The following is a 71,287-nucleotide window of genomic DNA, read 5'->3' as shown; positions in this document are numbered from 1 at the left end:
TGCCAGCGTTACAGCATCATCTTTAAACCAAACAAGGCTGAGCCCCCCCTGAGGAATGGGACGGGGCGGCCTGTTCGCGCAACTGGGCTGCCGGGCAGCCAATGCGGGAGAGATGAAAGGCTGTTTGAAACCCAGAGGGGCTCTCAAAAGCCTGCTCCGTACATCCCTCCCCCACCCCGCCTCGCAACGAGGCAGGGCCTTGTCCAGCCCGTCAGCTGGCAGAGACAAAAGAGGGACAGGGACGGACACGCTGATCAGCTGGAGAGACCAGGAGGATGAATTTGGGGCCCATTCGTCATTGCCTGTGCAAAGGGGCTGGAGCATGCTACCAGCTCTGAGTGGGCAGGTCTCACGCCCGCCTTGTCCTGGTGTCAGCGGGGATGCCAGGTGCGAGGCAGGGGAGACTCAGGGTCACAGACTAAGCCTTTCCCCGCAGCGGGTACGTCTGTCCTGCCAGTAGCAGCGTGTCAAGGACCAAAAGGCCATGGAAAGTGAATCCTTCTCTCAGCCCTAGACCCAGTGACTCGAACAGGAGGGAGGGGCAACAGCGGCGCAGGATTGACATGCATTGGGAGCCAGGCCTGGAATCTCAGGGGGCAGCGGGTTGGGACTGAGGGGCACTGGCAGAGCTGTGGGAGGACCCTGGATTGGAATCAACAGGGGCCGTTGGGATTGAAGGGCATCGGCAGACCCCAGCCTGGAATAGCGTGGATGTGCGAGCTGGGACTGAGGTACAACTGGTCATGCTGCGGGAAGCAAACCTGCACTCACCCCCTTCCCACCCCAGGCCCGGCTCTAACTGCTGCTGTCAATCCCTCAATTTCACGAGCACTTAAATTCACGGGGGGCGGGAAAATCAAGCTATATTTGGCTGGTACTTCCTCCCGAAAATGCTCATAATTAGCAATATTCAGGTGAGAGATCTATAACAGTGCCACAACCTGTCAGCCCCTTTCATCGGTGCCTTCTCCTCTCCCCCTCACCCCACACACACACACTGATGCCCTCTGTGCCACCCGGGCCCCAGCACCCCACTGCACCCTTTTCTCAGCTTGCAAGTTGCATCCGCCCCCGTGTCATTTCAGGTCCCCGCTTTTCCCAGTTCGCTCATTTCCTTTCCTTGCTTTATTTTTAGAGGCAGGAGAACCCACTGGCAACACAGAATTCTTTACATTAATTACAGAGCTGCTAAACGAATCGCATCTCCCCGGGCTGCACCTCCACCCCCTGCCATAGGCGCTTGGCAAAATCCTTGCAAACTAGGCTCCGGATTCTAAAGGGTCCCGTGGGTGTCACAGCCTCCCAGGCCCAGCAGAACCTCTGTCCGGTGAGTGACTGCTACAGAGAAATCCCTTCAACCGTAGCTGCAGTCGATGCATATAGGATTGCGCTCCGTGCAACGTGTTTCCTCCTCTCTCAGATGCAAGCAGGGGAGAACCAGGCCCATCGACTAGATACCAGGTCCACTACGGGCCCGGGCAGGCGTCCTTCTTGGCAGACTCAGCAGAAAGGCCAAGGACTGAGTGGGTTGTGGAGAGTGAATGCCCCTCTCAGCCCTTGCCCAGCATTCTAATAGGGGGGGAGTGCAGCTGCAGCAGGAGACAGAGGGGCACTGTCAGGACCATGGTGGTCTGTAACTGTACGGGGCTGCGGGTTGAGATGGAGGAGAATCACCAAAGTTGGGGTGACCCAGCGCTGGCCGAGCAAGGTGCAGGTGTAGGTCTGACTCCCTCCCTACAATGCACTGCGGAGCCAGCCAGTGCTAATCTTCTCGTGTTCCCCTGGCCTCGATTGCGTCTCTAACAGGAACATCAGCCCCTCTTCCTCAGCAGGCCGGGGAGCTGTAAGGAGTTTTGCGGGTGCCTGTCGTACAGGGGCAGCCCTTTGCAGTTAGTGATGGGACCGGACAGGAAAAGCGGGTTGAGAGCAGAACCAGAAACAGGCCCAGATCCGAATCTTTCCAAAGTGCTGAGCTGTTTGGTTCTGGCCCCTCGCTGCTTATAAATAGCTCATAGCCCGGGGTCGTGGCAGCCAGGCACTAGACAGAGAAGCGAATGCCCCTGAGACAGCCGCGGCTAGAGCCTGGCACAGAAGGGACTGGAGATAGCCCGAAAACAATCAGCTGCAATAAAAAGCTAACAGCAGCAGCAAAGTGCCTGACTCAGCGTTGCCGGCCGGCCTTGCCAGCCTGATCGATGTGGGCCCCGTTCTCACCGGCGCCGCCGGCTGCCCCGGTCACATCATTTGCATTGCAAAGTTGCCACATGCTGGCCCACTTTAGGTGCGTGAAGGATGGCGAGCTGTCCCGATGAGAGCCGGGGGGGGGGGCACTTTCAGCAGAGAAGGCCAGTTAACACCAATGCAGTCATTAACTCGGGGATCCTCCCAACTCCGTCCAAGAGCAGCAGAGGCCCCTGGATCCAGCCGGGCGCGGGGAGCGGGCTCTCGTCCGGGGAAACGGTGCCGGGCGCGGGGAGCGGGCTCTCGTCCGGGGAAATGGCGCCGGGCGTGGGGAGCGGGCTCTCGTCTGGGGAAATGGCGCCGGGCGTGGGGAGCGGGCTCTCGTCTGGGGAAATGGCCCTGGGCACAGGAAGTGGGCTCTCGTCTGGAGAAACGGCGCCGGGCATGGGGAGCGGGCTCTCGTCTGGGGAAATTATGGGGGTCCATGGAAAGTCCGCACGGCTGGTATTTTGCATGATGCGATTATGCTGCTTGTGTGAGCATGGGAATCATGGGTGGGGACTCCTGGCCCAGACTCCTAGAGGGACACAGAGGGCCGCTCTCCCTCCCCTACCCGTCCCAGTGGCTTATAGCAGAACTGGCACCAGCTGTCTGCTGCACGACGCCCAGTGTGCTTGGTGTCAGCCTGCTGCCAGACGACCCTTGTTGCTGACGCATACAGCCCTCCGGCCGTTAACCCCACCCGGCTGGCTGCAAGGGGCCCGGAATGACACCGCTGTCCCAGCCACTCGGGCTGCATCGCTCAATAACGGCACAGCAAGCAGCGGCCGTCACCGCATCCACAGCCACCCGACCGGCTGCCGCTTCCCCCCGGCCGATCGCTGGCTCTAGAACAGCCCAGGCGGGAGTCAGCACAGAATCTGGGTCGCCCGGTGCGGAAGTAAATGGCACCACTTCGCCAGTCGCCTCTCTCCATTTCTTTGTGGGAGCAGGGCCAGGCCCTGCAAAGTCCTGGGCCCCCTCAGCTCCCTTCGACTTCCACAGGAGTCCAGGGCCCGCAGCACTAGGCAGGAGGGGCTCAGCACCGCACAGGATTATGCCTTGAGTGGCTCCGTCTTGCTTCAGACTTCTCCCCAGACATGAGGCAGAACATCTGCCGTGTCCCGGCAGCCCCGTGGACGGAGGAAGGGAGCAGGACAAACTTCAGGTCCAAACAGGCCAAGGCTCCCACTCGCCCCATCTTTGGAGAGACTGAATGTCTCGTTCCTAGATGCTAGCCCTTGGTTCCTACTCTACACACACCCAGCGGGCTCAGCAGGGGCATTGGGCCACTTGGACCCCAAACTGGTGGAGCTGGTTGCTCAAGCGTCAGCCATGGGGAGGCTGTAAATGCTGTCCCTTGAGACAGCACTGCTGTGTTCTGGCTCCCTTCTCCTCCCCCACTTCACACAGACCTGCCTCTGCCCCCGTGTCCTGCTGGCTTGTAAACCCCAGTGGGCTTTCCTCAGTACCCCCCGGCAGCCAGTCCTCTGGGATGGCCAGTCCTCTGTATTTGTGCTGGGCAGGCTCACCCCCGCAGCCGCACCGTCCGCCTAGGTGACCCTCCCCACCACGCTCCTGTGGAGGAGTCAGCGGAGATGAGCATTCATCCCACTGTCACGCCTCCTGCAAGCGCTGGGCCTGATCCTTTGCCCAGCGGCGTCAGTCCACGTCCGGTTCTCAGTGGGTTCTCCTGCGGCCGGAGCCGAGTTTGGCTGTTCACATCCGTGGGTGCAGGACTGCGCTCATAACCCAGGACCACGCTGCCTCCCACTGGCCATGAGGAGGCTCAGATTTTGCAGGTGCCTCCAGCTGAGCAGAAGGGGGGTGTCCTTTCAAAGGGGTTTGCCTTACGAATCTCAGGCTATCGCAGCCCCCACTTCTTTTCTTCCCTGCCTGAATCAGCATGACCTGCTGTGCTCCTTCGAGCCCACTTCTCCTGCCCCCTCCAGACACACACACACACACTGCTGCCGCGCATCACCCTCCTTTCCATGCCCGTCACTGCTCGCCAGCTACCAGGTCCCATAGGGGCACACAGCTTCCTACTTGCTCTTTATTCCTTCAGCACCCGGGGAACAGACTGCTCCAGACGGGTGGATGGTGCTACCTAGCGCTGCATCCTGGCTGCTTCCCACTGCTGTAGCTGTCACAACGCCAGCCCGCTATCGATCCCTTGCCTGAGAGAGAGGAGCCGCTGGATTTACCTGGCAGCTGCCGGGTGTTTACACAGCAATTACATGCCCTACAAGGTAGGAGGTTCAGCATATCACCAAGGGGCTTGTCAATTGCATTTTATACCATCCCAGGGTAAGCCTTGGTCTCCTCAGCCCAGAATAGGGTGACCAGATGTCCCAATTTTATAGGGACAGTCCTGATTTTGGGGTCTTTTTCTTATATATGCTCCTATTACCACCCCCCTCTACCCCCCATCCCGATTTTTCACACTTGCTGTCTGGTCATCCTAGCCCAGAATGGGAAGAAGAACCAGAGCTGGCATGTGGAACCAGCCTGAATAAAGCATGCAAGGCTACTCTGCAGAGATCCACCCCACACAGCCGGGGAGCACTCCAACCTGCGTCTATGAAGATTTCCCCTCTTCTCCCCCATGTACGCAAAGCTTTTAGTCTGGGCGGAATATTAGACCAATAGGGAGCAAAATACCAGGCCCTCGCTTCAAGGCTGGGATTGCACAATTGCCAGCATAAAGGCAGTTTTATATCCTAGCCCTCTCCCCAAGCTGTGAAGTTGGAGCTTCGAGTCACTAGAGCTTCATTAGAGCAGCGATCGCGCCCTTCCGGTAGCTTCTGACGCAGCACGCAGGTCCTGTTCCTGAGGGCCCAGCCACGAATTACGGAGGCTGGGGAAGCGGCATGTTCTGTAGATGAAATGCTGTTGGATAAATAGGTGATAAAACTGTCTGAGCCTTGTGTGCACAAGCATTTTCACCAGTGCCCCCCGCCCGGTGTTGGTGAATTGTTAGTGTCAATGCACAGCGGGTAGCTCTGCATAATTCGATACATCGTCTTTGCAGAGGCACTAAGAGATCGGTTGCCTGTATCAGCATTGTGCATGGCTTTGGATTGTGTAACGAGTCCAGCTGGAAAATTATGGGATGGCAGCAGCCAGCTGCAGTCTGTGACTACAGAAATAAAAGCGTTTGGCTGATGACCCGGTGCACCCTCTGATCTATCTGAGAATCTACAGAAGTGCCCCGCATAGCAATGGCTTCCATGTTCAGAGAGTGCGATAGCCACATGTGCTTGGTGGGTGCACCTAACACAGCCTGTGTTCCGCTGCGATCGGGCACCTGCTGTGAGGGTCGCAGTGCAGTGCAGGGCTCCTGCTGGAGCCGTTGGCTAAACCAATTTTGCTGTTACAGCTGGATGCCGGGCTGCAAAGGCTCGTGCAGGCCAGCGCTGTGAGGTCACTTCAGAGCCCAGTTCTGCTGATAGGGTGGCCGGGAGCGAGATCAACCAGGCAGCGACAACTTAGAGAGGGTCTGGGATCGGGGAGGGCGGGGCACGCTCACCGAGCAGTCACTCAAAGGGCGCAGTCCTGTGACATCGCCAGGGCACCTGTAAAGCAACTGAACTCCTGCCACAACCTCCAGAGGCAGCACAGACTGGAACACGTCAGCTGTGACATAACAAGCACTGGGGTAATGGTAACACCTAGCTCTTAGCTAGCATTTGCCATCAGTAGATCGCGACGCGCTTTACCAAGGAGGGGCAGTAGCATTATCCCCGTTTTACAGATGGGGAGAGTGAGGCACCGAGCGGCGACGTGACTAGTCTGATGTTACTCAGCAGGCCAGTAGAAGAGCCAGGAACAGAACCCAGGTGTCCTGAGGCCCCGGCTAGAACATCATCCATTAGGTCACACTCCTTCCCTTAGCAGAGCTACCTGCAGGCAGCCTGTTAATACCGGCCACGTTCAGTGATTATAGGGGTGCCAAAGGGAAATGTCCGACCTCGTCACACTATCCAGCAGATATAACCGGAGGCAGCGAGGGAGTAGGTGGGATGCTCCCCTTTTGCCCCTAGCCGCACCAACATCAGGGTTTCCATAGGCCGGGATCCTTTGGGTCTGCCCCTCACTGACAGTTCTCAGCAGTTTGTAGCCATCAATCAAACCCAACCGGAGTGGGTTGCCAGACTGGGGCCCGCACAGACAGCCTGGCCAATGCAGTTACCGGGGTCTGGAAATAAACGGCTGCTTGAAATGGCCGTGGCCTTTCAAGAAAGGTTAACACAGCATGTGCAGCTATTCATGGAGCTGGAAAGCCACCAGGCAGGCGTGCCGGAGTACTCAATCCTCCTTCCTAGGGGATGAGCTCTCCCAGCCCAGAGCAGCTCCTCATATGGCTCTGGCCCGCCCAGAATCAAGGCAAAGGGGTCCCAGCTCAACAGTCCTCAGCATCAGGTATTTCAGGCGATTCGCCTAAAAGTAGCTCCCCTGATGACCCCTCTCGGGGCTCTACCCAAGCAAAGGAAGAGGGAGAAAGTGAGGGCTGTGGCTTAACTGGAGAGCTGCAAGGCTAAGGGGAAGCCATAGAAATTCTAATCCCACCCCTGACACTCCCCTGCTTCTGTGACCTTGGTCAAGCCCCTTGTCATTGTTCTCATTTACTGCGCTTGCTGCTGTCTCTGCTTCACCTATGTAGTGTCGCTCACGGCAGAGAAGAAACACAAAGATCCCCATCGTGGGGACTATAAAAGCCTCTTGACTGAAGCTGCTGGCCACACCTAGGCCTGGCGGTTCCCTCTGGCTCACGGCCCGTGCTGTCTAGCATCACGCACCTTCAGTCTTAGCCTAGTAAGCAGTCATGGATTGTTAACTGCACCACAATTTGCCCATCTGTAGATTAGGGGCAACAGAACCTGCCTCCTCAGGGAGAGGCCAGAGTCAGGGCTTGTAACACGTAGCAAGATAAAATGCTCCTTTCCAGGCTTGTCAGAGGGGCTTTTAGAAGTAGGGCAAAATAGAGTTTAGCCAGGAAATTGGCCACTAAAGCTCACTGAACAGTGCTGGTGTGACCAATTCTCACCATTTTATTTTTTGGTGTGTTTCTTAAAGCTCCAACTTCTGGAATCAAGTGATTGCATCAGACGCTGAGCTTTCATTTTTTTTTGGGGGGGGGGGGAGTTTCTAGCCCTCCTGGCTGCAGAGAAAAGCTTGAAAACAGGATCCCTAAAGGCTCAAAGATGATAAGAATACCACATCTATTATTGGTTTAAATCTCACGGGCTTTGGGGTGGCAGAGGGTTCTGGCCATCATGAATTATCGTAAGGCCTAGTGCAAACATGCTATGGAATTGCGAGTCTAATCCATGGGGGCTGAAATCTTGTTATTCAGCATTGTCAGCTCACTAGTACCTAGCTGCTACAATGGAGGGGTGTGTTAGACAGCTCTAGGTTAGCTAGCGATTAGAGAGTAGAATGATAATTGCACAAATGGGATAAATCTCTGGCCTGTATGAATGCTCTAATTCAGAGCAGTTATCGAAAAGCTGCCTAAAGCCCTTGTAGAGTGAAAATACCCTGAAACTGGACTCTGCAGCCTTCCTATAAACAAACCAGGACACCAGAATGCCCCCCACACACACCTTTGTGAACTCAACTAGTTAGCTAGATCCCTCAGCCAGAGGCTATCCGAGAGCAACACCATGTGGGCATTTGGGCAGCACCTCATCAATAGGGTTCTGATCTCAGCAGAGGCTTCTAGGGGTCTGCTACCACAGCAATAAACTGGACGAGCCGGATACAAGAGACAGAAAACAGGCCCCCTTTGTAGTATTTGTCTCAGACTGATGCTAATACCAGCTACAGCAAAGTGAGACCCCTTTGTAATGCAGTGAGTATGGTCAACACAGAAGCAGCCCCTTCCTTGCTGATAGCTTAGTCCCTGTTAGCTCAGCTCAACTGCAGCGCTGCCTCCTTATAGAAACTTTTGTTCCCAGCATGCCTTTCTGGTGGGGCGGGGCTGGCCCTTTAAATCTAGTACAGTCAGCCAGCTGCAGCCTTAATGGTACCATTCTCCTTTCTTCTGGGTTGGGTGATGTTCTTCTCTTCTGCTAGGCTTTGTGGGTCCTATTTTTGAAGGAAGGGCACGTTCTCCCATCCTTCTAGAAGGGGTTGGTTTGAGGGAATGCTGCCCATTAATGTCCATGGCTATCAAAAAGGTCCTAGCAAGATGGCTGTCTTGGCTGGCTCAGCAGGCCTGAGATAATACAGCAAGGAGGGAAGCAACAGATGGCAGAGGGGTGGAAGGAAATAGCCTGCTTTTGCTAAGGAAAGCGAGAAAACTTTGTCCTAATAAGGTAACTTTAAGTGATAAATTTTGACTTTGGCTGAAAGCCTTTTCCTTAGAGGCACTAATACATTTTTAATGCTCCTTGATGTAGCTATTAAGGGTGTAATTGAAACAGAAAGTCCTCCCTGGCTTTGCTGAGACCCTGCCCTGAGCCATCCCAGAAGATTTATGATTCTCCCTTTGGCCCAGTGTAACCCTTTCTCCCTGAGTTTGCTCTTGGATGATGCTGCAGGCCCTGTCCACTTGGTATTTGTTGCTAACATTGCTTCAACCCCTGTCTGGAAAGCATTTTTCTTCCCACGAGGCTTGTGTTGTCATCTCTCCCTTCACTCTGACCACCGGTAGTGAGAATGCCACCCAAAGATGACCATCCCCTGCTAAATGGTGCACACAGACACTGGGAGCCAGGATTCGAACCCTGCTCCTTCCTTTTTGCAAACTACACATCCCCAGCTGGGAGTAGAGGAGTAGGTTCTGTAGGCTGTCTAGGAGCCAGCCACTAGAGGGCAGCATTGATCTCACCCAAGCACGCCCAAAGCCTGCTCAGTGTAATGGGGTGCTGGAGATGGACAGTCTCTCTGGGGGTTTCCCTGATCCCTGGCCAACCTGGAGGCAAATTTAAATGCATAGGTCCAGCCTGCTGCGTGCTCTCCTTGCCATGGGCCCGGGCCGTTTGCCACACCCATGCATGGTGCAGAGGGAAGGCTCCTTGGTGCAGAGGGAAGGCTAGTAAGCCAGCTGCATGTTCTTTATCCATTGATGCTTCTCTCTCCTTTGACCGTGCTTGGGGCTGACTCGAAAGCAAAACATCCATCCCCAGAAGCAAACCCCTGGGTGAGACTCCCTATCTAGAGGTGAGCTGGCTGCATGTTTTCGGGGGCTCCCACTTCTCCTGCCTTCCCCTGACCCCACAAAGGCAGAGAGCAGCAGAGGGAGGAAGGTGAGACAGCTGGATGGAGAGACAGCCTTTTTCTGCCTGGTCATTCTGATTACTAAGCAACCTAATGATCCCCTCCAGCCAGGGCTGCCCAGAGGATTCAGGGGGTCTGGGGCAAAGAAATTTTAGGGGCCCCTTACATAAAAAGAAGTTGCAATACTATCAAATACTATATTCTCGTGGGGCCCCTGCGGGGCCTGGGGCCTGGAGCAAATTGCCCCACTTGCCCCCCCGGGCGGCCCTGCCTCCAGCAAAGCATGCACCGTCCTGCCTGCTTTGCTTATCGGAGGGGTCCCCTGGCGCCCCCCCCCCTCTAGTAATTAGAGCCTGGCAAAAGCTCATTGAAGTTGAGTGCTTCCCGCTAAGGGGATAGTGGAGGCTGGTTCAGGGACAGGGGAGACAGCCCTGTGGCTAGCAACATTAAAATTCATCTGGGCAAAGTGCTGATAATACTTGACCTTTCTCTACCGCTACAGCTTAGGATTCTGCTGGTGAAACAGGAATCAATTCTACAGCTGAAATGCAGCTGTCTCTGGGGTGCAGCCCTGCAGCTCTCTAACAGCACACAGCCATGCGACACGGCAGTTGAGGGCAGGAAGTGAAGAACGCTGTGTCCAGATGATGCTGTGGGGGAAGGTCCTAAGGTACTAGGCAGAGTGTATTTTGGTCAGGATGCTGGGGGTAGCACCCTTCTCTTGGGTGCATGGCCTACTGGACAGGGCACTGCACTAGAACTGGGTTCTATTCCTGCCTCTGCCAGTGGCCTGCTGAGTGACCTTGGGTGAGTCACTGCCCCTCAGTTTGCCCATCTGTAAAATGGGGGGAATGATGGTGACCTCCTGTGTGAAGTGCCTTGTGATCTACTGCTGAGATGCTAGTCTACAATGGGACCTTTCAATGCCCACCTGCGGTCAGGACCCGTTCCTCCAGCAGCACAGCTTCCCCTAACCCCAGTTCTATACTGGCACAGGGAAATGAGCTGCACCACCTGACTCCCCAATACTCCTTCCTGCAGGACTTGATTTTGTTTCCACTGCCCTCTACCTCCCAGCCAAGCACTGACCAGGCCCACTGTGGCACAGCTGCAGGCTGTTAGGAAGCCCCTTGTAGGCACCAATCCTAGATGGGCTCCAGGAGCCATGAGGTCCTTTCCAGCTTGACTTCCCACTGAAAAAATTCTAGGGCCGAGCTAGCAGGCGGGGCTAGGGGGGCTGAGCTATCCACACCTCTATGACCTGGGCCGTTCCTGCTGGAGTTTAGCAGAGCTCCCACCTCCCGATGCTAGACTGCCCGTGCAGATGTAGGAGCAGCTGCCATGCCAGGCCAAGCTGGTGTTCAGTCACCCCCACCCTTGTAAGAGGGTTGATCGACAGGCCATTCACTGATGGGAAGCAGATAAGGCCTCACGTGTGGGGCCCACCTGTCCCTGAGCAAGCAGATTAGGGGATGGGGGGGGCGGAAGGCAGCAGAACTTCAGGTGCTCTGCAGGGGGTGGAGGCAGGAAGTGAACCAGATAGTGGGGGAGACACTCTTCTCCCCTGCCCCCCCCAAAATGCAGGCAGGAGACTGGACAGGGGAAATTGTCTCCCCCAAACTCAGCCTTTGCCCTAACCCCAAAGCTCCTTTGCCTTTAATCTCAGACAAAGGGAGCAGGGCAGGCAGAGCTGACCCCAGCCCCTGCTCCCAGCTGGCTGTCCCCTGGGGGTTATTCGCCCTCCTCTCACGGCAACTTCAATCACCTAGACAATGAGAAAGTCTCGCTCTAATTACACGGTCTGGTGGCTGCACGGCAGCCCCTCTCCTAGATCTGCGAATGACAATCCTTCCAGCTAGGAAACACAATGGCGGACTGGACCCCCCCCCCACAACACACCCACGGCCCTGACACTGCCATGAAATGACTTGAATGAAAGCAAACTCCCCTATGCCCAAAGCGCAGCTGGGGCCGCTCCTTTGACATTGCCCCGTGCTGCTCTCTGCTCCATCCCCAAGAGATGGACCAGGGCTTTCCTGCTGTTGCCAGAGGTACTGGGCCCAGAGCCAGGTGGGGAGGGACCGGCTGGGGGTACTGGGTGCTCCAGGGTACGAGAACGTAGGAGGGCTGGTATGTTTCAGACAGATGCCTGATTTTAAAGGCGAGAGAGTGGTAAAGCAGCTAACGCCCGGCCCTGGGAGTCAGGACTGCTGGGTTCTGTTGTTGGCTCTGCTCTGCCGACCCCCTGCAAGATCTCTGCCAACTTCTCAAAAGCAGCCACTGCCGTGGGTACCCAGCCGGAGACACAACGGGCCTGATCCTGCAGAGGTCCCAAGGACCTGCGGGCAGGGTGGCTGCTCAGCATCTCTTGACTGGGGCCCTCAAACTGAGTAGCAGCTTTGGGCCTTTTGTGCCATTGGCCTTGTGGGGCCAGGACCACTGGGGTCCCAGGGCGGGAGGCTGCACATGTTTGTAAAATACAGCGAGCTCCTGGTTAGGAAGACAGACAGGAGCCGGGCTGCAAAATAGCCCGGTCACGGCTCTTGCCAGCTCCTTTGGGGGCCACGAGAAGTCAGCCCAGTCCCCGATGAGCAGCTCCTGCCGGGTGGCCCATTGCTCGGGGAAGAGAGGGATGCTGCCGCTGAAGGCTGGCCTGCACCTTCACGCTGAGTCAGGGGATCTACCCGCCTTGCCTCCTCTCCCTCTCTGCTGGCAGGAACACTCGCGATAGGGGCTGCTGCTTGGGACGGGAGGGCTCCTTGCATTGTCTTGGCCTCCTCTGACCCAGTTTCTGTGGGTACGTCAGTCACCCGTTTCTTGGGGCTGCCTCTGCACTTCTCCCCTCTTAGGGGCACAACAGCAAGGCAGTATGGGGGAGCCCTACCCAGACTGACTGTCCTGCAGCACCAACAGCCAAGAAGGGTGTGTGTGTGTGTGGGGATCAGATACAAATACAGGCAGCAGGTGGCAAAGGAGTGACCGATTCTGCCCAGTGATGGGGCCGCCTTGCCATCGGTTCTTCCCTCTGCTGCCCTAGGTGTGCTCATTAAACGCAGGAAGCCAGAGTCTCTTCCCACCAAAAGAGCAGGAGGACCAGGCCGTACCGGGCACGGTGCAGGTCCCTGCCCCGGCCCTGCTAAAGATCACACCTGATGGAGATTTCAAACGGCTGGACGTGGATTCAATGCTGCTGCAAGGGGCAGCTCGCTGAGTTCTTGCTCCAGGCAGAATATTGGGGCCCAAGCCCCCTGCCTTGTAATAGCACAAAGCCTGGCCCCACAGGAGATGAAGGTGGCATTGCTGCAGGCGAAAGCAATGGAAACGCACAGGACTATTGAGAGCCAGCCCAGCAAACACTAGCCACTACCTCCATCTAGTGGCTGTTTGGGGAGGACAGTCTCATCCCTCAGGAGCTGGGCAGGGTCAGATCCAAAACCATTGCTAGGAGCCCAGTATGTAGGCAAGGGTCAGCTGTGAGCTCCTCCCACACCCCAGATCTTCCCAAAAAGATCAGGTTAGGGTTCCCCCAACCGTTTATAGACTGCCTCTCACCCCTTACATTAGAATTTCAGTGATGCTTGCCTGGGCTGCCACGTCTCCCTGTGAAATGAGGGTAGCATGGGATGGGATGAAGAATCTCTGGGGATTTTGCAACAAAAATCATAACTTGGCTTTGTGGGGCATGAAAGGCAGAGTCGGGTAGCAGACAGGGCAGTGGAGTGGGAGGCAAGAGACCAGACTATGCCCCACTCTGCCACTCTTGGGCTGTGTCACCTTTGGCAAGGCACTTCACCTCTCTGTCCTGACCAGTTAGCCCCTGCTCTAAAGAGCTTGCAAGCTGTTAGTAGGCATCTGTGCCTAGCACAATAATGTCCTGGTCTTGTCTAGGCCCTCTCCATGCTATTGTCATACAAATAAGGAACCAGCTACCTTAGATTAAAAAAAAAAAAAAAAAAAACTGCACAGCAGTGGATGTTCCAACAGGACATCTTGATAGAGCTCTTATTAGTGCTAGAGTGTGAACTAAGCCATGTGGCTGCTCCTTTTAATAACCTCCAGCACACCCCACATCCTATGAGAAGTCGTCAGGTCAGGGATCCGTTCCATAAACTGGCCCTATTTCACAGATGGGTAAACAGGCATAAAGGGCTCCCAGAGCTAGGAGGAGAACCCTTTCCTCCTTCCTTCAGCCAGCTTTAAACTGAAGCCCATCCTTCCTCACGGGCAAGGGAAGGTTTGATGGAAGCAGGAGAAGATCAGTGCTAGAGGACCAGGGAAGGAGATTGGCTGGGGATGGGAGGGAGGCCCTGTCTACACTTCACATGTGAGAAGCCACAAAAACAAACCCTGGGTGGAGAGTATAATAGGCCAGGGGAGGCTAAGCCTCCCCAAACCCAGGCCGTGACTCTGCCTCGAGGCCCCACCCTCACTCCACCTCTCCCCCAAAGCCGCCCGGGGCTTGGCTCGGGCTGGCAGCCCAGAGCTCGGGGTGGCTAGGGGCCAGGAGCAGCTCGTGCCGCAATGGAGGGCTTGGGGCTATTCTGGCTCCAGTGGGCTGAGGGGCAGGGCCTCGGGCAGGGGACTAGCCTCCTCGAACAGGGGGTGTACCTGCCGCCCATGAAACAAACCCCAACATCAGCTGAACACTCATCCCACCAGGCAACGGGAAACTCCAGCAACATTGCCACTGGAGAAGGGCAAGTTAGAAAGTGAGTGATTAGTCCCAGAGTTGCTATACAGTTATTCCAGGGCAGCAAGGGGATCAGGCAGGCATCCTATTCTCAGCCTATTAAAAAAACCTAGCCTCTTAGACCTGTGTCCTAATGAACAATCCATGCCTTGGAACAGCTCAGGGGTTGGAAGGGGGTGAATCCTCCACCACTGCCTAAGAGTTAAATAAAGTTAAGGACAGCGTTTGCTCCTAGCTTCCGCCAAAGCCTACTTTGTCCGTCTTCTTTGTGAACTTGACCTCACCCCAAGGGTACTTTTCAGAAGATTCGCTGCATTAGGCTCCATCCACTACTGATTTTTTTTTTTTTTTAAATTCATAGCGATGCTGGCTCACGGGGTTAAAAATAAACACGCTCCAGCGCGGTTTCCACACAGCGTCTGCAGTGCTAGGGAATGGAATGACGCCTGCTTGACAGCTGATGGGATACTACACCAGCCTCAAGCCGATCCCAATTTCTGATCAGAGCGACTAAGTGCATGGACGGGTGTCGGCAGAAGGTGTCTGAGACAGAGCGTTTGGGGGATGCAAAGTATTAAAGCCCCATCGTTATACCTCCCTGCTCTTCCATGCAGGAATGAACAGTTGTTAGGATAGCTACAGAACTGAAACACACTGACACCCTCGGCTATGGAGGACAGAATTTAGACTGGTACAGCAGGGCCCCAGGCACGACCACAATACCAATCAAAAGCCATGAGACTCCCCGTTAGCTGGTGTAGGGCCGCACTCTGCTCAAAACAATCGCTCCAGCCAGTCTTCCGAGTTAACCTCGGACCTACTCCAAGCGGCTTAAAATTCCATTCTGCCAGGCTGGGGCGGGGTTAGGACTCTGGTTACTGAGCAAGACTAACAATAGCTTGTTAGCCATAGTTCTCAGAGCGCTTTCTGCAGGTCAGTGTCACTATCCCCACTGCACAGGTGGGGAAACCGAGGCATGGAAGGGCAAAGTGATTTGCCCATAGTCCCTCAGCAGGCCAGGAACAGAACAGAGGTCTCCTGAATCCCACTTTAGTGTTCTATCCACTAGGGAACACTGCTTATACCAGTACCTCTACACACGGTGTACACTGCTGTTGCCCTGACCTTCCCCGTTTGTTGCCTGGCTATGTTGTCATGTGTTAAACTAAGACTGCAATCTCTGGGGCAGGAGCTCTCTTTTGGCATATGTCTGTACAGCACCTAGCACCACAGGGCTCAGCTCCAACAGGAGGGGACATTACTGTAATACACTTCATTTGTTTCAATACCAATTCCAACACTGAAAATGGACAACTGTTAGGGGCAGCTGGAATGAGCAAGTGTTGATGTTCCAAGAAAAGCTCTTGAGAAATCGGTTTGGGGGCTTATTTTATTGAAAACAATGACCAAGTTAATGGTTACAGACCATTCTCGTAAGCACAAGGTGAGAGGGCCTTCTCCCACGGCAACAATTCTCTCTCTCTCTCCAAGCTCAGCTGGGTTCCAAGCAGTTACTTGGAGTTCTTCCACCAATCCTCCGAGGGAAAGCAACAGAGCCAGAAGAATAAAGGCCTTGGAGCGGAAGAAAACGGAACGGTAAAGCTGAAATACCCCAGAGCGAGATTTACTCCCGGTGCAGGCAGTCAGAACAATACCTAGGCATTATGTCAGTCACAGGGTGCGAGATTTGCTCCCCCGATGGGATTCCCCCATACAAAGGCAGAAGGAAAGTCCTTCCCATGCCATCAGGAGGAGAGTTGGAATCCAACCAGAGCCAGGGCTCTTTCGGGCAAGGTGAAAGGCATCCAAAACCCACGCAATAAACGATAGCCAATCCCCAAAACACCCGGGGGGAAAATAAAGGAGGGAAAAGAGCTCAAAGTCAAAATAAAACAATCCCAACTAACCAACAAGGAAAAATACAATCGTACAGCACAGCAGCAAAAGGTGCCGTCCCAAGCCTGTAGAGTTGCATCTACCACAAGTCTCATGAGAGTTCCAGGTGGTTTGCAGCGTGGGCGAGAGGAAGGAGCAGCTGAAAGCGTTCAATCACTTTCTTATTTGAACCATAGACCAGAGTAGGGCTTATCCATCTCCAGTCAATAAACGGCGCTGGTTGTGGAAGGGATGGTCTAAAATGGGACATTAACCAGAACAGCTATTCTGCAGTAAAATGACCACTGTGGACACTATTCCAGTACAGTCAACTTACCCTGGACTAACTGCTCTGCTCTGGAAGTGCACTAATTATTATAAAATAAAAGTGGCTCATTCCAGCATAGTCTCCACAAGGGGAGCTATTCCCGTCAATTTCCCCTTGTAGAGAAGCCCTTAGATGGACTCTGCAGAAAAACAAGAGCCATGAACTCAGGGCACCTGATTTATAGAGGGGCAGAGCACAAGTCAATGGAGCTGCACCCTGAAAGCCAGATCTCCCACGTACAAAGTTCCAAGAGGGGTCTTTAAAGAGGTTTGGTTAAAAAGATGCATTTTTACCAACAAAACCCAAATAACCCCACAATTCTTAGGCCTTGTTGTGACCCATCCCGGCCACCCCAAATGTAACCAGAAAGTTGCTAGCATTCACCAACCCACTAGCCACATATACATTTGTATGTTCATCAGTGGATTTAAAAATATACATATATATATATACACACGCGCACACACAAATATGTATTGGAAAGGGGAAAAAAAAATCAGAAAACTCATTCATTTTAAAAACGTCATCCACATATGGCATGTGCATTCTGTGATCACACACAGCAGAAATCAGATCATTCCTCCGTTCCCTGGCCCATTTAAAGGCTTCTCTGGCTGCGGGAGGGGGGACCCATCATCCGGTTTTCACAGTGGATTTGTTAAGGAAGGGGAAGCCCCCTTCCTCCCACAAGGAAAGGGTTTAATTTATAGCTAGTTCGATTAAAACTAGGAAATGAGTTACAAAGTCCATTGTATATACACATCAAAATGTACAATTACCGACACCACCTCTACACATCATTGGCTTTACATCGATTTTTTTTTTGGTTAACACAGGACTGAGTAGGTATTAAAGCAACCTCAGAAACCAACAAGAGTCACAGTGCTGGGTCAGTTCTTGAGCTCCGGGTGGGAGGGCCCAGCCCCAGGGGGCAGAAGGGAAGGGGGACAAGTCATAGCCTCTATGAACATCTGAAACCCCGCTGAGGGTGGGATTTTGGCACCTAACTCACTGACTGCCAATGGGAGCTGGCCGCCTAACTGCCTAGCCAATCCCAGCCCGGTTTATTGGGGGAGGGGTGCCCGTTGAACCCTCTCCCCAAATACCATGGGCCTGTGTCCGTTTGGACAGGGGTGCCCTGGCCGGTGTGAGTGGGGAAGCGGGTCACCGATCCGAGACGGGAACGCAGACGCCCAGGGAGCGTGGGTGTAGGAGCTTAGAACAAGCTGGGACTGTTTGAACAGGCTTTTGAGTGAGGATGTGGTGGTGGGGGGTGTCACTGTAACAGTCTAGGGAGACCTGACCTGTTTGTGGGTTTGCCTCAAGAGGGTTCTGGGAAGGGAGGGGCACCTCGGCCTTCGAGAGCCACGCACTTCTGATCCTGGAGACGACACCCCCCGCCACCTCTTCCACAAGCAGCAGCAAACTGCAGCTGTGCACAGATTTCCACAGACCCCTTTCTGAATAGAGCCCTGTGGGATCCCCGCAGCCAGGGTACTGGGTGGGGAGGGCGGAACAAGACTGAACTCTGATGGAAGCAGCCCGTGCACCCTCTGGCCCCCAGTGGCTCAGGAAGAGACCCCCCCTCCCCACCTCTCCAGGTCTCGGAGAGGCAGGGACAGGAGACTGGAGAGTGCAAGAAGGGTCTCTTGGCTCTGCTGCACAATGGAGGGAGCAAGTGCAAATATTCTCTGGACCCTTCACTGCCGAAACCAGACTGGTAGTGGGCGAGGGCACTTTCATACTCCCCCCGCCCCATCCTCGGGCATAGCAGATTCCTCAACTCAGATACCAGGAGTCTGGTTCCCCTGACACAACTGAGGAGGAATGTCTGGCCCTAGCAGGTCATCTCCTGAGCCCACTCGGTCCCATGGGTTAGTCAGTAACGGCAGTGACCACTACATGTGTCAATTTCCAAGGTCCTTCCTGTGTCACTTTCAGCGTACAGGTGATAAAAAACAGAGTGCCCCCGCGCTCAGCTGGCTTGGAGATGAACACAGGCAGGGGAGATGCAATTTGTGCAAACCACCGTGAACATGAGTCCTCATTCTCTCTTGTGCAGGGAAGCCAGGACGTTGGTTTGAAGTGACTGTACGTGGCAGCGAGGCTGGTGAGTTAGGAGTCTTCCCCGAGGATCTCTGTCACGAAGGAGACCATGTCAGTCTCTTTGGTGTTGTGCAAGGTAAAGAAAGGATGTTCCTGCCAACGAGAACCAGGATGGGGTCAGCTTGGGCATGAGGAAGGACAACACTGAACACAATTGTGGCAGGAGTCACCAAGGCAGCAATACATTGTGGTGGCTCTCTTCCCACACAACCAAATACAACAAGAATGCCTAAGGTTGGTACATTGATCCTTTTAGACAGCACGTTTGAGGCCCTGGGCTGAATCTCGGTATGACACTGAGCTGAACAGATTCATTTCACACTTTGTGACCTCTGCTTTCGAAGTATATGCAAGATTCAAAGACCAAAGTCAGACACCGGGGAGGAGTCCACCCCACTGCGTCACAGGTAGCAGAAGCCAGTGTAACCAGCCGATGGGCGTGTGTTACAGCTCCTCCTCTGTGCCGGTCAGCAGATTATCTGGGTTCTTACAGCCCCTATTCATTTAGCTTTAGTTACAGGCCAAGATTTTGTGAGATCAAAGAATAAAAATCCACGCTCACCATAAGTTCTAAATAGTTCATTCGTTCTGCAGGGTTCTTCCTTAAGCTGGAACAGAAAAAAAAAAATGTCCATGATACAGTGACTTCATCCCAGGAGTGGGAGACCGCTAGCCACCATCCCCTTCTTTCTATTAGGCAACTACCAGTTCTTAACTCCCATTGGTTACACAAGCATTGGCTTTGAACCAAAGAGCCTAGCAAATCAATTAGGCAGGCAAATAGGAAAGCAGTGTCGGAAAGCAAACACAAATTTGTTAGTCTCTAAGGTGCCACAAATACTCCTGGTTCTTATTCCTGGCCTGGTAATCAGTCACATGAAAACCTCACCCTTCACCTTGTACAGCCAGAGCACGTGCAAGCTATGCCCAAGATGAGAGGGTCTGGTACCACCCAACAGGACGGATACCGCATGCCAATACCTAGTCCAGAATCATAGGCCCAGCTAAGAGCCGAAGGCAGATCCTAGTTGTGCTTAAAATACTGCGCGAAGTGCAGCCCAGCTGAGATGTGCTTTATCCTCTGAAAATCCCAATCAACCTTCACCCAATTTTAAGTGGCTGCCAAAGGCAGCGTTGGGCAGCAGATGCACCAGGCTGCTCTGGGTTGAGTTTCTGCAGCTGAACCAGTCATCACCAAAATTCCAACAGGGTGAACCGTACAAAGCGGCGGAGCAATCGGTTTCTTTTCAGCCGACCCAGCTGATTCAGGGCAGGAAACCAAACCGATCTGTGGGGCGTTTGCGGCACAGCTTGCAGGAGAGTGGTGATTCGGGACGAGGGGACAGGGAAGACTTAGGGGGGGTCCCGAGGCAGAGTAAAGGTAAGTTTTGTGCTTTGATTCAGGAGACCAGCACTCGGCATCGGGAAGCCTCCATAGGCTCTGACGGGAGACTGATGGGGTTCAGTTCAGACACTCACCACTGTGCTGTGAAGTCCACAAACTCCTTTGAGAAGCGATCCGCAGGGAGCTGGGGCGAAGGCTCCTCTACTACTTGCTTGAGTTGCTGGAAGGGGGTACCCCAGGACTCGTAGGGGAAGCGGAGAATGGCCATCTCGATCTAGGGGGGGAAGGGAGGAAAAAGGCATCCATGAGGAATTGGCTATACTGCATGTCCGTCCTCAGACTGCTCTGCAGCATCATAGTACTTAGATAGTTCTCTGGGGTAGGGACTGTCTTTGTGTTTGTACAGCACCTAACGCAAGGGGTCCTGGGCCATGACTCAGGTTCCTAGACACAATAGCAATACCAGCTTTAGGCCGATAGCCCCCAACTGAGCACCAGTAGGTAATACTGTTTCAGTGAAAAAACGGTGACGCTTTTAAACGAACTTTCTGACCAAAGTGAAAGTTTCCTGCCAAAACGTTCCAGTTTTTCATTAAAAAAATATATGAAACCAGAAGCTAAAATGCTTTTCCACAACTCCAATTTTATTTTTCCCCCTCAGTTTTTGGCTTCTCACCCATATACACCTTTACCCTGATATAACACGACCCAATATAACACGAATTCGGATATAACGCGGTAAAGCAGTGCTCCGGGGGGGGCGGGGCTGCGCACTCCGGCGGATCAAAGCAAGTTCGATAGGACATGGTTTCACCTATAACGCGGTAAGATTTTTTGGCTCCCGAGGACAGCGTTCTATCGGAGTAGAAGTGTATTATATATTCTCCTAGGAAATTTTGAAAAACAGGATTTTTTTGATTTTTTTTTTTTAAATGTTCTCCATTTTTTTAAATGTCCCTTCAGTATTACTCTGCCCATTTTCAACATGTCCATCACGTGGCATCTGGGCATCTTTTAAGATTCCTAACACCCTCCTGAGTTAACACTAACCCCTACAGGGAATATTACTACACAAAAAGACACGCCCATGGAATAGGAAAGCCAATGGAAGAGAATTAGTTAGCAGGCAATTGGCTATGCCAGCTTGGACCATGAATCCACCAAACCTGCTATCTTTACTCTATCAGCAGCCTTTGCTGCATCTTTCAGAGGCATGCAAAATCCTACCAGGCACCCAGAGGCATCATGTCATGCTGGCCACGTAGAGAAAGGATGTTTATTTGGTGATCGGCTTATGCCCAGAATCAGGAGATTCAACCACCTCTACCCTGGCCTGCATAATTTCCAAATGTTCTTGGTCAAAGTCAGGCTGCCTCGTCAAATCCAACAAAAATCTCCAGCCTCCTGCGGGAGCACATTCCAGAAGCTTCTTTTCTTTTAAGTCTGATGGTAACTTGGAGCTCGCGCAAAGGAGGGACAATAGGCACAGAAGGGATTGATCAGCTCCGAGTACTCCCCACATACTTGCTTACTGCCCTCCAGCTCTTCTTTCAGAGCTAAAACACTCAGCCTTCCTCCTCTCCCCTCGACTGCACGTTCTCCCACGTCTCTAGACAGCTTCGCTGCCCCTTCTCCAGGGCCACGGCCGCAGCTGTATCTTTAAGGTACATCGCCACACACCCTGTCTCGGGAGCAAAGATCGGGTAGGGGGCTCGTGCGGTTGGCTCCTAAAAGGAGAACGCTGCGGGCCAGTGGCCCGGCAAGCTCTGGAAGGGTTTGGAACGCGTAGAAGCCAGAGTCTAGCCAGCTTCAGGGCCCGATGCAAGCTGTGCTAAGTTTAGCCTCTGCCGTTTATGCCCTTAACTACTACAATGAGAGTTGCCCTGTAAAAATTCTACGTAGTGCTGTGAGGGGCAGCGGGGTAGGGCACCGCGTTACAGAGGATTCATGCCTGCCCTCAGACAGGCACTGTTACCTGCTGGAAGAGTCACTGCCTGCCTGGCACATGCCAGGATGGGAGGGCAGGCAGGAGCCCTCAATGAGCTCTCTGACACCCCGCAGGGACACTGGGCCCACAATGCAGCAGCCCCAGAAGGCTTTGATCTCATGTTTGGTGACCAGCCTGGATTCGGATTCTAACTGCCGGAAAACTCTGTGCAACCCGCCCACGAAAAGACCCTATTTGGTACTAGCCAACCGTCCCGAAAACATGCTGGTCTGAAGTCATCAAGCCCCATTAGGTTACAAAAACAGGAAGCCACCCCAGAGGAAGACATTAGTAAGAGTCACACAGGTTGGGGCGAAAATCAGCTGCCTGCTGGCAGCATTTCAGTGGAGCCCTCCCTCTGGCTTTTAAATAAGCTGATAGATTTCCTCATTCACACAATCGCTCATTGCACGGCTTCCTGCATTTTGGGAGGAAAACTGAAGCATGATCACATTTCCAGGCTGCTGCGCGGGTGTCCAGTCAGCTCAGCTCCAGACGGGATGCAAATTCAAACAGAAAAAACGCACAAGTGTTGGAGGTTGCTTTTGCCCCGGGGGGGGGAGGCGGGCGGAGAGAGAGAGGGGCAGCTGGGGGAGAGAACATTTGCGAAGGCAGTTCTTTGCAGCATGCATAAACCAACTTCATGAATGTCACGGTTAAAAGCTTAGGGGAAATCCTAAAAAAAATTCTACCCACTCAGCCTCTCTATCTCTTGGAAGAGGCAAAACCATTTCCCAGGCTTTAACTTCTTTGAGCCAAGAACTGGGATTTCCTTCGTCCATTGGTGCCAGAAGGCTTAAGATGCTCACTGAAACAGCAGTTTCTTACACTTGGTAGATAAGCTACCCTAAGCCACCACTACTATGAATCAGATTTATAACCAGTTAGCGGCGTGGCTGGCTTGAAACATGCCTTGTGTCCACGCATCACGAGAGCTATGTCTTCCCCACCCTCCCCAGCTAGAGGTCTTGAGACTGGTGCAACTCACTTCTTGCAGCACCCAGACCCCAAAAGCTGTGCTTTCTGTAACTGGTTTGGCTGGCCCTCCTTCCTCCCAGCTCTCTGTGCAGTGGAATATCCCACATTGCATTGACCCACCTGCTGCTCTGTGTGCATGTTCTCCGGGCACTATGGCATGACTTGCCCAGTTATTCCCAGAATGCACTGCTACACACGTCAGGCACATGGTACAAACAGCTGCGCTGGCAGAAAGGTTGTTGCTTATTTACAGACTGAACCATGTTTCTTGTAACCAGCTATGGAGACCATGCCCCCGACTGGCACAAGAGGGAAGCTGGAGGGTTGGCAGGGCCGTAAATGCGGTGTTAAAAGCCTGGACTCCTGGCTTCCCACAAGTAGCACCAGCACCCTCTTCGTCAGTCTGGACCCAACACCCCTGGGAGCCCACAGCCCAGCCTGACATTTTCATTTGCCTGCCAAGGGATTTAAGCCCCTCTGGAGCGGGGAGTGGCTCAGAGCTAACCCGATACTGCACAATATACTTGTGAAAAACCACAGCCCGAGGAGCAAAACAGCTGTACCGGGGAACACAAGGAGAACGGCAGTCTGTTGAGGGCCAAACCCAGAGGCCCTTACTGTGTCTTCATCCAGTCATGCTCCCATAGACGTGAACAGGAACTGGCCTTAGGATTTGGCCTCTACTGGAATGTATCCTCTTGGGGTGGCAGTTTCCAAACCGCTTTAAGCATGACCATGCTAGAAGCCGGAGTTAGGCCCACCTGGCCCTCCCCAGCGTGGTCACACAGACCACAGAGCGCGAGCACCATTACCATTGTGATTCCAAGACTCCACACGTCGGACTTCACATTGTAGCCCTTCTGGTTCAGTTCCGGGTTTATTCTCTCGGGCTGTAACAACAAGATGGAAGATGCATTCAACTCAATCTCATTTGCCCAACGTAGAAGACAGATGGACAGACACCTGCCAGCGTATATCCTGGACTACGAAACCCAGCCTGGGTGGGCTCCCCATGGGCTGATGTTAGCGTATAGGCTCCCCCAAGAAAAGGTTACCTCTAAACATGACTGATCAAAGCAATGTCTTGATCAGCCTTATCCACATTAATTTCTGTTCTTCTTTCCCCACATTCCAACTCCCAGAAATGGCTTCTACTGCAATTGCTGCTATTATCAGTTATGGTGGCCCTCCTGGTGCCAGGCACTGTGCAACCATCTGAGAAAAGGACAGGTCCTGCCCCAAGCAATGTGCAGTCTGCACAGATAACAAGACAGCAACAGGTGGATAACGCTGGGCGGGGCGCTGGGAGGACAAGGCAAGCAGTGAAACAATCCTGATTAGCTCAGTACGTAGAAATGTCAGCACACTAAGTGTCTAGCCAATGAGGAGGCAGCCAGCCCACCAACAGGCATCTTCTGCCAACAGCCAGGCTGGTAACACGATTCCCTGTGCTATTTTGAGGACAGAAGATGGCAGGGGAGCAGCCTGGGTTACAGTGACAACGCTTGGTGCCCAATCCAACAAAGCCCATGCTTAAGGACGCGAGTAACCCGGCTGACTCAGTTATACAGATGTGCAGTGACTTGAGCGGGGCCAATTACATGCTTCAAATTAAACCAAGTGCTTTGCTGAATCGGTGCCCCCAGAGAACATTCTGTGAGCAGTTCCATTTCAGGGCAGGCCAAGGGGAGTGGGCGGGGGTTTGTTTTCAAACTACCCCATTCTGTTCTGACTTAAAATTAGGAGCTCAGGAGGGGACAGACCCACCCCCAGCTGATCCAAGGCAGAATGCAGGCTCAAGATGACAGACCAGATTATGCATCCACACACACTTACAGCCATGTAGGGTTTACAGCCAGCGTCCATGGTCTTAGCAACGGAGTCCACCAAGTAGCCACTGATTCCAAAGTCGCACATTTTCACGTGCCCCTCCTTGTTAATGAGAACGTTGGAAGGCTTCACATCTAACAGGATTACAGAGAGGGAGCGGATTACGCCTTCAATTCAGAAAGCACAAAAGAAGTGAGCGACAGAGTTAAGGAGGCTTAAAACCAGGAAGTCAATGTTTCTATCTGGTAGAGACTTTGCAGGGAATCCTGGCTGACTCAAGGGAGAGAGGATAAGCCAAAGGAAACAAGACCAGAAGTCAAAAGCCCCATTGATCCTGGATTTTAATATTATATGCTCTTAATTTTAGTATGCTTTGCACTTCTACGGCACCTTATATCCCAGGACAATGAGCTAAGCCTCTACCTCCTTAGGCAGCAGAGGGATCTCCTCTGATGCAGAACCTGAAGCACAGACGGATTAAGTGACTTGCCCAAGGTTATGCCTCTGCTATAGCAGAGCAAGGAAGAGGACCTAAGTCTCCTGACTTCCAGGCCCCGAGTTTTAGCCATGAGTTCATCCTTCAGCCCCTGGCCAGCTGCAAGGAATTTGAGGGGATTTTTCTAACAGTCTGCAATTTATGCTCATTCTTCAGGAGCTGAGGTTATAGGAGTGGGCAGTATGTGGAAATGAAATTGTTCCACATTCAAGCTGGAAAGGAGAAAAGGCCCAGAATCATGTGGTGGGTTAGAAACAAGGCTACGTTTTAGTCATTGGTATTTTGAGTAAAAGTCATGGACAGTAAACAAAAATTCACAGCCCGTGACCTGTCCATGACTTTTATTATATACCCCTAACGAAAATGTGGGCTGGGGGATGGTCTGGGGACGCCACGGATGCTGGGGGAAGGGGGTGGGGGCCTGGGATCCCTGCTGGTGCTGGGGGGGGGGGGGCACGCGGCAGCACGTGGCCCAGGACCCCTGCTGGTGCTGGGGGCTCAAGCAGCCCCTGAGTCAGCACCAGCCGTTGCAGAAGTCACAGAGGTCACAGAATCCGTGACAGACACACAGCCTTAGTTATAAGGAACAACTTCAATGAGTCATAGGTGCCAAACATCCCTCAGGGTCAGGCCCTTAGGTTTGAAGCTTGTCTCAAGATTCTGCCAAATGAATCCAGGAGCCAGACACACCCAGCAATCTACAGGATTTGTGCCCTTTGAAGATGGATTCTAAGGTGAGAGAATCGTGCCGGCATGTCATTCTAGTCACCCAGCACTCACCTCTGTGAATCACTGACAGTTTACTGTGCAAATGCTCCAGTGCTCGCACAATCTACAGAGTAGAAGAGAAAGAGCTCGTTAGACACACTGAACCTCACAGCGTCAGCCTTTCCCAGCAAAACCGCCACCAGCTTCTAAACGAGTACGTGTTCGAACAGGTGGCTTGTGCCGTTAGCTTCAGGCAACTGCGCCGGCAACGCGTGGTCTGCATGCGTACATATGAACGTCACAATGCTTAGGACCTGTGCAGCATGCATCAGTGCCAAGCCCTGGGGCAGTGCAAGCTTCCAGAGTCAAAGGTGGGGTCGGCCGGGGGATGGTACCGAAGGACACCACACGGCATTCGCCGATAGAAAGTCAGCCACTCACAGACACAGCGATCTTCCCGAGAATATCCTCAGGGATCGTCTTCTTCTTCTCCAGCACCTTCTTGTAGAATTTATCCAGAGACGTGTCCATCAGCTCCATGCAGATCCACACGTCGCCCTAATGAGGAGAGAAGCAGTTCATGAGGAAGAGGAGGAGGAATTTCCTTGCACAGAATCATCCCGAGATCAAATGAAGGTGCCAGTCCCTGCCCTTTTGACGCTTACAGCAACAGCTTACAGGTTTGCCCGCAGCAGCTCCTTCTGTATCAGAGCATCATGTCTGCCTGGGGCGTGGGCGGGATGAAGACACATGGGCCAAAGCTGCACTTAGATACCGTTGCAAGTACTGTTTTAGGGCCTGGTCCAAAGTACAGCGACGTTGATGGAAAGATCCCCATGGATGCACTGGGCTTTGAATCAGAGCCTTAGTATGGAGGTGGGACAGAGGAGGAGAGACACTACCCCTCCACCCAGTCTCCTTGGCACTTTGTGGATGTAATATGGTGGCCTACGATCTACTCCTTCTGGAGAATTGACGGATCTGTGCCATGCTGGAGTCCAACCATCCACGGAAACAGCCCAGGCAGAATGGCAAGGGGAGGCTGGATATGGGGTTCTTCAAGAAACCATTTCACCCCGTACCATAAGTAGGTTAAGACCTGAGCTGCCAGGGTGTGCCAGACCTAATACTGCCCTGTTACCTCTCGGAAGAGGGCTCCATAGAAGGTGACTGTATAGAAGCAGTCTACTGTCCTCATGGAGATGTCCAAGTCCATCAGTAACCTCTTCTGCTCCTGAGTGTTCACGGTCGCTCGGATTCTCTGAGAAAGAAAAAAAAAGTCATTAACCAACGGTTATGCTCTTGGGCCCGCACGTGACACCTTAAAGCTCCAAGCACTTAATGGGAGGTCTAAGGGCCCCATTGTTAACCTAACCTTCACTAGGCCTCTCATCTTGCATCTGCAGTGCTGACGATGCACAGAATTGCACCCACACCTTACATCATTTAGATGCGTTGGTCCCAGATTTCCAGGTGGTGTGCGTGGGTACCACTGAGGGATAGGAGTCTCCACTACCATTGGTTGACTCCATGGCAGGCACTGAAGCATGCCAGCCCTTGAACGGGCACTTAGACATCCAAGTGGCCTACACAGCAGATCCAAGTGACCGAGGGCACGAATGAAGTGGCTGGGATGTCATGCACGGAGCTTTGAAATGCTTCGGAGCTTCATGCCCTGCAGGAGTAGCGCTCCATTCCCTGCAGGAAGGTGGGTTCTGCTCATGCTTTCCCACTCGCCTAGTAAGTGCCTCCCCAAATCCAGTCCCACCAATGGAATGCTGGAGTCACACACGGAGCTAGGCAGGGTCTCCTTCACATCCAGGTACCCAAGGAGATGGGGGCTCAATCCAACAGCCAATGGAGTCACTCGGGTTCTCTCCATCAGCTCCAACGGGAGCTAGACTGGGTTTCTAGAGGAGCTGCTCCCTGCTCTCTAGATCCTCACGCTCCGCTGCAGGAGACCCCACAGTGTGCTGGTCTCACCTTGACAGCCATGATGGTGCCACTCTGCGCATGCCGTACTTTCTCCACCACTCCATAAGCCCCACGGCCCAGCTCCGAAATGGTCACCAAATCATCGGCCTCCACTTCAAAGTTCTGTAGGAGAGAGGACACATTACAGTCTACAACAGCACCGACAGGAAATGGACGAAACATGACTAAGAGCGGAGGAGCTACAATCCGTCCCCCGACTGCCACACACGAAAATGGACACCAACCACAGAACCATGCCTTGACCTGAAGTGTCCACCCCAGACATTCACTTTGATGAGACCGTAACACACTGGTGTAGTTCAGTCATGACTCCTGCTAGAGGTGGCCCACAGGACTATAGCAGCCTGCAGAATACGCACAGCTAGCGAAGTTACTTATTTGGCTCAAGTGATAGACCTAAAATTTTGGTCCCAGGTTTCGTCCCCACTGACCGCTGTGTCTGTAAGCAGGTCACATGAACAACTTCACATTGCAAGGGCAAGGGAGGTTAATTAGCCCACTTTTCATTTGTCCCACCACAACCTGACTAGCGAATAAGAGGAGAAACACTGTGGAGTGTCCATCGGACATACTCAACCATGCTGGAAACCCAGCACCATCCAGTTTAGACCTGTTCCGTACCTGTTGCCACTGCACAGGAGATGCTATCATGCAAAGAGAAGACCGGCTTAGGGCTAACAGCATCCAGTGGGCTGAACTCAAGTCTGAATTCAGGCCATCAGAGCGCCTCCTCCCACCAGACCCCTGTGACGTTGGCTCCGTCCAAAGTTATTGAAATGTATCCACATTTGACAATCTCCCAGAATGAATCCATAGTCACACTAGGTGCTAGCTGCAATCAACGAAGTGGTGGCCTTCTGCCTGCACTGGCTGGGACACACTTCACCTAAAGCAATTCCTAACAGCACAGACTGGGCCAGCACTCCACGCTAGACAGGGACCAGTGTCTGCAATGTGACAATATTAACATGAGAGACTCAGCTGCCATCGCAAGCAGACGTGGCTGGGAGAGCGGCACATAACTTGCTACGTAATATGCTCTAAAGACTGCAACTGCACCACACGCTGCTAGGTTACTGCCTTTGGGAAGTGATTTAAACAGGACAGCGAGCCGGGCTCAGCGAACCGTCCCCTTCCCCGCCTGAGCGCCTCCACCAAGTGCTTCCACACCATGGTCTCACTAAGTGGCTTTGCTCAAGCATTGAAATCAATTAAACACACACTGGCGCCACTAACCCACCACAGATGAACTCTGCAGCGGCCCTGACGCAGGGAGACACATACTGTGTCTGACTAACAAAGTCATATGCTGGCTGTTACAGAAGCCTGGGTACTGTATATTTTCCCAGCCCCATGTCTGAGATAACTGCTAAGACGGGAAAGCAGATTCCTTGCTGCCTTCCTCCCCAGGACCTGTATGAAGCCCAGTGCTCCACAAACACTTGGCAGTCAGAGCCCAGTATTGTATCCCTTAACCCACAGCAAACTGCCATTACACACACACACACACACTTCTTGGGCCTGCTCTACCCTGTACCATCTTGCATTCCACACGAAATACGGGGAAGCCTTATGTCAACCTCGGGTGCAGCTGTGACCCAAGTGTGACCTCCAGCAATCCTGGGAACCATGGAACTCTATAAGCCTGTCCATCCCCTGCTCCATTCTGCTTCGCAAACTTTTCAGACTCCAGCCAGGCAGCAAATGTGCTGCTACAGAAGCTCAATCAATAGACCTTTAGGGAACCTTATCAATGGGCATGCGCATTGCAGCTATCCAAGAGATCTTCCACTTTCTGCCACTTTAAACTGACTAGTACCTAGGGACACGGAAGGAACGTCATTCAGTGCTGATCATGGATCCAAGCTTTTCTAGTTGGGTGAACCGATGGGAGAGAGAAAATGTTGACTCTCCAGCCCTAAGACATACAGAAGTCCCTTGTTTTAAAGGAACAGTGCATTGTTATCTGTATATAACCCCATATATTCAAGGCAACTGGAACTGGGGAAAAAAAGAGACTTCTGCCTTATTTACACTTCTTAGGAAGGACGGCCTGAAAGGTGAATCTTCCCTCACCTCCCCAAAAAAACATTAATAGTCATCTTGTTGATACCTTGGAAACTGCAATCTTGTCTACCCTAGGAGAGACTGGACAGCTGGAGAACTAGCAAGATTGTCAGGAATCAAAAGAAGATTGGAGATGGATAACAAGAGTACACAGATATAACAATACGGATTAAAAAACCCTATGAGGTTTAGAAGGATCCAAAACAGATTTCAGGGCATAAACCAATCTCTAACTAACTGGGGTTAGGGACAGACTTCCCTGGGGGCAGGTTATCCCACCACTGCCCCCTGTACCTTCCTCTGAAACTACGGCTACTAGCTATTGTGGGATCCAAGTTCCTGGACCAGATGGTCTGATCCAGTCTAGCAATTCCTGTAATGTCCCTCATGCCAATGAAGTGAAAGTTGGTTAATCAAGGAAGGGATTTTAATTGAGACTGTTTTTCTTTTAGGTGTTAAATGCAACAAAGTTAGAGTCAACGCCACTCATCCCTTCTATCCTGGGCTGGGATAGCTTCCCGCACATCTGAGAGTCACTCAACAGTGCTTCCTTCGAAGAGATGAAGACTAGAATTGACGTTCCTGATATTTCTAAGGGTTGAGATTTTTTAACACACCCCTTTCCAGCCATCTTCATACATAGTGAGGAGCAGAAAGGGCTGACGCCCCCTTCTGCTCTTTGCATCATCAAGTTTGTTACATTACAGCTCTCGCTACAAGGCAAAGCAGAATTTAAACAGGGGAACACAGATGGTGAAGTAGGACACTTGCATGGCTGCGGGTGACAGCAGAGTACCGTCTTCACCCACTCCAGGGCTCTCCCTACTTTCCATCTAAATATTATATGGCCATTGTCCCCTGGTATCTGTGCACCTGACAACCGTGAATGGATTTTATCCTTGCGACAGCTCTGTGAGATAGGGATGTGCAAGCCCCATTAAACACACAGGGAACGGAGAGACCCAGGGTAGATTAAGTGACTTGCCCAAGGTCACACGGGGAGCATGTGCCCATGCTGATCCCATCTCTTGAGCCCAACCCATAGCTCCATCCGCTAGATTATCCTTCCCCCCTACGTAATCATGGGCTACTCCCCCAAGATTTATTCGTACATCCATTCAGCGCAACAAAGACCAATCCGTTCCTCGCCCCGAGAATTGTGCGAGGAAGCTGCGAGCACTCCGCCCAGCCAGCTGCAGCCCTCCCTTTGCAAGGCAAGATTGGAATGGCCCCTGGTTTTGCTTTGGTCTTCAGGAAATCAACTATTTACACAAGAGTCAAAGCTAAGCTGTGAGGAAGGGCGGGTAAGGTAAGACATTTGTTGCAAAAGAGAGGACACTGCTCCAGAAACAACGCCTGCAGGTTACACCCAGAGTGGAGGGGGAACAGTGCTGTGTGCCCTAAAGATCCCTCTCTGTATTAGCCACCGGACCGTGTAATGGTCAGGGGAGAACTCTGCCACACGTGGCCTTTTAACTCTCAACACCGTCCACTAACGCCAGATATCTCTGGCCCCCGTATGGTCCAGGAAGCAGGGGAGTTCCACGCCTGAGCTCAGCCGTCAGGCATGCACTGCCCAGCACAGGAAGACGCCAGCCGCTTCCCCTGCAATTCAGCACATCCTGGAAGGAGCTGGCTAGGGCAGGGGGCAGGTCAGCAAGCAGAGTTAGGCTGACCGGGAGACCCCATGCAAATCACTACCCAAGGGGGCTGCCTCCCGTCGATGGCAGCGGACGAAGCGTGCAGCAGCAGGCTCCCAGCTCCCAAGAGGGCATCTGCGCTGTGCACATTTTTATGGGTTGCAAAGATACAGTGGACTATGGCTGGGTTTCAAGGCACAATCGCAGGTGCCTCAATGCTCCCTCTCTGCCCAGGCCGTCTCCCTGCCCCATGCTGCTCCACTCTGATGTGCAGGCAGCACACAAGTCCCTGTGACTCAGGGAGCCAGAGCAAGACCCCGGCACACAAAGGGGAAGTCAAGGGCCCGTAGAGACGCTCATACCACAGCACAGCAGCCTGAGGGGAAAGAGGCCGCATGCACCTGCCGGAGAGGGAGGGGACGTTTCTGGCCAGCCAGTTCTGTCACTTGTTTAATTAAAACAAGCGGCACGTATGCTGCATGCTCAGCGGCATCTAGTATCCCTCAAGGTCGGGAGGCAGCGTGCAGCTCCGCGCTGGGACTGCTTGGAGAGCCACAGGGCAAGGAAATGGACCAGCAGGCAGAGAGTCCTTTCCCTGAGCTCCAGCCCCCGTAGAGCACCGCACTGCCAGGCTGCTACAAAGCATCTCTTTCCCCCCCCCCCCCCCCAAACTATTAATATGCACATTACCCAATGGCCACTCAAACAAAGGCAATTGGGCCATCTTGCGGGAATGAGCGCAGGCTTCCCCTTCCCCCTGCACGGAGGGCTGGAGATCCCGATCTTATCTGACTTGCCACCTGCCCAGGATGGAAGGTAAACAGCTAGTTATAGCTCTCCTCTAAGGCACTATTTTTAGCCCCACTGCCAACAGCCTGACACGGCCCCAGGAGGGCCTGTAACAAGAGACCCAACGAGCAGAGGCAACAGCTATTTCCAGCTGGTGTTTTTCATTAGATCACTAGGCATCGCAGGGTAAATCCAAGGGAGACAGGGGAGGAAAGGTGTGGAGTCACGGAAGGGTTCTGGCACCGTCCAAGACCCAGGCATGGCTTCTCTTTAGAGACCTGCAATGAACAGCTCTGGGAATTAGCAACACAAGCGGGGCTTCGTTAGTGAAAGTGCATGGAGCTCACTCTGACTGACTGCAGCTCTGCACACTGGAGGAAGGGTCCTTCACCTCTGGGCGAGGTCACCTTCTGCCCTTCAGCTGCACAGTGCTTCACACAGCTGGGTAAGCTCATTCCCTCCCACATGGCTTCAGTGCAGTCCATTGGCCCCGTGATAAGGCAGGCATTGAAGCAAGCCACATGACATGCCACGTTGCCCTGTAGCCAGAGAGAGGATAAGGGCCCTGCTACTACTGCCAAAGGAGGGAGATTTCTGCTTGCTCAAGCAGCAGCCCATGCCTGGTGTGGGGGCCAAGAGATCAGGGTTGTAATCCCAACCCTGCACGTGGGGGATTGTGCTTGTTCTCTGCAGCACGTGGATTTGTTCCAGAAGCACAATAGCTTTGCACACCCACCACAAGACTCTTTATCCTGCAGGATCCCAAAGTGATCTAACCAAGGAAGGCCAGACCTACACGACAAACTTTGGGCGACGCAAGTGACGTCGGCATTCAGCCACCCCAGCTGGTACACCGCTTGCATCAATACAAAGCGCAATGTCTTCTGGGAAATTTTTGCAACATGTTGTGTGATAGACATGACTCGCCCAGGGATCTCTGGAAGCTAAGGGTCAAGTTCCCAGCATGCAACTTTCTCCAGCCCATAATGCTATCCATAGCCCATTTAAAAAAAAAAAAAAAAAGACATGAAAATTAAGTCCCTCAAACCCGCGTGGCTCATTTCGCTGTCCGCCGTCTGGGACAGAAGCAGGGAACCCGCAGAGCTCTGTTCTATTCTCATGAGCATTGCTGGGCCGGTGGCCTAAAGGAGACAGACTGGGGCTCAGAAGACCCAGTTCTGCCACAGATTTTCTGTGTGACCTTGAACAAGTCTCGTCTTCTCTGTCCCTCAGCTTCTCCATGTAGAAAACAGAGACAATGCTGCCCTACAGCACAGGGTGCATTTCGAGACCCTGACGTAGAAGGTGCCAGAGACCTATTTGCTTCACAGCCCAGGTGACGGCCCCCACCTCTGAGGCAGAGGGTGTCACTAGGCTGACAGTGGATGCACTGGACCGTGAGATGGGGGGAGGTATTTTGGGCAAGCCTCCGTCTCTTACGGGGCCAGGGGATCCCCTCATGTCCATGCACAGAAGAAGAGAGCCTCTCTTCTTAAAGGTGCCGCCTTGACGAGCCCCACAAGGAATGCAGCATGCTATCTGCCTCTGAAGAACAATGGGTTTTGTCAGCTCGGTCTGGATTCCAACCAATGTGTCTGAAGAGCACAGGTTTTGCACTCCTGGTGCACAGTTCCCTTAACCACCTCCTGCTAGAATCACTGCTGGTCTTGTTCCTTTCTGTACTGCAGGGCCCGCTCAGGGAGCCAAGGACTCCACTCCAGCAAGCCTCTGAGCTGCATCATCCTATTACTCACTCTCTCCGGCACCTACCATGACTTGGGTGGAATTCTCTGGCCTGTGCCAGGCAGGGGGTCAGACTGGAGGATCGGAATGGTCCCTTCTGGCCTTAATCGATTAACTGCTAATTCCCAATTCCCCACCCCACCTCCATCAGCTCTATCATTTGGCCATTCACCTTTTAGACCCTGATGCAGAAACTCATCACTGAATGTGGGGAAGGTTTTGCAGACTGAAATATCAACGCATTGTAGAAACCCCAAGGGAGGCAGCAGGAGTGCACGTTGCCACCAGGTTGAGCTCAACGCTCTTTGAAATGTAAGACTGCTTTCGTAGAGGTTTGACAATTGGTGAGATGGGACAGACAGACGGATCTGACACACGTGCTTAATTATGGGGGTGGCGAGGTACGAGCAAGGACCAGAAGAAGGAAAAAACCATTGAAACATACTTTATCTCCAATTGTAATGAAGGTTCTGGAGTCCAAGTTCCTCGGGGGCCTGCACGGAAAAAAGAGAAGTTAGCAAGGAGATCAGTGACTGCAGGTCTCAAACCCATGAAGCGCTTGCATTGCCCACATCTCCGTCCTTAGGGTCCCATTTACAAATACAGGCCTCTATCCTGCCAGCACTGGAGTACATATGTAGCCTTCCTCACGCACGGAGCCTCCATTGCCTACTTGCACGATTCAAGCGATGCACGTGCTCCAGTGTTTGCTGAGTCCGGGCCATAGTCAACCCGAAGGAGTCAAATACATCCAACCAATGGGCCAGTGGAGATTCTCTCACATCAGGAGATCAGCCAGAGATACTGATTTATGACATTCAGTGATTTCATGGTGGACTAGCCCAGCCAGTCACATCATGACATCCACCGTCAACACAACATAACTGCCAAGTAGCATGAAAAACCCAGCTATAGAAGACAGAAGCTATTTCCTAGATGAGGCATTTTGTTTACTTAAGGGCCTGTTTCACTCACCTCTGACACTTCATGCATCCGATGAAGTGGGCTCTAGCCCACGAAAGCTTAGGCCCAAATAAATGTGTTAGTCTCTAAGGTACCACACGGACTCCTCATTGTTTTTGCTGATACGGACTAACACAGCTACCCTTCTGAAACCTGTCACAAGTAGACCTAACATTTTAGTGGCACTGTGCTGCAACTATCTACCACCTTCAATTATTGTTAAAATATATTTTAAAATCTAGGTTTATTTTCCATCGCTCAAGCATGATTACTTCCCCCCTCGCTGCCACTCCTCCTTAGCTTGGAGAATAAGAACAGCTAGTTAAGTTTAGCCTCTGGATTCTCGTGTGCTAGCACAACATTGCAACGTCTGCCTTCAAGGAATGGTTTCATTCCAAAGCAAAAGCTCTGCACTGCTCTCCAAGGTCACGGAAATATTTCTGTTACACTTTGTAAAGCTCAGAAAAACCTAGGTTTGGGGCCTAAGCTATTGGATAGCATCCCTTTTACAAGGAGCCCTCTGGGAGTGAGGACAAGGACAGGTAGATAACAGTGCGTTCACACGTTAGGCTTTCCCCTTTGGAGACTAGCATTCAAATGTTGAGAGGAGCACAACTGAAGGAGCCTGATGGTTTGCCAACTGGTGGCCTCTGCTAGGAGCGGTTTAGGAATAAACCTGGTGCGGTGCTGCAGGTCAGGACAAAGGGGCGGGCAGGGCCTTGTATCTGTCTGCATGCTGCCAAACTCTGATCACTGCTACGAATGGTTCTCCATCCCATGTGCAACAAGGAATGGCTTCCACAGTAAACAGGAGAGAGACACATTCCAGTGAGCTGAGATACAAGTGGGCACCACACACAGGCACCGGATTGTGGCAACACAAACAAACAAGATATTCTGGGCCCTCCTTGTACCAAGGCATTAGTGAGTTAATGACTGAAATTAACACCGATGCAGCAAGATTCCAGCGGCCTGTTAAATAACAGTTCCCAGCTCTGACGCCCGCAGCCGGCTCACAGGTCACATGGCGCTTCTAATCCTAACACACACAACACTGCAGCACGTCAGACAGATCAATGGCTTGCTGAGTGGATTGGTCAATACCACTGCGACCTGGGCATCTAGGCGCTACCACAATACCGAGAAAAAAGGTTTAAAAATTAAATTTACACCAAAAAACTAAAACTAAAAGAAAGCTGGATTTCTAAAACTGAAATGGAATATTCCTCTCGCGTTGGCAAATCTTTAAATCTTTAGCCTGAAATCTCAAGGCAGACTTGCAGGAGCATGGAAAGTCAGCACTCCGCAGCAGCGACTTACGTTGGGTTCACGACAGGTTGCTTGATGGGGGGACATGTTATTTTCAGATCCCGTTTTTTCTTGCCTTTCACTGAAAGAGAGAAAAGACTCCTGACAGCTCCAGACACGTTTGCTAATTCCCCTCTCCCCAAAGCATCTTCCTACCCTGCAAGTATAGACTGGCTATTGCAAAGTTACGGCCGCTTGAACCCCGGGGATGGCTGGCTGCTTTCCATTATAGCTGGATCCAAGCAGAACAGGAAGTAACTCAGGGGTTCAGAAATGGTTCGAAGCCAGATATCAGAGCCCAGTCTTAACCTCCCTGTGCCAGATCGTTCGGCCTGTAAGGGAAACCGATCTACCTTGGGCTTCTCCTTAGTCTGGTCTTTTGTTCCTCCTCTCTCCAACTGCTTTGGTGGTTTCCTCCTCCTACCTCTCGAGAACAGTCTATGTCACAGCAGAACGTAGCCAGCAAGAGACACTGAAGAGCAAGTTGGCGGGGAATGCTCTCTTCATGACTGTCCCATTAAGGAACAGGGCAACTCCAGCACAACTAGGCTTCGAAGGGCTTTAAAAACAGACAAGTGGTGCAAGAAACCAGATGCACCAGCCTTTCGTTTCTGGGGAGACCAGAGGCCTGATTCTCCTCTGCCTTGCACCTTGTCATCAACACCTGTAGGAAGTGGGTGTAGTGCTACCAGCTGTAGGTGATAACAGGGCAGGGGAGGATCAAGCCATTGGCTTTACATTTTGTGTCAGTCACAAGTGAAAACAGGCTGTGGATCTCGTCACAGCCACTAATGGACATTTGTCCACATCACAGAAGCCCAGGCTAGAACACCATTGTCCAAGGACAGCAGGACAAAAAGGGGCCTGGCAAAGCACCTTGGCCAAGCTGTGTGCGATCACACCTCTCTTACGATCTCTGATGCACTTTTAATTACGCAGATCAGCTTAAATAAATCATTTTGCTGGGCACCTACCTGGCTTGGGTGGCTCTAAAGATCCTCTGGGATCTGAAAAAAAAAAGAGAGAGAAAGATTAGATCTGTTTTAATGGAGTAAGACCAGGCTTGGTACAAATCAAGCCTCCATGCTACTGGGTAACACAAAATTCACTCCAGCACTCAACACACATCTGAAAAGGAAAGAGGCCCTGTTTGTATTTTCCGCAAAGGTAGGAGAAGCTCACAAAATGGAGCCGCAGCAGAATTGGAGAGGATATCCTGCAATTAAGGTGTTCTGTCAAATTCGGCAGAATTCATTAGGCATGGAAGCTGCAGCCTACAGCGGAGACTCTGCAAAAAGAGCACCTTCAATAAGCCGAGCTCCCCTCTTATTTTATGCGTTAACTGTGCTGGGTTGATAGGAGATCTTTTGGCCACATGAGGTCGCCGCACCATTAATGTTACATGACAGAAGCCCAAGCCACCAGATCCCACAAGCTTCACTCAGCACAAGAGTATCGTTGATTTCATCCGGGAGGAGCGAGTAGGCAGCTGTTAAGAAGTTTTAAACCCCGTTTTACAGACACTAACCTACCTGAGCCTTGTGAAAGTACCAAAAGAAAGATTGCAGCTCTTTTAGCGCATTGACCTAGAAGACACCTGAAGAGAGGGGTGTTCTAGTGACCTGATCGCAGGAACTCCCCGGTTCTACTAGCAGCTAAATGCCCGTAAGCAAGTTACAACCTCCCTGTGAAGTGGGAATGGTACCTACCCACCTGCCTCACGGGGGCATAGTCAAAGTGTGTCCAAGTCTCTGAACACAACAGAGGGGGAGCAGAGATCTCAGAGTGGAGACAGCAGGACATCAGTGCTGACTGGCAGCAAGGCTGCTGTGCGTACAGGAGAGGAGAATTCCTGCAGTAGCATCAACCGACCCAGAGAGGCAGCAATTGCCACGGCCCTCTGTGTCCTGATCAGACAGACGAGCCGTACATAATGTTCCCAACACAAACTGTTGCTGTGCATGTCACCAGATGCCCCTGACAATAAGAGCTCCTGAAATACACTTCTCATCTTCCCCTCCTCCCGCAAACTGCAGCCTTGCTAATGGCTGAGGACACGGAGGGGGGCAGGGTGGAAAACGCAGCTCTGAAGGTTTCTGCTAGGAGGCCGTGTGGATTCCAGCCCCTGGCACCCCAGTCAAAGAGCTTAATAATGCCACCTGCTTTCATACCACGCTGTAGGATGGCTCAGAACAAATGCCAGGAGGGAAATGTTATGCAGACCACCAGATCAGAGCAGCCACTGGATATCAGAGGCCCTGCCTCCACCACCCACTGCCTTTCATCTCCTCTGCTCCAGAGTTCACTGGAGCAGCAGCCTCCTTATGTTGCAGTCAATCCCTGCGATCTGGCCAACGTACACAACAGCGCTGAGCTAGAGCACTGGGCAAGCCATCCATCTTTGGTCACCCAACGGCCGACCGCGCCCTGGCCTCTGGCTGCCAAAGTTCACCCCAGGAAGATTCGCTGGCAGCAGCTACACCATGAGTTGCCCCATAGGGCATGCTCGGTTCATGACCATTGGTACCACCCCGTGCAATGGAAAGTTAATCCCTCTGGGGTGTTCTCTACCCCTGTCCAAGCCCTGAAGAGACCTGGTGGAGACCCTCCTCGGAGCCTGTCAGTTCTGCTCCTAGACCAACTGCGACGCTGCTGAGCAAGGCAACCCCCTTCCCTCTCCCCAGGCCCAGTACCAAAGCACACTGCACCAGCAGCACTCCCGTCCTATCCCATTGAGGGAGATGGGCTCGATCAGTAGCCCCTTCTTATTAGCCTCGCCTTCCCCATCACGCACCAACAAAACCAGCCTGGCAGCTCCCATATTCATTCCCACTGTGCAGTTGCAACACTTGTGATAAGGAAAAGGATGGTAACTTGTGTCACAATGAAATCCCTGCCACCTTAGCCAACGACAGTCCTACACTCTTGGGGGGCCGAGGTGCAAGCTCTCTGACTAGTCTCAATAGCAAGTGGCCAGCTCCTAATGGGGCAAGCTCTGCTGGAGGGTCTGCCTTCCGTTTAACGAGCTGTCAACGCTGCATGCTAGCAAACCTGAAACCCACTGCTGCAGTTTTTCCTCACCGAGCCCAGCTGGGTGAGGGAAGCTATAAATAACCCGGGGAGATTTACACTCGGATGATACTTCTCTGAATACTTGCTTGAGTACCATAGGAGCAAACACGAAACAAAGCACAACTCCATTCACCAGCTCTGAAATTCCCCACCCCCAGAAGCCAGGCGTTTCCAGGTGCCGAGAGCTCACCTCAGAGCCACAAAGTAGAGCCCTCTGATGCCAGCTCAGATCACCTCTCTGCTCTGCCCAATTCGCCTGCAGCAGCAGCACAGAGCATGCACCAAGACTCACTGACTTCTCCTGCACTTGATTTTGGCCCTGAATCAGCAAAACTCTTTAGCATGTGCTTAACTTTAAGCACATGCTTGACTCCCCCCCTACTTAGCACTCAGGGTGGAATTTTTCCAAATGGGCTTAAGTGACTTGGGAGCACACGTCCCATTCACTTGCAGGGGCGAATTCCCTTTCAGTGGGCCCAAAGTCAACAAGTCTGGAAAATCCCACCCAGAAGCACATACTTAAGTTCCATCAAAACGAAGGGATTTCAGTGCTTTGCTCAGTCAGGGCCTTTTAAGAGAACTCTGCCTCCCGCCCAACCCCCCAGCCCCAACAACGGGATGTAACCTTGTCCAAAAGTAGAGCCCTTTGCTCCCGCACTTCCTGCTGTGTGCATTCACCCAGTCCGGTGCACTGATAAAGGCCGTGCAAGCCTCTTAGGGCGAATTCAGATGGAGTGAGGCTCCAGGTCTCAAATTGACACCCGGCCATGCAGTGTACACGGTCCAGCTCCAGCTACCCACTCAGAGAAGCGGTTCTGTGGGTGGGGGACGTGTCATTCTAAGAGGGTCCTGGGGCATTTGTATCCAGCACGAGTCCCGTGGCTTTATAAAACACCAGCTTCCCTTTTTTTGTGCCTGCAAATGAGAACGAGTCAACATCTGCCTGCATGCCCCTCCCAATGAGATGCCCACATGCCTTTGTGTGCACCTGCAAATCATTATGCCCATAAAACTGCATCTGTCCTCGTTTGTGGGCACAGAAAGGGAGGCTGGTTTAAGGCCTTCATTGGGAGCCAGAGCTGAAGGGGGCTGTTACAAAGCCTCTGTCTCTGCTGGAAACAGAAATGAGCAGGATCTGGTTTAAAGGAAGCTATTTTGCTTAATCCTTCTGCTGCCCATTTACCCACTATTGCTCTGAAGTTACCATAGTAACTACCAGCAGCATATACAATGCCGCTTCTATGCTGCAGGCTTCATTGAGGCTTGCAGCACCGTGATAAGTGACGCATTCAGCCGGTGCCTAGGCAGGCTCCAGGTACCGTTCTGACTCGCTGTAGACTCCCATCTTGGCCCTGAACATAAGGGTCAGTCCAGAGGTAGCTGGGGCCAAGTCAAACATCTCTGCACTACGTTACTTAATAGATTGCATGTCCACAGAGAACAGTCCCCTTGCAATGGCAGAGAGGGAGGATGGTGCAGAGCTTAGGGCGTTCGCCTGTGACTCAGACCTGAGATGGATACCCTGCTCTGCCACAGCCTTCCCATGTGACCTTAGGTAAGACACTTAGTCTCCCTGGGTACGTCTACATGGCAGACAGACACCCGCAGCTGGCCCGTGCCAGCCGACTTGGGCTAAGAGGCTCAGGCTAAGGGGTTATTTAATTGCTGAGTAGAGATTCGGGCCAAGGCTGGAGCCCGGGCTCTAGGACTCTGCGAGGTGGGAGGGTCCCAGAGTTCAGGCTGCAGCCCAAGACAGAATCTCTATTCTTCAATTAAACAGCTCCATGAGCCAGAGGCAATGCGGGTGTGTAATTGCAGTGCAGACAGAGCCTCTGTGCCTCAGTTTCCCATCTGTAAAGCAGAGATTACAGCACCGTGGTTTTGCAAGGACAAAACACACTGAAGACTGATGCACCCCGCTATATGGTCCATGGCGGGGAGGCGGGGGGGGGTATAGACTGAAAAGGCAGCTCTCAGGAATGGTTTCAGAGCTCCTGGTGAAAATGGAAGCATCCTTGCCCCTCACTCTGCTAGAAGACAAGCACAGGACCTGTCTCTGCTGGCGAACGTGGGGGCTTTGTTGTTTCTTTTACACATGCCCCCGCCCCTTCCCCCAAACGTAGCTCTCTGGTGCAGCCCAGCAGAATAGCTGCGCTACCTCCGTGTCAAAGGAGGCACGCACAGGAGTGACCTACTCCAGTAAGCTACCAAGGTAGCTGCTGCAGCACAATCTCTCTACAACGGTGTGACTCGCCCCCTCATCTAGGCACACCCTGAAGACACTTCCTGACTCAGATCTATAAACCATGACTAAACCAAGGCACGGAGGAGAAACTAGCAGGCTCCGCACCCAACTCCCTTGCTCTGGCAGTGCCTTTAACATCGATCCAAAGTACCCTCAGCGCTCACCCAGTGTCACATTGAGGACCACGTGCGCAGCTGCTACAACGCACACACCGCTCGCATGGGAGCCGGTGACCTGCAGCTGATCTCTGCATTCTAGCTGGATCATTAGGGCTCTCCCCAGGAAGAGGAAAACAGTAATCCTCTAAAGGGCTCTCTGTACTCTGGCAGCAGTCTCTTGCTCCAGAGGCAGATGCATACTTAATAAGCCCAACACTGCGCCAAGATCAGCCAGCACATCTCCAAGCGCGGACCAACTCTACCACTAAGGCAGGCTCTCGTGACCCCAGGGGTACTTGCCACAGCAGAGCTGTGTGATTCTTCAGAAGCACAAGAATTGAGTAGGTCAGTGCCAGGCACTGCTCCTGGTAGGTAGGGAGGTGCACTGTGATTGCCTCCTGACAAGCAGACAGACGCCCCATTTCAGAGCAAAGGAAGGGGTGGGGGAAAGAGGACTTTTTAAAGAGAGTGGGAGGAGAATTACAAAATCCTGCAACTCAAGACCTTCCATCCTGACCAGCTCCTGGTAAAGCACCCATTTCCAGCCCCAGCAAGTGGCTACATACGAGCTCTTAACCACATGTGTCATCTTGATTACCATCTCTCCCACACACTTGAATTCCAACAAGGTTTCCGCTATCGATAGAAACAAATGCTTCCTGCTGCCTGTGAACCCTGGACTCATCCCAGCTCCCCAATGCATTGACCTCTAGCACGAGAAGCTTAAGAAATATGGGGGCAGATCCTCAGCTGGTGTAAACCCGGGTAGCCCCACAGTCTTCAGCATAGCTCCATCAATTTACGCCAGCCAAGGGTCAGGCACGTATGCTGCAAGGATCATGTCAGAATTCAAATGAGGCAAAGAGATGGTAATCGGAATGACATGATTTCAGGGATGCAGAGCTCAAAAGGCTTGTGAGCCTCAGCTAACTCAAAAAGCGACAGAGTCCTGCGGCACCTTAAAGACTAACAGACGTATTGGAGCATAAGCTTTCGTGGGTAAATACCTGACGAAGTGGGTATTCACCCACGAAAGCTTATGCTCCAATACGTCTGTTAGTCTAGAAGGTGCCGCAGGACTCTTTGTCGCTTTTTATAGATCCAGACTAACACGGCTACTCCTCTGATACTTCATCTAACTCAGTCAACTCCTCAGAGCCACAGAAACAACACATGTCCATGAGAACATGAGCGTGGCCATACTGGGTCACAACAAAGGTCCATCTAGCCCAGTATCCTGTCTTCCGACAGTGGCCAATGCCAGGTGTCCCAGAGGGAATGAACAGGTAATCATCCAGTGATCCATCCCCTGTCACCCATTCCCAGTCCAACAGCAAGTACTCAATTGCCTTAGGGTACATTTACACTGGGAACAATAGCAAGGTATTCTCTGCACTGGTGCAGCTCTCCTAATGTGATGCTACCAACAGAGGAAATTGTCAGGGCAGACAAGGAATGGGCACACTGACTACCGTGTCCTCGAACACTGCTGAGTGAAGCCACCGTTGGTTGCACCAGCGTAGGGGAAAAGTTGGCAGGCATTCCTTGCGTAGGCAGGGTTCCAGTCCCCAGCATGCCACCACAGGCGCATCTCTGCGTCCTTTATGCTGAGAGAGGAACTATTTCCCTCAAGAGAAAGCCACCGACTGAATTTCTCATGCCACAACCTTGATAAAAGTTAAAAACAGCCAATTGCATTTCCTGGAGCTGTTTAATTCCACCTCTGTGTATGTGTGTGTGTGGTACCTCTCCCTACTGGCTGACGTGGGTGGAAACTAGCAGGACAAATCTTAAGAACTGTAAATAAAGCTATTTGACTGAGCTGACCTTTGAAATGCAACCTCTGCTGCCTCATGGCCTATCTACTCCCATGTGCCAGCCCCAGGAAAGGCCCAGTGCAGAGGAAAGACAGCGGCGCTATAGAATCTACCACACAGAGGGAACTGGGGCGAGAACAAGACTGTTGGCTTGAGGGTGGGGGAAAAGGAAGTTAGCAACACCTCTCTAGAGGGTTTGATTTTGTATCCAACAAATTCTGTTCACCCTTGGACAGGACAGTCCAATCACGGATTTGGGGATGAAGAAACGCAAATGAAGGAGGCGGCTAGATGGGATACCCCGTGTTTCATACCCCAGCCACAGAAGAACAGTCAGATAACAGTCAGCTTTCAGGGCAAGATAACAGATCAGGTGTCAATCTCCTTTGCTAAAGGCCCGGCCAGCTGAAGCAAGGAGGGGAGCTGGCTCCCAGCAGAGAGCCATGGCAATATTTGCACCACTCTGCAGCCTGGAAAGAGCAATCAAAGCGGGGGGGGGGGGGGGGGGGGGAATGCTAAGCGCAGTCAGTCACCCCACTGGGCACTTTTTAGGAGAAGCCGTCTGTAGACTTTTTGCAGAAGTTGAAAACAAAGCGCAACAAGTGAACCGGGAGGAGGGAAAAAGCAGTTCATAAAAAGCCCCTTCTAGTCAGAGCTGCCTGCAGGCGAACAAAAAAAAGTCACCTGTTAACCTCTGCTGAATCACAGCTCTGAACTGCAGCTGGTTCCCTGTTGGGCACTCAAGTCTAGTGCAACGGGACTTTTGTGCAAAAACAAACAAACAGCCTGTTGTGTGTGGCAAATGCTTAAAAAAAAAAAAAAAGACAAGCTTAGCTGCAAACCCTGCAGATTTTTCCATACTCATGCCGGCCTGTACACCTACAGCTGGCATTTCAACCCAACGCCTGCACGTTTCCAGTCGCTTTAAAAATAGCTAACTGGCTGCAAATACAGACCCCCCTCCGAGCAAGGTTACAAAGCAAAACCGCACAGAACGAACTGACAAAATTCCACAGCCCTTTTTTACCATCTCAACGGCTCTTCAGATCTTCCCGCCACGTGTTTTGGAAATTGCAACATATACCTTGTTTCTTGTCCATGGTTTCCCAGAAATGAAGAACAGAAACGGCACGCCTTGAAGCAGATGGGGGCTGGCGGGGGGGGGGGTGAAGAAGGGGGCGATATCTGCAGGATCCAGTGCACAGAGCTTGCTGCAAACGGCACCGCTTATTTTAAAAAAGCATGCATGGTCCAAAGTACTCAACAGCCCTTTCCGATGATCTCTCGTTCCTCCCCTCCACGCCCCGCGCACAAGCTAGAAGCCATTAGATCATTCTACGTTTTCTGGGCTGGAGGAAAGAGGAAAAGAGAGAGAGATGGCAGAGTGCAGTGTTCCTTCGCAGGCAGCTGCTGAAGTTGGCCAGTTTCAGCTCAGATTACACTTTTGAAAGCTCAACAGTTGTAGAAGCGGCAGCGGTGAAAGAGCACATGACGTCAAACAGGAAACTGGACCGGGGCCAAGGATGGAGGCCATTGAAGTACAGGGTTTTTAAAATGCATCCCATCAGGGCACATTTCTGGACAAAGTGGGTGGTTAAACCCAAGCTGGGTTTTAAAAAGGCAGCTTTTACAGACACACCCCTTCCAACCAAGTGTAGACAATTTTAGATCAAAGGCAATAATGAAACAGTTAAACATGACAGCTGTGCAGACAGGCTAATACCAGGTCTCCCTGTTAGTTTTTTATGTCACCGCGCACAACCAGGGGACACAACGCGAAAACAGAGGATTAGAATTCTATCCTGCTTTCCACAAAACTGCAGGGCTCCGAAACCACACAGCACGGCCCACTACTGAAAGGGTGTGTGCTTCACTTGAAAGGAGGCCTGGTCCCTGGCCCACTGAGCTTGCACTCTCAATAAAGCAAGATGCAAACAGTGAGACCTAATCAAAAGAAAGAAAGAAAATGCAAGACAAGGACAAGGTTTATAAACATAAAGCTGCGTGTTGGCTTATGTCTCCACTTCTGTCTTCTTAAAGGGGCTTCACTGAATTAAAGACTTACTGCAATAGAACCTGACAATGCATCGAACTTCTTTGGGTTTTGTTTTTAAACCAAAAAATGTAGCATGCAGGGTTGTGTGTTTTAACATACACACCGCTGTGCAACTATGAAATTTCTGTTTATGGAAAATGCCTTGCCCTCCTAGTGATTCACCTCACCTATCAGAGCTTTGCATAACAGCTTGCAGTCCGGCCCACATTGCAACCTGTGTCAGCAATACAACAGAAGCTCCTTGGAGCAGGCAAGTGCCAGCTGCTGTAGGGAAGAACTGCAACTGAATGCCATGACAATAACTCTGCGGTGGGGGGAAAAACAAAAGGCTTGTTTAAAGCGGATAAGATGAAGGCGCACCAAGTCATGCAGTAGAAAGCAAACATCAAGACCATGGCTTATGGTCCGGGTGTCTGTGCCCTGAGTGCAAGGAGAAGAAAGATGCTTGTATTTATTTATAGAGCAGGTGACATCCAATTGCTGTGCTTCTGACAACTATTACCACAACAAATAGTGCAAACATTGTTCCATTACAATACCAGGCTGACAGCCATTCCAGGACGGCAGCCGTGGTGGCATCTCAGAAATAAAAATCACTGTATGGTCCGTACTTGTAAATAAAGAGTTGGAGGCTGCAGGGGAAATCTCAATATTTTTGCACAAGTGTAGGTTAAAAAAATAGGGTCCAAAGCATGTTTATCCTCTCCCATCCCTCAAATCAGGCCAACCAAAGCCTGCTTTTGTACTTACGCTTCAGCTTCAAGCTTTAATAGGCACATGCTTTTATTTGTTTCCATCACGAGTCACCCTGGGAAAGATATTGCATCAAGTTCCTTCTTTACCTTAAACTAATAATAGAAACACGTGCCTGATTCACTCATGAAATATTCACTCATTGTGTAGGCCACGCTGGACCATGTGCACTGGAAGGAAGAAAGGTCAGAGATGGAGATAACTGTACATACTTAACAAGGCTGCTCTAATTTTAAGTAGTGTTAATAACATGGCCCAGAAGGACAGTCGAGGATGTTTTCTTGGGGGGGGAGGGGGGAGAATTTACACCCCCAGGCTATAGATTCTGCTGAGATTTTCAAAGTTTCTTAAAACAGGAACTGCCAAACAGGATGAGACCAGAGATCCATCTAATCCAGTCTCATCTTTGAGCTCATTCAGCACTGGATGATTCAAGAGGAAGATGTGGGATAATAGGATACTAAACTGCTCAAGATAGTTAAGACCAAAGCAGACTGTAACGAACTTCAAAAAGATCTCATAAAACTAAGTGATTGGGCAAAATGGCAAATGAAATTTAATGTGAATAAATGTAAAGTAATGCACATTGGAAAAAATAACCCCAACTATACATACAATATGATGGGGGCTATGTTAGCTACAAGAAGTCAGGAAAAAAATCTTGGCGTCATCGTGGATAGTTCTCTGAAGATGTCCACGCAGTGTGCAGAGGCGGTCAAAAAAGCAAACAGGATGTTAGGAATCATTAAAAAGGGGATAGAGAAGAAGACTGAGAATATCTTATTGCCCTTATATAAATCGATGGTACGCCCACATCTTGAATGCTGTGTACAGATGTGGTCTCCTCATCTCAAAAAAAAGATATACTGGCACTAGAAAAGGGTCAGAAAAGGACAACTAAAATGATTAGGGGTTTGGAACGGGTCCCATATGAGGAGAGATTAAAGAGGCTAGGACTCTTCAGCTTGGAAAAGAGGAGACTAAGGGGGGATATGATAGAGGTATATAAAATCATGAGTGATGTGGAGAAAGTGGATAAGGAAAAGTTATTTACTTATTCCCATAATACAAGAACTAGGGGTCACCAAATGAAATTAATAGGCAGCAGGTTTAAAACAAATAAAAGGAAGGTCTTCTTCACCACGCAGCACACAACTTGTGGAACTCCTTACCTGAGGAGGTTGTGAAGGCTAGGACTATAACAGTGTTTAAGAGAGAACTGGATAAATTCATGGGGGTAAAGTCCATTAATTAGCCAGGATGGGTAAGGAATGGTGTCCCTAGCGTCTGTTTGTCAGAGGATGGAGATGGATGGCAGGAGAGAGATCACTTGATCATTGCCTCTTAGGTCCACTCCCTCTGGGGCACCTGACATTGGCCACTGTCGGTAGACAGGATACTGGGCTAGATGAACCTTTGGTCTGACCCGGTACGGTCGTTCTTATGTTCTTATAATCTGCTGCTCATACTTGGTCTCATCCTGATCTTTAACATGGAGATTGACGTAAGCCCCTGAAGCATGGGGTGTAGTATCCCTTCTCCATTTTTTAGCAATAACTATTATAGCTCTGGCTGTTCTTGTTATCCATATAAACATCCCATTCATCTTTTAATCTTATTAAATTCTTGGCCTCAACAACTTCCTGTGGCAAGGAGTTCCACCGTCTATTTACACTTGGTGTGAAAAAGCGTTTCCTTTCATCAGTTTTGAATTTAACACTTTCAATTTCATTGAATGTCCCCTTGTTTTTGTGTGATGAGACAATGAACAAACTCCAAATCTACCTTCTCGTGTCTCATTCCCGAAGCTGTGAAAATGTCAACCTTAGTGGATGTGAGGAACTTGAAAAGAGTCTCAGTCAATGTTTAAGTTAGTGAGACTGATATTATTGACACAAGCTCCCAGTCCAAAGGTTTGAATGCTCCGCAGACTCCTGCACCACAAAGGATGCAAAGTAACTTGACATGCATCATCCAACATTTAGTACTGGGCAGTTAGACTCTTGAACAAAAGGCATTGTAAGTGTTTTACTAACATTAATTTAGCCACACGACAGCCCCATGTAGTGGGTAAGTTATTCGCCATTTCTCAGATGGGTAAACTGTGGCACGGGTGGGTTAAAAGGACTTGCCCAACTGAGTCCATGGAGAGCTGGGAATACAAAGCAGGGGTCCTGACTCGATCTGCTCTAACCAGTAGGCAACACTGCAGTCTTCTCAGCTTTCAGAGTCCATGCTATCTCCTGTACATCCGCAATCCTCAGTAAGTGGAAGAGCACACCCTAAACACAGCAGTGATCTAAAACAGCCCTCCCAACAAAGGCCTGTTCCACCACCCTTCCCCTCTAAACGGTCGCAAACAAATATGCTTATGGAAATACTGAGTCAGGGTTAATACCTAATCAAGGATAACTGAAGAAATGCATGGAAGATGCAGGGGCTTTTGAAAGAAATCAGAAAGACTAGTAATAGCTGGCCCCTTAACACCAACAACTTTAGCAGGGTAAGAACGGTCCCTTTCCTACCTCTTAAATGTTTGGGAGGGAAAAGGATTAAGAGTCCCTTAAAATAAGAAACATAAGGCAATGCTACACAGATCTGCCAACAGGAGCTGTGCAAATAACCAATATTTCAGTTCACTAAGCAAAAAGTTAAAAATAATTAGCTTGGAGGGGGAGGGATAGCTCAGTGGTTTGAGCATTGGTCTGCTAAACCCAGGGTTGTGAGTTCAATCCTTGAGGGGGCCATTTAGGGAACTGGGGTAAAAATCTGTCTGGAAATTGGTCCTGCTTTGAGCAGGGGGTTGGACTAGATGACCTTTTGAGGTCCCTTCCAACCCTGATATTCTAGGATCTAAACATTTATTTCAACCCAAAACATTCCCCCTTCCCCCCCCCCCAACTAATGGGGGGGGAAGGGCTGTTGGGTCTTTTTTTATTATTATTTTAAACAACTTTTTGTTTGGAATATTAATTATTTTATTTAAAAAAAATAAAAAGCTTTGTTTCAGAAATGTCAAAATGTCCCGTTTTCAAGTGGAATAATTTGGCAAATTTGACAGAGAGATTCATGAAATCTTTTGGTCGACCCAAATCTGCATTTTTTTTTAGACTAAATCAGGAATTTTTAGACTAAACTGACAGGGACACTGTTTTTGTTCTGTGTGTCTCCAGGGGCTAGCACAGTGGAGTCTAAGACTGGAGCTGCTAGGTGCTATCACAATAGAAGTAGGAATTGATTATATAGGAGGCCGGGGGCGGGGGAAGGGTTAAACAGCCAAGCGGAGCTGAGCAAGAGAAGAAACCAACGCCATACAGACTCCTTAAACTCTTGAGGGGAAACAGACCTTGCAATTAAAATACTATGGAAGTTCCACTTGGGAAATGTCATGGTCACTTAGAGACTGCACAACAGAAAATTCAGCTTCCATGTCTATATCTACACCGAGTTGGCTGCATTCAAGAACTGCACAGAAAGGTTTCATAGAAAGGACCATAATCCAGCCCCCCAAAATTGCTCTAGTTATGGAAAGGGGTGTGGTTTTAATAGAACCTCTTAACGTTTCTCTGTCTTACAATAAAAATGCAGTGTTATAGCTTGATGCAGTAACATTCCTCTTAGCAGACATATCTGTGCCTCCCTACAGCCAAATAACCAGAGAGAACAGTCTATTCCCAGCAACAGACAATCCCCAGTGTTACAAGATGCTGTACTGTGCTGGGCTTCTACCAGTCTACAGTAATATGCACTTTGCGCACAGACTGTAAGGCAGCTACCGTTTCCTCTGTACATATGCAACACTGATGCCCCCTAGGGTCTGAGCGTGCCCTATGCAAAGGACATCCAACAATCCATGTGTCACAGTCGAAGTCTCATGTGCTCTGGCAAGCTGCACCTGCACCTCAATCCCACCGCAAGGCCCATGGATTCGGCTGCACGCTGGTGTGGCGGACTAGAAGTTCTGCAGCAGCTCTATTTATATGCAGGCTTTCAAATTAATCCAATATGAAAATACAGTCACCTCTGGGTTAGTTATTTGGATATTAAAATCAATGCTATGCCGTGCCCACATTGCCGGTTTTCAATACAACAGATCACTGCACTGACGATGCCTGACTGCAACGCAGGGGCTGGAAGTCAGGGGAAACCTGGGGACTTCGGCAGATGTAGCTGGAGCTTTGGGGACCTGGAAGCAGCACCGGATTTGTGGGAGAAGCACATCAGCTGCTGCTCCCGCTGAATGTGACCAGCAGCAAAGTAGTTCACAATATTGACATTTAAATTGCCCGCTTCAGGTCTCAGAGTTAATCCCCCCCATCAAGATTCATGGAGCAGATAACACCTGTCTGAGCTACTGGTTTGGTCCATCTGCACTTCCAGGTAGACACCACTGCACTGGCTACAGTCTCACGGTGTTCAGGTTACCTGCACAACCACAAGCGCTGGGAAAAAGAGGTTGCGGTTTTGTTTGTTTTTTAAATGCAAGACGAGATTCTCAAGCACAGGGCTGGTTCTGCAGCTGCAGGGCTACGGCCTACACATGGCTGTGATCATACCACTAGGATCAGACCTCCAGAGCGGTGAGGAAGCTTCTCATTTATAATGAAGACGGATCACCCCTCTAGGAGGAGGTGAAATGAGGAACCGCTAGCTGGTGTTTGTACAATGCCTTAAATATGCAACATTGCTATATACGTGCTAAGAATGTGCAACAACGGCTCATATGAATGCTCAATAAGATGACCAGATAATGTCTCAGGTGCACCAAGGCTCAAGGCAGAGGGCCAAGCACAGCTCGCGGCGCGACCGGCCCCGCACATCCGCATCCTCAGCTCTTTCGATGACTCCTTCCATCAATGCCCTTTTTCCGTGGCCGGATTTTCAAGTTAGTTCTCTGTCCTTGAGAGGAAGGCACTCGCAGGAGATCCCTTTCCCAAAGAGCCTGTTCAGAGCAGCAGCGTTGGCTACGCTTCCTCCCACAAACAGAAGTGCTCTGACTCAGACTCAAGCGGACGTCGGTGACCGCTCTACAGCGGCACACAGCACTAAACCACCTGCCTACCTCTCCTATTCATACGGCTCCCCATCCAGCGGGACACAGTCCCCCTGCTTGAACCTTGCACATAGACCTAGTTAAGCATCTTCCTATGCAGACCCATCCATGGGTAAGCGTGCCCCCTTGCTGAAGCGGCTGACTCCAGAACCCAACCCCTCAGCGCCGTAGTGCAAGGTCTAGTCAGGCAATACAGAGCCCCAGCTGGTAGACTCGTTATCCTCAGGCAACCTCTAGTCTGCACACTTGCTCCGAACAGCTAACCCTAAAGAGTAAAAGATTCTCAGAATTATGAGACTTGGGACCGAAAGACAGGCTCCACTGACCCAGCTGCGTGCACACTTGTGGGGAGGGAGGCAGAAAGGGGGCTGGCATGCAGCCACAAGACAAAGATCTGGAAAGCAATCCCAGCCCAAATGCGTCTTAATTGTTAAGCGAAGGCAAGCGAGGCTAAGAGAAAAGCAAGTTCTATGCATCCTCTCTCTCCCTGCCTCGCACCAAATACATAAGCACAGAGGTGCTTGCCATGGAGAGTCCGAAAAGCCGTTAGCTCATTTATATCTTGAATCCTTCCAGAGAGGGATTTTCATCTTTGCTGCAAGTTTAAAGATGACTGGACACCTGCTGTAGCAAATGAAGCTGGGTGAAAAATAAGCAAACTTTTCCCATCTGCAGCTGTGTTCCCTGAACGCAGGTCAGAGGCATCGTGAAAACAAACACAGGTGTTCTGTCTGGCCCAGAGACCACAGTCAGGCCCTTCTTCAGAAAAAGCAATTTCCAGTCTAAGAATAAGGCAGGCAGCTGCGTGGAGCATTTAGAGGGAAGTTTCCCCCTCTGGGGTCATAACTGTGGCGTCACTGGGCTCTGTGGTTATTGCTTCTCAGCACTCCAGCTCAAACACACAGTTTACACGTCTTGGTTTGTTTATCTAACCACTGGCTTTGCAAACGCCCCTTGGGATCCGTGAGTCCAGCTCACTCTCACAGGCATATGGGTCCCGCAGTAAAAGAAAGCTTGTCAGAAGCAACAAGTATATTTGTGCATGAAACTCCAAAGCTTCAGGGAGGTGTCACTTGTACGATCAGTTGTCTGATTCTGTTCTCACTAAGGCAACCTTCTCCAACCAGGAGAGGCTGAGAAGAAACACAAGCTGGACAGAGCTCACCACAAGTGAAAGTCTTTTAGTTAACAGTGGTACAGAGATTTTTTCCGGCTTCCAGTGACGATCTACCAAACGAATCGCTGCTACTTTTATTTGGACATAACCCCAAGTTAAGTATATCTTCAGAGGAGAAACTATATTCATTTGCACCTGGCTGCATCATCATTTCAATCCAGGGGGAGGCTTTGATTATATATTATAGAGTAAAAGAAATCAAACTGGGATGCTAAACTGACAGTCCACTGAAGACGATAGACCAATGCAGCATTACATTTCTCTTTAAATTTATAACGGACAATATCTTGTATAACTCCCTCCTCATTTAGACTAGTAGTTCTAGCTCCTCCATTCCCACAGCAAACCAACCGTGACTAAATTTCCTGTCCCCATTATATTCCAATTAGCTTTAAGCACAGATACTTTAATAGGCTCTGTCAAGTCTCGTACACTAAGCTCTATTTGGCTCTATGCATAATGGAGAAAAAAAGAGTTAGTTTTAATTCCTGCTTAGCCTCCAAGTTCCCCACAAACCTTTCAAGGATTTCTCTATCCCCTATCAGCTGGGTGCAGTCGGAGTTTGGAGGATTCCCATATCATTGAGGAGATAGTGGGGGTGCAGAAAAGAAAAAAAAAAAGCTTTGGGGACCTGGAAACAGCACCAAAATAATCTGTTGTTTTGGTCCAGGTCTCCATAAGCAGCCACTGACCTTCACCTTAGGATATCGGCATCTCGATTCTCACATGCAAAGCTCTGCATTCAACAACTGCCAGGTTACGGGCATTAATTCTAACCACTGACAAGTAATGCTACCAGGTCATAATGAAAGAGGTAGGTGATCAGCTTGGCCCATGTACCCCACCAGCAACGCGGCAACAAGAATTAAGACAACAAGTCCTCACTTCAGCAAGGTACTTAGACACAGGCTTGACTTTAAGGACAGCAGTAGTCTCATCAAAGTCAATGGCGCTGCTCACGTGCTTGAAGGTGGACACATGCTTCAATTCCTTGGTGAATCAGGGTCTAAGTGCATGTCAGTGAAAAGATACGTCAGCCCTCAAACAGCACATTTCCAAATGCCAACATCACAGCCTGCGCTGCAAAGCCAGGTCACGCTAGGTTATCCTAAATAGGGGAAGAGGACAGACAGCAACGCAATTCACTGTGTCAGTGTCATGATTTTCTGCACCTATCACTTCCGTCTCTCAAATCAATTTATTTTAATTGCACAGAGAGTTTCCCAAAAAGTGAAGTGAAAATAAGCTATAAGCTTTGCAGGTGTTTTTGTGTAAAATCCCATCGAAACAGCTATCACTCTGCTCTGTGGAAATAGCTTTTGCCAGGCAGACAGACTAGTCCCAACATGTCAGCTCATATCCTGGGTCAAGGTCTAGCAGGCTGTGAGTCAACACAGCTTTCTCGGCTGCAGCCTACAACCACTGGGAAGCCCTAGGCAGTCCCTACATGAGGCATTCTTTAAAAAAGCCTCCCTTATGAAGGAAGCCCAGAATTAGCAGTGCCACGGGGGGCCATTCTGCAGGGAGGAATGTGAAAGTGGAGTAGAATGGAATGTACAGAAGTCAAAGTTTTAAAGATTAAAAGGGAAAAACATGTTGGCTTTCTTCCATGCAATTGTTACAGGCAGAGCGCACTGAGGGGAAGCCACGTGTAAAATCCCAAGTGGGAAAACCCGCAATTACTGCACAAGAAACTCCTTGTGAAGCCAAAACTCAAGTGCAAACTTTCCTGGCGACTTGGGCTCCATATACAAAAAAAAAAGGAGTCAGATGCACATGACAACTGCCTGGTTGCAGTGGGACAACCAGTGTGAGAAGGAATGTGGTGGGTGTCTAAATGAGGAATGTGTTGAGGCCAATAAAGTTTGGATTCATACAAAATTCACTTACAACTTTCTCCTACAGTAGAACCTCAGTTATGAACCCCTCGGGAATGGAGATTGTTCCTAACTCTGAACAAAATGTTATGGTTGTTCTTGCAAAAGTTTACAGCTGAACATTGACTCAATACAACTTTGAAACTTACTATGCAGAAGAAGAATGCTGCTTTTCCTTTATTTTTTAAGTTTACATTTAACAGTACTGCACTGGATTTGCCTTTTTTTTGGTCTCTGCTGCTGCCTGATTGTGTACTTCTTGTTCCAAATGAGGTGTGTGGTTGACTGGTCAGTTTGTAATTCTGGTGTTCGTAACACTGCGGTTCTACCGTACTTGTATTAAGACACCTTCTGCCATAACATCTTTATTCTCAAATCATCTGCCCACGTTTACAACTACTGACCCAAGACTTCAGATGCTCACAGAAGGCAGTGGCTGAGATCTATTTAGTATGTGTAGGGCCCTACCAAATTCACGGTCAGAGGATTTTTAAAATTGTAAATGTCATGATTTAAATCTGACATTTCATGGTGCTGTGATTGTAGGGGTCCTGACCCAAAAAGGAGTTCGGGGCGGTCACAAGGTTATTGTAAGGGGGGTTGTGGTACTGCTGCCCTTACTTCTGTGCTGCTACCGGCAGCAGCGCTGCCTTCAGAGCTGGGCAGCTGGAGAGCGGCAGCTGCTGGCCGGGAGCCCAGCTCTGAAGGCAGAGCCACCTCCAGCAGCAGCGCAGAAGTAAGGATGGCGTGGGATGGTATTGCACCCTTACTTCTGCACTGCTGCCTGCAGACCTGGGCCCTCAGTCAGAAGCCACTGCTCTCCGGGGCCGCCCAGCTCTGAAGGCCGCAGCACAGTAATAAAGGTGGCATGGTATGGGATTGCCACCCTTACTTCTACGCTGCTGCTGGCGGAATGCTGCCTTCAGAGCTGGGTGCCCTGCTAACAGCCACCACTCTCCAGCCACTCAGCTCTGAATGCAGCCCAGAAGTAAGGGTGGCAATACCGTAACCCCCCTAAAATAACCTTGTGACCCCCCTGCAACCTCCTTTTGGGTTAGGCCCTCCAATTTCAAAAATGCTGGTCTCCCCGTGAAATTTGTATAGAACTGGGTAAAAGCATACAAAAGACCAGATTTCACATTCCGTGATGCATTTTTCATGGCCGTGAATTTGGTAGGGCCCTAAATATGTGACAGAAGCACCAATTGGGAAAGGGCCTGATTTTACTGCAACATGAGGGCAAAGAGACCAGTGCTATGCCTGGCTCTCAGTGGAACACCCTAGGCATTGACTTGGCAGTTCCAGTTCTCTCAGATCTAAAGTTGCCCCTCTCCACCACGCATGTTGAGAGGTAAGCGGCAAACTTGCTCAAAGCCGGCTGGGGCATTCTACACCTCAATAATGCTGGAGACCATCAACCAGTGAGAAAAGGTAATAAAGAGTTAATGAAGGGAACGTGCAGGCCAGAGACCGGTAATCTCCCTTAATGGAGCACAGTATACTCGAGTAATTAAAACCTAAGTAATTAAAACACAGGGAGAGGTCATCAACCAGAATAGCAGCATGGCCCCAAGCTTTAAGAAATCCAAACCCTGCCAGAGAGATCAAGCTAAACTCCAGCAGAGGCTGTTCCAGTCAGGCCTGCACGGATCCCATTCACAGCACCGCCACCCACACACACAACTCATCCCCGCAGCTTGCATCCTCTTTTATACTGTTGCTTTATTTGGTTTCTGTGAACACTGAGCTTGTCAACCAATAGGGAAGGGAGTCAACAGGAAGTGCAGGAAGGACAGCCTGCTGACAGGGTCTGATTTAAACAGGCAATGCTGGGTAGAAATGGTGGGCCAGCTTTACTTCTAGCAAGGCCAGGGAGACCCAGTATGCCAGCCAATACACTTGGACATGTTAAAAAACAGTGTCATTAAGATGCAACTTTTGCTACTGGAAATGATTTTCTGGATGCAGTCAAAGGGCTGTATTTGTGCCATCTGAGGCAGGGTGGAGGAGGCAGCACTCACAGCTGTGCATTTCTAGGACACCTTACAAAGGATCTCAAAGAGTTTCAAATATTAGTTGAGCACTAGGTAGACAAGGGATTTTATAATGACCACTTCACCCACTGCTGCAATGCAATTTGCAACAGCACTACAGGACAGGAACTGACCGCCACCACAGCCTGGAGGGGGAATTTAATTAGCCAGACTGTGCTTTTTCAAGAGACTGTGGGGTTAGCATATTGGTCTCTTGCGGAAAGAATCACGTCATCTTTAGTAGTAAGTAGTAAGAAACACTTTCGTTGCCTTTCATCACAGCTCCCTGCAGAAGCACAGGATGCTAGGGCAGTGGTATCGTAACGGCTCAGAAGAAATGCCCTTGATCAACACCATCTCCTGCTTGGATCCCCGCAGGTCTCCCATCCGAGTACTGCCCGAGTCTGAGCCTACTCCGCTCGCAAGATCGGACAACCAGTATGGCTGCAGGGAAGAGACCTAGCTCCAAAAGACAAAGGAGCCACTTAACCAAATGGAAGAGTTCCTCTTCAATGACAGAAGAATCACACTAGCTTTAAGACCGCAGAGAAACCCTGCATGGCAAGATGTGGACGGTAAGAGCAGATACCTACTTTACTGCACTGAGGTATGCAGACAGCCGAATGCCTGCGTAGGGGACATACAGGCGTTCTGTTCTTGAACAAATACGATCAGCAGACACAGCAAGGGAGCCCAGAGCGCATCCCTGACAGGCAGTTGCACCTGTTGCAGAATCTGCCGAAATGCATTTTCTTGACCCATGCAGGAAAACTGCTTTTTCAGCCGTCCCCATTAAGTCCTTAGGAAGACTGTGTTTATACACATGCACCATGAAGGGATATTTATCGGGCCAGCTAGTCCAGACCCGCAGATATTTCCCAGACAACCCCACAGCTGACTCATGCAATTACCTGACCCAGCACATTTATGGTTTGTCGAACGTATTACGACCACCTGCCAGCTCTTGCAGAAGAACATTTCCCCCTTATAACATCAGCTCCCCAGCCTTTGGTTCGTACGTTGAATTGCCATTCTGCATTATATTTACTAATCACACAAGGCCCTGACCACCTTTATAATAAACTTCAGAGACTTCCAACTGGACCAGAAGAGCCCCCGGATGTGCTACTCTGGGCTGGTCTACACAGGTTTTTTGGTGCAGAAGTAGAGCTAGTTAAAGCAGTACAAATCAATGAGTGGGGATTGCAGTTATACCAGTAAATAAGTGCTTATACTGGCATAGCTTATTCATAAATTGACTGGACTACAAGCACCTTTCCCTCGGGATAGCTATGCCCACACTAGGGGATTGAACTGCCTTAGCTTTATCACTATTAAAAAAAAGATCACCTCCTACCCAAAATATGTTCAAATCAGTATGAACACAGAGTGTAGACCAGGGCTCAGTATAATCACACAGAGCATTTTATCCGCTCACATCTTAGCGCCCATGGAAAGGAAGCTATAGGCAAAATCTCTTACAAATTCACTCCTCTACCCCAAGACTAAGATACCACGATGCTATGTTGGATCCCAATGGGGAAATACAATATCTGTAGCTCAATTCCCAGTCTTAAGAGACCTTCACCTGCCTGCCACTCACGCAGTGTCCACCTCCCCCAAAAATAAAGGAGCAGTAGCGTTTACCTGATGCTTTACCCAAATCTAGTGTCCTGGACTCAATATCAACCTGTCCCCCCACCCCGATCAGATATTCATCCTCATGATCTGCTGGTACCAAAAAGAGCTCCTGAAAAATCAAAAGTTGCGTTACTGTTTTTATATCCCTGGAAGGTGCCAAAAACCTCAAAGTCAACGTGACGAACAAGAGTACATTAGCCTTGTATACAAAAAGGACGTGCATCACCAGTTGCCTTAACCTCTCTCTACTCCTGGCAGCTCCTTGGGCAAGGAGAGCCATGGCATTGCTGGAAACATACAACTGTGACATCGCACTCCTGGAACTTGGCACCAGCAGCTGGACTCAGTTCTGGCAGACACTGGTGCCAAACCACAGCCTATGGTTAGCCACCTCTTCTGGGAAATTACTTGTATTGTGCACTGTGGAGGTTTACTCCTTTCCAGCATTAGAATTTTTTTTGGGGGGGGGGGGGGGGGATGAGGTAACTTTGTGGTAAGTTTTGTTTCCTCCCCATCCTGCTTCCGTTGGTCTACACTAGACTTTTTTAAATCTGGAGTGAACATGATTGTAAAATACATCCAGTTAACTGGCAAACTTGTTAAAGCTTTAAGATATGTGGCCCGGAACAAATATTCGGGGAGCGTCTACACACTAACCTCTACAAAAGGTGTTATCAAGGCACTCAATTAATTAAAACGTCTAGTGTACATGAACCCTTGGAGGGAAGAAGGGAGGTTATAGTGCGTCTAACTAATTCAGTTATTTTATGCACCCCACATCATCTTGTTTCACTCTGGAAGTTTCTACAGAGCAGGCACCAACTGGGCAATCACCTTTATGCTGTACATCATCGACAGAGTTTCTTCTCCTTATTTCCTTGTAGGTGGAGCCATGACGCCATCCCATAAGGGGGTGGGAGGGAGAGCGGGAAAAGTGGTGTCATTTTCTCCCCAGTCTGCTGCTGCCATACCCCAGAGTAGAGACAGCACAAATCAGACAACTCCTTGAGTCTGCAGTGTTTAATTTTGGAGGTGGAAGGAATGTTTTGGATTAAGATAATTTTAAAAAGAGTCTAAACTCCATCACTGAATTCTATTAGACAGGTAAGAAGGTTCCAGTGGTTAGGTCACTGACCTAGGACATGGGAGACTCAGGTTCAATTCTCTGCTCCGCCACAGACTTCCTGTGTAACATTGGGCAAGTCACTTAGCCTCAGTTTCCCACCTGTAAAAATAGGGAAAATAGCACTTCCATACCTCATGGGGTGTTGTAAGGATAAATATTGAGACCTACTGATGAAGTGCTATATAAGAGACCTAGCTATTATTACCTGGAATCTTTAAAATCAAGATCAGGTGTCTATGTGATATGCCCTAGTTCAACCACAAACCACTGGGCTTGATGCAGGAATTCCAGCCTGGGCAATGCAGGAGGGGAGACCAGGTGATCTTGTGCCTTAAAACCTATGAATCAAAAATGTTTTCATATTTCTCATTTAGAAAGCGTTATGAAGGCAGCCGCATGCAAAGCAGCGAGATTGTACTGAATGTTTGCCTTTCTCAAGGGCTTCAAAGGGATGTGTTTTGACATGTAGTATGACTGCACTGTTTTAGGGCTCGTCTTCACTGCTGCGGTTTTTACCATGGGTGCTATCCTGAGGTAAAAAACCACAGTGAAGACACAGTACAAGGTCAGCACTATACCCCTGCCTGGGGTTGACCTGAGTGAGTTTACCTTGAGGAAAAACTAACAGGCCTGGTCTTTCTTGTCTTTGCTCATGCACGCTAGTTACCCTGAAGTAAAAAATACGTTTTTAGCAGTGAAGACCAGGCCTTCATGTCTAGCATGCTCCGGATGCAAAGGAAGACAGTGATGGGGAGGAAGGGGAGCTGTTTTCTGACCTGACATAGTGGGAAGAGAATAGGAGTATCTAATGGTCAGCATAACAGATTCCTTCCCCAGGGATGGCACCTTGATGCAATTGGAAGGCTCATGCATTCCAATCACCCTGAGAGCTCTGCTGGCAGGAGTTTTTAACTCCTGGAAGGACCACCCAAGCCAGACAAGAAGCAGGCCACTGGTCCTCCAGAGTGGGGTTGAACGACAGGCCAACAACCTGGCCTCCTTAAAAAAAAAAAAGGTTCCACTCTAGAGACACAAGGCAGCCATTCCAGTAAACAGCATGATGGACAGGGACAGCACAGCCCTGTTCATGCCCTAAACAACGTCTAAAGGCACTGGAAGGATTCAGAGCCAAACAGATGCTTAAGACAGTCTTCTTACCTTCACTTGTATCACAGTCAAAATCCCGGGCTACGTTTGGCCCTTAGGAATATTAAGCAGAATCCAGCCAGCAAAACAGAACATCAACACGCGATTAGAAATACAGGGATGTCTAAGCAAAATATTTTACTGGCTCCAAAGGAGTTCTTCCTGTCTGTGAAATGGCAACAGACACAGAGCAACAGAGTTTCTTCAGGAGGAGTGCAGAGAGAGCTTCTCTATGCCTTAGAATTGTTAAATGAATAACATATACACTACATTAAAATACAATCACACTGAACATTGGGAATACTCCTGCTTTTTGCAGGTTCAGAACTAAAATTCCCCGTTGTGCCTCCATACTAAAGCATTCACTATATACAAGGCGACCCACTGCAAAACCTGGACCGAGCCTCCAATATGAATGCCTTATTTTTTGCCTGACCTTTATTTGAACGCAACTGGGTGTTATCAGGTGCAATAACTGTAGGAACAGTATGGACTGCACATGACAGCTCAGGAATCTAAGTCCACTGAATTGCATAACCATTTAACCAAGCTGCATTCCACATGGAAGACAGTGAATAATCCACCCAAAGGGTGCAGTGCCTAAAAACGCAGGCTGGACTAGTCAATGCTAATTCACACTATTTAGTTACCCACACCTGAGCAGAGCATATTGCCAGGAAAGCAGCAGTTCATTCACAGATGATTTTTCTGTATCTCCTGAAATGCAGCTGCCCTTTAATAAAAGTCTAGTTTCAATTCAAGCCCCACTGCAAAGAAAAATTTGACACACCTTTTTTTTTATTAACCCTCTCTTTTAAAATCTAATTTTGCAGCCACAATAACCGCAATCCACACAGAGGGCCATTGCTCCAGGAAAGACAGATCCAGCAGTTCACATAAGTGTGCATGAAAAGGGAAGTAAAAGCAGATGGGTTTGAAAAGCAGAGGCTCTCAAGCATGACATCTGACATTTCTCAGTCACTCATTCCTTCCTGTCTCAGAGGAGAATCTCAGACCACAAGAGAAGAATGTGCTTTTGCTACCTTGTTACTGGTGCTACAGAAACTCCCCCAAGCGCAGTTCTCATACGGATTCTCTTCCAGATGTCCTAGTTGCATTTCTCCTCATTTCAATGCTGTAACTTTCTACCTACCTTATTGGGGGAAAGCTACCAGGACCTTTGTTTCTCAGGACACATAAAAACACCTTTTTTGCATCCCTCTCCACCTGCCTCCCCCTCCCACCCCCCGTTTTAGAACCCAAATGTCCCCTTAATTCTTTTAATTAAAGCATCTGTTTTTCAGAACAAAGAACAGCATGGACTTCAAAAACAAAGCACAGTAAAAAGCAAGCCACATTCTGAGTCTCTTATCTGTGACAGCATCCCACTTAAATCTATGGAAGGGTGAATTATACACAATTGCAAAGCTAAGGTATAGTTACACTTTATATATAGTCCATGCAAGGTGTTTATGCTGGACAGAGCCTCCCACCCATCATCATTCCATTCACAAGTGTTACATGCAACAGTTCGAAGTTACACAGCATCTAAAGAAACTGCAAAGGTCTAAGACAATGCTAGGAGTAAACAGAAATGACAGTCTAATTTTGAAAGCTGCAATGGGATATTTGTAGCTCTTCCATTTGAGAGTTTCTCTGTAACGGTCCCTGTTTCATATCCTGATCAGATTAAGACCAAGAAACGGAAGCAATAGATAAGAGGAAGCTGACTCTGCCAGACTCCACGCAACGAGTTTCCCCAAACAGAAGCGAACGCTGGAAATTCAACCTACCCAAGAGGACGGCCACAGTGATCTAATGCCGCGATGGTCAACGAAAGGCAGTCTGTGCAGTCTAATCAAACTAAGCCTTTCTTGCAGAGCAAACAACAGGCGAGCAGTGCTCACCCACCAATAAGTTCCTGTCCTGAAGGGCTTATGTTTCAAAGGTACAAAGCAAGTCAGAGGAGAACAGAATGGTGGTGTGCAGTCACGGTAGCTGAGCACTCATGGGATGGGAGTAGAGCAGTGGTTCTCAAACTGTGGGTCGCAACCCTGTTTTAATGGGGATCGCAAGGGTTGTCTTAAAAACTTGCTGGGGCCCAGGGCCAAAGCTGAAGCCTGATCCCCATCGCCCAGGGCCAATGCTGAAGTCCGGGGCAGCAGGGCTCAGGCTTTGATTCCCCCTCCGGGGGCCATGTAGTAATTTTTGTTGTCAGAAGGGGGTCGCCGTACAATGAAGTTTGAGAACCCCAGAAGTTGAGGTTTCCAGAGGAAGCAGTTGCTTGGTCAAATAACTGGGCGGCTGATCCGAACATAGATCGCAGCATAAGAGGAGACAAAGGAAGCAGACCAGGAAAATGCTCAGGTCAGACAAAGGGTGGTAAATGATATGGACAGAGATGGAGCTATCAATCTCAGGCCCATATGAGAACCAGGTAATCAGTATACTTGAATGGACTCAAAAATTTAACTATACATACTAGAAAGCAACAGGGCATGCATGTGTTAGATGACACAGAAGGGCTCCCAGAAGGACATTAGCAGCAGTTGTATTTCAGGCAGGCACTAGCTCTTCTCAAAAGACTAGAAAGGTCAATCCGTACAGCCAGCAGCTTTGAAATGCAGATAATTTTAAAATACCCGTTTTCCCCCAAGCAAGTATGGGCATGTTCTGAAGGAAGCATAGTCCCTGCACTCACTATCTGCCTACAGGCAAAGAACCTTGCAACTAAGTGCATGATTCCTTGCAAATCCTTCTCCTGTATTGGGCTCATGCCCTGGTCTCATCCAGCTTCTCAGCAGAGCACCGACTCTCAGCACCATCGTCAGACAGAAAAGCTGCTAAGGAAAGAGAGAGGCTCACCTCTCCTTTCCATCGGGCCCACTCACTATTGCCTCTTTAAGCAGCATAGCTGACCTCCTTCCATCCAGGAAACTAGTTCTAGCATATGTTCCCTTGCATATGAGTCAGCAGCTCCATTCAGAACCATTATATCGCTGCTGATTCATACCACAGTTACACAGCAAACAGGAAACTCAAGTTCACATTCCCCCTGTTTCAGACACAATCATTTCAAACAAAGTCATATTTACGTGTTGTTCATCCACTCACATGAGCCCTGATTTCAAGTTTCCTGTGTATCATCCTGGGACAAGAAAAGTCCCCCAAAAATCTAAATCCAGTTTATTCCAGTGACAAACGAGAAGCAGTAATTAAATCTCATGCATTCCTTTCCTGCCTTCATCCTGCTGGCCATCACTAATCACAGATCTGGAGTGATCTGCCCCCTCTTAATCAGAATTATCAGGAATCATTTTTCCTCTCCACCTCACCCCTTTCCTTTCCTCCTCAACCCACCCCAATGTAATTTCTTATTATGTCAGCTGCCTAGTTTAGGATTGTAAATACCTCAGGGCAGAGAGCTTGTCTTCTTACTCATTGGTAAGGCACAAGGCATACCACTGGACCTATACAAATAATAACGTCCATGACACATGCTCACGTTTGTTAGCTGCACATAACAAGGACACATGGGAAAATCTGGCAAGACCTGACAGACATGCACTCGTCAAGTCAGGCTGTGTCATAACTCAGAATCAATGTCAGATACAGCGAAAGATCAAACACAGCTCTGCTCAAAAGCCAGGAGCACTAGAGGGACAGATGTTGCATGTAAAGGAAATACACAGGAATTTTATCTCACACTATTGAAGTTACATCACAGGCTACTGCTCTGTACCTGAACCACTCTCATACACAGAAATTTACATTCGCAGGACACTGCAAAGTTTACTAAGCTGCAACAGTGATTTTCTTTTAAAAACAAAAACAAAAAAAAACAGTTGCTATCATCTTTCCCGGGGGTCGGCAACGTTTGGCACGCGGCTCGCCAGGGTAAGCACCCTCGCGGGCCGGGCCAGTTTATTTACCTGCTGACGCGGCAGGTTCGGCCAATCGCGGCCCCCACTGGCCGCTGTTCGCCGTCCCGAGCCAATGGGGGCGGCAAGAAGCCGCAGCCAGCACATTGCTCGCCCGCACCGCTTCCCGTCGCCCCCATTGGCCCGGGATGGCGAACTGCGGCCAGTGGGGGCTGCGATCGGCCGAACCTGCCACATCAGCAGGTAAATAAACTGGCCCGGCCCGCCAGGGTGCTTACCCTGATGAGCTGCGTGCCAAACGTTGCCAACCCCTGATCTTTCCCATAGCTCTATTTAAGTAATGCAGTCATGAAGTCCCAAGAAACACAATTTTATTGCACTTTTGCCTATGCTGTTCGAGTGGACATTTCCTCCAGAATTTGCAACTAAATCTTTGGGATTGAATGGTAAACTGGCCTGACCCCCCGTTTTATTTTTCTAAAAAGTACAAAATACACAAAAATAATGATTTTGCATCATGACAATGACGCAGGTCATTACTCAGATTGCAGATGAAAATGCTGACCCAGCTTGGCTACAAACTGACATCAGAATGAAAGAGAGTGATAACAACTGGTGTGTGTGCACTGCAATACAAACCCTAACTTTTGACATATCAGCGGGCACTTAAAACTAATATTTTGTTGTTTTTATTTCTCATACTGTCTCTAGGAGACATTTATTCAGCTGAGCAGACTGACTGTTTAACCAGCAGGTTTAGTTACTGTATTTTAGTCTAACGTTCCCAATGAAAGCCAGTCAGTCTTGCTCAGTTTTAGACTGTAACAAACGCAACACCTCAACAAAGGACAGACACAGTACACTGCCCCATTGATCCACCTATGGAAATCACTCGTCTGTTTATTCAGCCACAAACTTACTGCAGTAATTGAGCCAAAGTAGTAACGTAGTGCAATAAAACCAAAGCACTGAGGCTTGTAATCAGCATATTTCTCTCTATGAGCAACTTTAATCGTATGCAGCTTTCTAACATCTTAGGCCACAATCCTGCAAAGACTTGTGTGTGTGCACATAGTCCCATTGACTACTATGGAACTACTCACCTGCTTCAAGTTAAGCATCTATGTACGTCACAGCAAGATCAAGGCCTTAGATTGTAAATTCCTTGGAACAGGGAACCAGTCTTTCATATTTGTTTATATAGAACCAAAATCCTGCTAGGCTCTTTACAAACAACTTGAATACAGGAGAAGATTCTAGTCTACATAACTGAGGTAAAGTAAAAGAGACACAACTATTGCTACCTATTAATTTCTGGCGGTAGAGCAAGTATGCAGATAACAGGTAATTTACACATGGAAGATTAGGCAACAGTCAGGTATCTTCCCAGTTTATGTAACTCTACTCAAGTAATATACAGTCCATATTTCAATGCTTGAGTCAGGACTGAGGAATATGCTTGTAAAGGTTTTTTGTCTCTCTCGCTACACCCAGAAAGAAACCAATGCAAAGCCCTCCATCTGAATGCTCTGACACCATATTCAACACTTTTGAAGCCCAGAGCTTCAGTAATGCCATAGCTCCTTCTCCAACCACCACTTCCAGACCCCTGGCTTTCAAACAGTGTCCAAGTTGGAATAGTAGTGGGGAAACATTTAGTCTGATCCAACTGGAATTATATGGGTTCATAGAGTTTGCTCCGATGTTGGACTCTCAGGCCGTCAAGCCTTTGCAGTGGCGCAGGAACGGACCAAATGGCGAACGATCGCTACGGCCGACTGGCTAAGCGTTGAAGAAGAAGAACTGGAATTGCAGAGATTTCACTCACTGTGACCAGGCTACAACTCTGGTTGTTAATACCACAAATGTTTCCCCAAGTGGCATCCCCATCCATGAGCAAACAACACCAACACTACTGTGAATCCACCTTGCATTAAAGGTCTCTTATTACGGTGGGTTCCTGTAAATCAGATTAGCAATATCAAGACACATGCAAATCTGATCTTGTCCATGAACCAACCCTGTCCCACCCACCCTCTTTCTTTGATTTGTGGCTGCTCCTGTTGCGTTAATGCCATCCTCCACATACCCAGCAACAGACAGGCAGCCCCTTCCCAGTCTCAGCCAATCTCAGCCCTGGATAGAGAGTCTCCCGCAGCAGCATTCCACCTGTAGGTAGCAGATACTCTTCCCCAGCTATACTGGAGGATGGGAGGGGAAAATAACTAGTGAGGTGAAACGTCAAAACATGCACCTGCCACCAGGTGCAAGTGGTTGCCTGGCCAGCCACCGTGCTGACAGAGCACACAGCAAAATCTGCCCCACTGGCTGGAGAACTGTAGTCAGTCAAGGAGCTCGGGAGCAGAGTCAATCTAAACTCTGGGTAGTTACAGGGGAGAAGAATGAGGAGGTGGGCAGAAGATTTTAGGCGAACCAGGCGCACGCTGTAACCGAGGAGGAGAACCAGAGAGCATGCTGGCAGGGCAACTCTGCAGTGGATGCAGATGGGGCAGTGGGAGAGACAGAATATACCCAGCTCGGGATGTTGGCTAGAGGTATAGAACCAGCAAGGAGGACCCCCCCCGCCTGTAACCCAGCATGGCAGGGGCACCTCCAGGCGCACCGGGGGGACCCCCAGCCCGTAACCCGAAGGGGGAGCACCCCGCATGGAGGGCAAAGGGACCCCGTAACTTGGAGGAGGCACCCCCAGCGCGGCGGGGTCCCCGGGGAGCGCACTGGGGGGACCCCTCGCTCCGTAGCCCAGAAGCGGAGCACCGCGCAGGGGGGGGACCCCGTTGCCCGGAGGGGGACCCCCCTCCGCCCGTAGCCCAGCGAGGAGGCTGCAGCTGGGGTGAAACCCCCCGATCTTTCCTACCTCTTGGGAGGGACATGGCTGGTCTCGGCGCTGGGGCGGCGGCGCGGGCCGGGCGCTGGGCTGAGCGGAGCTAGGCGCTGGCGGAGGCCGGGGGCGCTGCGCGGGACCGGAGCATGTCCCCGGGCGGCACGAGCCCGGCTGGCGTAAGGCGAGATACTGAGCCCCGGGCTGGCGAGCCGCGCAGCTGGGCCGAGCGCAGCCAGCCACGCCCCCACCGCCGGAACTCTGTCGCCATTGGGTCTCGGGGGAAGGGGCGTGGCCATACCAGAGTAGCCACGCCCTCCTGTCCCACAAGGCGCTGACCTCCAGCCTAGATGCTGAGATTTGGGGGAGAGGGGGAAATTCCACCCCTCCCCCCGGACAATGACCCACTTCCTGACCCAGGATAGTCACTGGTTCCCCTTAGGGAGGCTGGTCCGCTGGGGCGAAATCCGCGATGGCCACAAAATGTGGCCGCGTCACATTAACCCATAGCTGCCCTGTGTCAAGAGTGGCCACGTTCCATTCAAAATGTGGCCCAGGACAAGTCAAAACATCGCCGGCCTGTCCGATTATTACACACGGTGCCATGTTGCAGCAAAATGTGACTGCACCAGGTTCAAAAAGTGCTGGGCCCATCACGTCCCAAACGCAGCGACATCTTGGCAAAACGCTGCCACCGAGCATCAAAACGTAGCCGCGATGAGGCAAAACATGGCTGAATCTTGTGAAAACGCAGACACCGTGCAGCAAAACATCACATTGCAACAAAGCATCCCTGCATTTCATCATCAGAGTGTCATCGTATTGCTTTCCAAATGTTGCTCCGTTGCATCAAGCTGAATCACGTGGCAGTGAGATGTCATCAAATTCCATGGAACTGTCATTGCTACACCACAAATCATCACAACACAGTGACACTCCACAAACCGCCTCTGAAATATGCAGGACACCAGATTTCAGGGCAGATGCCAGTTTAGGCTTTCAGGCTGATACTTTTACCTCAAGGAGTGTTGCTGGAAGAAGACAAGTTACCAGCCACAGGAAGTCTGGTATTTTCTCACTCCCGTTGCTGCTTTCTCTCCCTGATGAATCCCAATCCCACAGCCTCCCTCTCTGCTCTAAAGCCCCTCCATCACTCCTTATGCTGCTGCCTTCCCTCTCCTGTCAATCCCACCATCTCCTTCCTTTCCCCAGCCTGAAAGAGTCTCTAGGATACCATGTGCCTCTCCTTCCTCTTGTATCTGACTCTGCCACCCTTCTCCAGAGCCTGCAATTCCCTAATGGTTTGTAGTCCCTCCACACACTGCTGCCTTCTCTCATCCTGCTCCTACTGTCTCCTTCTCAAGATTCTGGCATCATGTACGGATTCAATGATCGTCCCCCATACATACCTATGTCGTGTTTACGCTCCATGCTTTTAAGGCAGAGGTGGGCAAACTGCGGCCCGCGGACCACATCCAGCCTGCGGGACCGGCCTGCCCGGTCCTTAAGCTCCTGGCTGGGGAGGCTAGCTCCCTTCCCCCGCAGCCTCAGCTCACCGTGCCGCCAGTGCTCTGGGCGGCAGGGCTGCAACCTCCTACCGGGCAGCGTGGCTGCAAGAACCGCCAGCCTGCCCCGGTGCTCTAGACTGCGCGGCGGTGTGGCTGGCTCCAGCCGGGTGGCGCGGCTGCCAGTCCTGGTGCTCTGAGCGGCATAATAAAGTGGTGAGGAGCGGGGGGGGGTTGGATAAGGGGCAGGGAGTCCTGGGGGGCAGTCAGGGGACAGGGAGCAGGGGGCAGTTGGATCAGCATGGGAGTCTCTGGGGGCCTGTCAGGGGGCAGGGGTGTGGATAGGGGTTGGGGCAGTCAGAGGACAGGGAGCAGGGGGGTTTGGATAGGGGATGGGGTCCCAGGGGGGCGGTTGGGGCAGGGGTCCCAGGAGGGGGCGGTCAGGGGACAAGGAGCAGGGGGGATTGGATGGGTCGGGGGTTCTGAGGGGAGCAGTCAGGGGGTGGTAAGTGGGAGGGGGGATAGAGGGTGGGGGCTAGGCTGTTTGGGGAGGCACAGCCTTCCCTACCCAGCCCTCCATACAGTTTTGGAACCCCGATGTGGCCCTCGGGCCAAAAAGTTTGCCCGTCCTTGTTTCAAGGTATGCACATTGAGAGGAGAAGTAGGTCATCCATAACTCCCCATCCTCTGCCTCACCACACTGTCACCCCAGGTACCAGGAAGAACCCCCTGGTTTGCCCCTAGGACCTCCGCAGAATCGAATTGATAGGAAGGCTGTTTGTAAGACTTGTTTGGGGAATACTGACATTTCAGTTGTGCTGATTGTGCCACCTAGTGGGAGGAATATTAAGGCGATCACAGTTGTTAGGCCAAGAAATGGATCCTATTTGACAGGTAGGTAGCCCATGCTAAATGACATATTTTAAGGGTCTCTGAATGGCTCAGAGATTGACAATGAAATACTAAGTCTCCCACCTCTAGGTCACTGGTTCAAATCCAGCATTGGAGTAACCAAGCATTGTCACGGTCTGATAACAGACTGGTGGCCTCTAGCCAGTTGCCAGTAGATAAGTGTCTACCTGGTAAAAATCACTGCATCAGTTGGCCCCGTTGTGGGCATCAGCAGAGAGGCCAGAAACTAATGACACTCTGGAGAACCTCTCTTTCAGCTCTACAGCTGGCCCTTCCAGGTTTCTTTAGCACAAATGTTGGCTTTGCATTTTAATAGCCAGGGTTTATCGACCATAGTGAGGGAGGGCTTGCAGCAGCTCTGCTCCAACAGGGAGCTGAGTGCCAGCATTTCTTCCAAGGGAAAACAGACACTTCCCGGTGCTCCTTCTTGCTCCCTCATCATCCCTGCCATTGTCCTGGGCTCACACAAACCCTCAGGAGCTCCTCTGCTTTCCCATCACCCTCTGGCATGCTGCTGTTTCCTATCTCTGTCCTGGTCTGCAGCATTAAATGAGTGCCTCTCCTGTCCCATCTCTCTCGTGCTTTGCTCCCTGGCTCAGCCCTGTGTGGTGGGTTTAGTGTTATGGACAAACATCCAGCAAGTGCTAAGGTCAAAACGTTCATGTTTAAGGAGCCCAACTTAAGGCATCTCATGTCTGCTTTTCAGAGCTGCTGAGTACCCATAGCTCCAAATCAAGAGGGTGGGAGTTTCGGATGCACAGCAGTTCTGGCAATCAGCCCCTAAGTACCTCAGTTAGGGCACCCAAGAATGGAAGTACTCATGATTAGTGGCCACTTTTGAAAAGGGATCTGTAGGCTTCAGCCACCAAGCACATTTTTTAATGTGACCCACAGAGGACTCAAATTCATTAGAAATCCAGTGGAGAAAAGTTAGTGATTTAGCCAACCAGCCAACCAAACCTTCTCCTCTGCCCTGAGCTTTAATCAACTGTACCGTCCCTCCACATATTTTAATGGCAACATAGGCTAGGAAACTCTGCCTTAAAGGACAAGCTGAGTAAGCTGCCTGAATAACACACGCACAGACAGATCACCCACATAAGGATTTTATATTCTCCACCCACCTTCATTCCACAAATTCTTTTATTGTCCCGGTCTCTGTGAAGAATGCACACAGGGTGGGAGGGGACAGTCCTGCTGAGTGCATCTCTACCAAGGGAAAGCCAATGGGAAGAGAGGTCTAGGGTGTCACAGTGGCTTCACTAAACCTTATGTTCAGAGGAGACTTCCGCATCCGAATTGGAATTGGCAGCCATATAATGCTGAATGTCTTCAATACTCAGGCCTATGAGAAGGGTATTCAACACATTAATAATCAGCATCATAATGCTTAGCACTTGTAGGGGATCTAATGGCTGGAAACTGAAGGTAGCCAAGTTCAGACTAGAAATAAGGCACCATTTTTTAATAGTGAGGGTAATGAACCATTGGAACAACTTACCAAGCACTTTACATTTACAGTGAGCTTACCGTTGTCAGCTGACATTCTAAAATAGACTGTTTGGTTTTTAGGGCCAACCCCGTCCTGATCCCCTCTCTCCTCACTCTGCTCTGACACCCCAGGATGCACTATGCTTTTCACAATAGCTAAGTAAGTCCAGTGGAGCACAGGGCTGACCTAAAGTAGGTAGGAGTGTAATT

General features: G+C 50.5%; 1 protein-coding gene across 4 annotated transcripts; it reads right to left on the bottom strand.

Annotated features, from left to right (window-relative positions):
- Window positions 1-15,509: 15,509 nt before the first annotated feature.
- Window positions 15,510-67,378, bottom strand: MAP2K3 (mitogen-activated protein kinase kinase 3). Of its 4 annotated transcripts, none has more exons than XM_034783256.1 (13): window positions 67,206-67,378; window positions 37,270-37,302; window positions 36,308-36,377; window positions 34,470-34,518; window positions 27,774-27,887; window positions 26,932-27,051; window positions 26,232-26,348; window positions 25,863-25,914; window positions 24,593-24,720; window positions 23,569-23,646; window positions 19,926-20,065; window positions 19,009-19,054; window positions 15,510-18,539 (listed from the first exon to the last, which is right to left on the bottom strand). In XM_034783256.1, the coding sequence occupies exons 1-13, from the start codon at window positions 67,219-67,221 to the stop codon at window positions 18,456-18,458; spliced, it is 1,047 nt and encodes a 348-aa protein (XP_034639147.1). In that variant the 5' UTR covers window positions 67,222-67,378; the 3' UTR covers window positions 15,510-18,455. The 4 variants fall into 4 exon arrangements, with proteins under 4 accessions (XP_034639147.1, XP_034639148.1, XP_034639145.1 ...); XM_034783257.1 differs by lacking the exon at window positions 67,206-67,378 and adding an exon at window positions 44,672-45,035; XM_034783254.1 differs by lacking the exon at window positions 67,206-67,378 and adding an exon at window positions 43,243-43,327.
- Between the last annotated feature and the right edge of the window lie 3,909 nt (window positions 67,379-71,287).

The sequence above is a fragment of the Trachemys scripta genome, chromosome 10 (genome assembly GCF_013100865.1).
Source record: "Trachemys scripta elegans isolate TJP31775 chromosome 10, CAS_Tse_1.0, whole genome shotgun sequence".
NCBI lineage: Eukaryota > Metazoa > Chordata > Testudines > Emydidae > Trachemys > Trachemys scripta.
Note: the sequence above shows the minus strand (reverse complement) of the source record. Positions and strands in the feature narration are given on the sequence as shown.

Coding starts and splice junctions, on each gene's coding strand:
- MAP2K3 (XM_034783255.1), bottom strand. CDS start 38,098: ATGTCCTGCTGTCTCCACTCTGAGATCTCTGCTCCCCCTCTGTTGTGT. Junction 23,647..24,592: donor GCTGTAAACCCTACATGGCT/GTAAGTGTGTGT, acceptor TTGTTGTTACAG/CCCGAGAGAATAAACCCGGA. Junction 20,066..23,568: donor GGAGTCTTGGAATCACAATG/GTAATGGTGCTC, acceptor TTCCCCCCCTAG/ATCGAGATGGCCATTCTCCG.